This window comes from Gigantopelta aegis, chromosome 3 (genome assembly GCF_016097555.1).
Source record: "Gigantopelta aegis isolate Gae_Host chromosome 3, Gae_host_genome, whole genome shotgun sequence".
In the NCBI taxonomy this organism is placed as follows: domain Eukaryota; kingdom Metazoa; phylum Mollusca; class Gastropoda; order Neomphalida; family Peltospiridae; genus Gigantopelta; species Gigantopelta aegis.
This window is the reverse complement of record NC_054701.1, coordinates 58,938,514-59,010,602: the sequence shown is the minus strand read 5'-3', so window position 1 is coordinate 59,010,602 and position 72,089 is coordinate 58,938,514. Positions and strand designations below refer to the sequence as shown.

The following is a 72,089-nucleotide window of genomic DNA, read 5'->3' as shown; positions in this document are numbered from 1 at the left end:
CTATTATAAACCTTGGAGCACTCCAATGTCATTTAGTACAACACTGTCGACATCTGTCTTTTGAGCATAAATCATTATCAAGCATTTGCTGAGGAAACTTAAAAAACTTGTTAACTTGAAATGGTATTTTACTGAGATAATATAAGGTTATTGTAATGGTCAAATTGATTTGTGTTGCAAACACTCCAGTGTCATTTAGTTAGAAAAAGAAGCTTGTTTTGGGTGTGTCTTTTTATGTATAAATATTTTTGTTTGGATCTTTACGGCTGCAATCTTGTCTTGCCATCCTATAAGATTATTTGAAGTGTTCTGCCATAAGCAGTTCCTAATGGTCAACAATACAGTGTTAGATAATGTATGTTGATGATTGTAGCCAACACAAGCAAGGAATTTAACAGGATTTTGTGCTTCGGCGAATCCCCGGTTTTGGGACAGAAGCATAAGATTATGAGACCGAATCCCATAATATCTAGGTTACATTATTTTTATGATTCTGACAAAATCATTTAAAACAAATTCTCTTCCTGCACCATAAAGCAAAGAATATTGTGTGAATGGGAAAATACATGCATATGATGATCTGTTATAAAATACTTTAGTTTTAAAACACTGTTGTGGCACCATAATGTGTTTGAGCCAAGCATTTGGTCTCCTTTGGGAGTATCCGTGAACTCCTATAATTTGAAATTATTGCTCAGAGATTTAAAGTCAAAATCAGAGGCCTAGCTTCCATATACGCAGGTACTCAGCTGCGTACCACCTGAGATTACCATATTTTTTTTTTTAATTATTAAAATATATGATGTAAATACGTGTGCGCTCTATGTTTTATTCCATCGCCGAAAATGTCTGCGTACCACCTGTAAATCCCAAGCTAGGCCCCTGAAAGTATATTTAAAACTTATCAGTGTTACACTACAATATATACAAACAAAATAAATGGTAAAACTTGTTTTGATTTTACCTAATTACTATAAATCAGGAAATGTTAGCAAGCATAAAATGTTTGCAAATTTGACACGGTAAAGATGATATTGTTTCATGACGTTAAATTTAAAGAGACGTACATATACAATGGACTGTTCCAAAAATGTTTGTGTGATTGTTTTGTCTGTGATTAACTGAACTCACAACAATGGTTACATGTTATTGATTAAACCAAAAGGATAGCAAACAACAATAGTTAGTTAGCATGCACATTACTGCAATTGTCTACAAAATTCAAGATGTCGTCAAAAATATTTCATCTGATTCTACAACTTAAGCTTATTCTTTGTTTAGTATTTTGATAGTGCCGACCTTGCTAAAGTTCTATATCGCTAATATGTCCCTTATTTGGATTTAATACTTTAAATACTTTAGTTTTAAAATTATACTCTAGCTTATTACTTTAACCAGATTTCAGTTGCCATTTAAAAAACATGAAAACATACTTTGTTGGAATTCTTACAGGGCAAGGTGTACACGATTTGGAAGATGTCTGATTTGGAAGACTGTGACCATGTAGTGAGTTTTTTCCTGTTTGGACAGGTCTACAAAGACCACTGGAAGACCAACTTGGGCTCTGTTGTTGGTCTCTTGAATCCCAGTATTATGGATAGTGCTGACAAGGTATGCAGTGGAAATACATTACCTGTCCTCAACAAGTGCACCTTTCTCTCTCTCTCTCTCTCTCTCTCTCCCCCCCCCCCCCCCCCCCCCCCCCCCCCCCCCCCTACAAGTGGTCTGGTCCGAACATCCCAACAGCCAATGGGATGGCCTAAAATTCTTCTACTGTAGTTTCGATCATGTGACTATAACTTTCTTCTTTTTCTCTTCGCTGTAGGGTTCGGACATCTTTTCTTTGGTTCTGTTTTTTAGAGTCAAACTTCGTGTTTTTTTCGTGGGTTATACAAAGCTCGCACAGCCTTCTGACTGGGATTTAAAAACAATGTTTAGCCTTGTAATTTGGTTTCTAAAAAGCCTTGAATTTGTTATATTTATATAAGTACAAAAAACAAATTGAAAACATGCAACAAAAGTTAATTTTGATTGTGTTGACAAGTTATCCTGATAAATCATTTAGAAAATGTGCAACAGTCAGAAATTCACAAATGCAATAATAAGTCACTTCTAAATGCAAATGATATGCACCAAATTAGGTGCATGGGTGGGAATGTACCACTGGTAATTGTTAATTGGCAGTGTGATTGCATGGCTTTATTCAAACAAAATGATGAAACATAAACTCACAAGCAAGAATCCATTGTTCAAAAGAATGACAAAACAGTGACAAAAAAGTTCATATGAGAATATCTTTAAAAGAAAATTGCACTTGATATTAAAACCATAAATTCAGTGAGATAACTATAAATAAATGACGAAATGCAATAGCACAATATTAGCACCTACATGTACAAGTACAAACAGCAACAAGATATCTCTAAATTGAAAGTGCATTTAAGAAATAAAAAGTGAGGGTCTCATTTAAATGAATATAGACACTTCAGAAACATTTTAAAGAATATGACTGTGACGAATACAGTGTCCTGAAAATGTCTTGATCCTTTTATGGGCCTGTAGGTGTAAGGAAAATGGTATCGTTATCATATTGTCTTGTGACCCTATAACGCCTATCTGATCATTTGAAATATTATCACGTTACTAGTTAATAACATTTACATTGTGAGCATAATAATTTTGGTGGTGGTATTTATTATCAGATCACTAGGAAATGAATTCTGCACTTGATAGTGGAATTGTTTCTTGTTTTTCAAACTGCACTGGATTAGTGTCACCCAGCACAGCATCCTTTTGTGTGTGCTCGTAATTAAGTCCAGTTAGGAACAAATGAAGAGTGTATCAATCCTAGGTTTTTGATGAAAGTCAGTACAGATAGCACCCATCCTTATTTAAAAGTTCTCTTTTTCCTATTTACAGAAATGATAAAACAATGGTAGCTTTCATGAGTTTGCACAGATATAATTTGTAAGATTGACATATTTGTAAACTATTTACTATTAAAAGAAATAGAGGAAACCTATAACATGTCTGGTCTGGGATCGATCCCCATCAGTGGACTCATTGGACTATTTCTTGTTCCAACCAGTGCACCATGACTGGTATATCAAAGTTTGTGATATGTGCTATCCTGTCTGTGGGATAATGCGTATAAAAGATCCCTGGCTGCATTAGGAAAAATATAGTGGGTTTCCTCTAATGACTACATATCAGAATTACCAAATGTTTGATATCCAATAGCCAAGGGGCGAGAAGTAGCCCAGTGGTAAAGTGCTCGCTTGATGCACGGTCGGTTTGGGATCGATCCCCGTCAGTGGGCCCATTGGGCTATTTCTTGTTCCAGCCAGTGCACCACGACTGGTACGTGCTATGTATGGTAAATAAAATGTGTTGAGTGCATCGTTAAATAAACCATTTCCTTCCTTCCTTCCAATAGCCGATGATTAATTAATCAGTGTGCTCCAGTGGTATCTTTAGACAAAACAAACTTTAACTTTCCTAACATGTCATAAGCTTTGTTTGATGTTCTTGTGTACAGGCAGTATCAGATGTGGCCTTCACAATCAACAACCCTCACCAGCTGTTGCTGCTAGGACAGTCCAAAGATCTGGGTTGGTGTGGTGGGAAAACCAGGAAGGGGAATCCGTGTTCCAACTTTATCTCAAAGTAAGTGTCTGTAGCAAGTGTACAGTATTTTTAGTACTTTCAGGGACCAATTTCTCAAAACACTGTTTGCCTGGTTATTGAACGTAAACGTAAATCTACACACAAAAGCAATTCTTATAATTGCAAACTGTACAAATAATCTAGTTCAAAATATGCATCAATAATTTTCGTGTTTTTCTTAATCTCAACATACAACTGCTAAGTGTAAACATAGTTTTTTTTATTGAATTGTTTCCAGATTATTTTGCCTTTGTTACACTATATTTCTTGCTCCAGCCAGTGCATCACACCTGGTACATTAAAGGCCGTGGTATGTGCTATCCTCTCTATGGAATGGTGCATCTAAAAGATCCCTTGCTGCTAATCGAAAAGAGTAGCCCATAAAGAGGCGACAGCAGGTTTCCTCTCTCAATATCTGTGTGGTCCTTAACCATATGTCTGATGCCATATAACCATAAATAAAATGTGTTGAGTGCATCGTGAAATAAAACATTTCCTTCCTTCCTTCCCTTTCCATCTTCTGTAATAATTTTATCTGTGAAATGTATGCCAAACATGTAAACATACAACTGCTAAGTGTAAACATAAACTTATGATTTTTTATTAAATTGTTTCAAGATTTTATTTGCCTTTGTTACACTATATAATATTATTTTGAAAAACACATGATAATAAATTTTGAGGAGTAATAGCTAGTAATATTCTACAATCTTTGTTGCAGAAAGTTTGGAGACTTCTGTTCATATCACGTACAATCTGCTTATCGTAAGGCGTCAGCAAAGCGATCTGAACTTCAAGGCAGGTTAGTTTGTTTTCATCGTTTTCGTCTTGCTATTCACTGAAATGTCTAACACACACATCTTCACTATTTTACTATATGCTGTTTGTGTTTTATTTACAAGAAGGGCCTGATTTAGCTCGGTTGAGTGTGCGCTTGAGGTGCTAGTGTCACAGGATCGAACCACCTTGATGGATCCATTAAACTGATTGTTTTTTCTCATTCCAACCAGTGCACTACAACTGGTCAAAGAGTCGTATGTGCTTTACTGTCTGTGAGAAAGTGCATATAAAAGATTCCTTGCTACTAATGGAAATATGTAGTGGGTTTCCTCTCTAAGACTGTAAGAGTTACCAAATGTTTGACATCCAATAGCCGATGATTGATCAATCAGTATGCTCTAGTGGTGTTGTTAAACAAAACAAACTGTTTATTTACAAGATCCACCTACAAATACAGTTTAAATATAAAAAATATATTCTGAGATAACCGATGTTTACACTGAATGTCTAAATGTTTTGGGGGGTTTGTAGACATTTTATAGCCTTGTATCATAGTTTTGGGGACCGGCCTGGTGGCGTCGTGGCAGGCCTGGGATTTTTAATCCAGATACCGACTCCAAACCCTGAGTGAGTGCTCCGCAAGGCTCAATGGGTAGGTGTAAACCACTTGCACCGACCAGTGATCCATAACTGGTTCAACAAAGGCCATGGTTTGTGCTATCCTGCCTGTGGAAAGCACAAATAAAAGATCCCTTGCTGCTAATCGGAAGAGTAGCCCATGTAGTGGCGACAGCGGGTTTCCTCTCAAAATCTGTGTGGTCCTTAACCATATGCCTGATGCCATATAACCGTAAATAAAATGTGTTGAGTGCGTCGTTAAATAAAACATTTCTTTCTTTCATATTTTTGGAGCATAAAATAAATAAAGTAAGGTTAATAATTCTAAGACTTAAGATAGCAAACAATGTTTACAATAGTCCTTGTTGAGCTAGCCTAGGTATCTGCATGAAAACTTACAAACAATGAAAGCTCAATTTTGTACTGTAGTAACCATGTACTGGGGGGGGGGGGGGGGAGGCATTATTTTCTTTTCATACAACATCATTCGTTATTTTTGATAACACATACTTGTACATGTACATGTGTTAACAATTTTAAGACATACAACTGGCTGCTCCTAGGTAATGACCAGGTCACCAGTGTCATACATCCAATGAAAAAACAGCATGATCAATATTGAATACACTGTGGTGCCTAGTTGATCTGACAATCATTTGTCAGTGATAATTAGGAAGTACAGGGAGTATTACTCCTAGACTGAGACGTAGCTATTCAGTTGGCCCCGTTACACAGACCACGTGTCGAAATACCTCACAGAGAGGACATATGATAACTATGGTTTAAACAACTTCCAGATCTGGTTGCCGGGGTCTGCATTGAAAATTAACGTCGCGGAAAGACACTGGCTTAAGATGTGATAATAATCCAGCTCAGATTTAAAGATATCACTTGCCGGATTCGTTTCGAGTTGTGCTGTGTCATAGCCAGCTTTGTTTTGTAGATCCACATAGTCACGGTCATGGGACACACACACCTGGCTACCCAGATACGCCAGTGCATATATGTGCAATTTAAAGTATATCAATCAATAGATTTTGGTTTCAACACAGGTACTTTTAGTAGTATTACTTGCATATTTAAAATGTACTCAACAAAATGAATTAAGGGACAGTAAAATTTGTGGTAATTATTTGCTAATCTCATATTATTTTACAAAACGAGGTCATGGGGTAGGGTATGATCAAGAGTTATGCACTTAAAAAAAAAAAAAAAAAAAAAAAAAATATATATAAATTTCATTTCTAAAAAAAAAAAAGATTTTTCTATTATATATACAATAATACATCTATTTATTAAGATATATGCATATAGGCCGGTGGCTTTGGAGCACTCTGGAGGGGTAGCACAGTATTTGGTGTGACTGGTAACAGGTCGTTTCGCCCCTGTTACTAGATCGTCCGCGTCGTTTCGACCCGGATCCATTTGTACTGTTAACTGAGTCGGTTCGCCCCCATGTAGGGTCGTTTCGCACTTTTTTTAATTTTGTTAATAAAAACATTTATTCATTGCTTTATCATATATGCATCGGGATTTTTTATTTTTTAATTTTTTTGGGGTGTGGGGGTTTACACACTGCCGTCGATAACCACAGAGTTTGGTCTAATACGCGGATGGTTTATACTAAAATTCGAGCAGATCTAATTAATTTTTCTTTTCAGGTTGAAACATCTGCTAAAATATAATCCCCTAAAACAGTGTCATACAAGACGTAAACTGAATAATAAGTACATCTTAGCATGTACTATATTATCATAAAGAACAGGATTAAAAACAAAATATTTTAACTGAAATGCCAAAATGTAATTGGCGAATACATATTTAGATTGGCGAAAGAAATTGAAGATTGGCGAATTTTTTGGCGAACAAAAATAGCCACCCAGGGCTAGCACTGGTGATGCTTAAGTTAGCTACAAGTGCATGGGATGTAAATAATAGATGTTAAAATTTGCTTAAAACCTGTGTTTTGAGGATATGTAAGAAATAGAATAATACATTTTTGTTCATTAGATACCATTTATCATGTATTATTCTCTATTTATACATTGTGTATGATTGTACATTAGAAAGATTTGTTATTGTCATTTTGAAACAATTCAGCTTAACCCCCCCCTTCAAAAAAACAACAACAACCCCACAACAACAAATCAAAAACCCAGAGTTCCCGTGGTGGATTTAGAGGTAGACGTACTGGTTGTTTATCTTAATACAGCAGTCAAAGTTGAAACCCTCCCTTTTCAAAACGTTTTCTGCCTGTGATTCATAATGATTACAGAAGAAGAATTTAGGTTTATTTCTCAAATAAAAGGAAACCTCATAAATGATACCATCCAACTTAAAGCGTCACTTTATAATAAAGCAAACTTAAAACTTGACTGAAAATGTTTTGCCAAGCTGTAGTAAAATTTGAGGAGATGATATTACGTATGTTTTCCTTTTCAATAAAGGCTATTTCGGTGCATTAAAATTGCTTTTTGACTGAAAGGGATAAGGACACTCTTTAATAGTGATGTAATTTATTTGATTAAACAAGACATGAAAATGCACAGATTAAAGACCGGGAAAATAACATTGCTTACCAAAGGACGTTATTTAGCAAAATGATGTCATATTGTGACTACTTCATTTAGCTATTTATCAATGAAACTTGGCATTCCTCCGCCACACACTTATCAATAAAGTTTACACAAACAATATTATAAACATTCAAGGCTTATCTAAATTATTAAAATATATATTTTTTTTAAATTAAGCTGCTAATATTAATTATAAGAATTGGCAGCAAGTATTTTTCCAATTTAAAAATACGAATCGAAAGAACCATGTGCACACTTTTCGAAAAAACATCTATGCAGAGTTGTACTGTGTGACACTGTTGCTCATGTGATCGGAGGTCATGACCTCTCAGAAGATGTATTTTCACTTTGAAAAAGATGATAAATATCACATGGGTATCTTTTCCACCACAGTGTAATAAAATGATGTCATATTTAAGGCGTCATCATTTTCAGATAAAGTTTACCGGCCTCTGTGGCGTCGTGGTTAGGCCATCGGTCTACAGGCTGGTTGGTACTGGGTTCGGATCCCAGTCGAGACATGGGATTTTTAATCCAGATACCGACTCCAAACCCTGAGTGAGTGCTCCGCAAGGCTCAATGGGTAGGTGTAAACCACTTGCACCGACCAGTGATTCATAACTGGTTCAACAAAAGCCATGGTTTGTGCTATCCTGCCTGTGGGAAGTGCAAATAAAAGATCCCTTGCTGCTAATCGGAAAGAGTAGCCCATGTAGTGGTCGACAGCGAGCTTCCTCTCAAAATCTGTGTGGTCCTTAACCATATGTCTGACGCCATATAACCATAAATAGTAAATAAAATGTTTTGAGTGCGTCGTTAAATAAAACATTTCTTTCAAATAAAGTTTGGAATGTTTAGCATCGGCATTTTGTAAGATGCTTTGCAACACTTAGTCAAAGAGAGGATAGGAATAAAAGTTTTTTACTCATTATTGGAAATACAGATGCAGTAAAATAAATTTAAAGCATATAGCTCACAATCAATAATTTTATTATAAAGTTAACCTTTACTTTAGTGTGAAAATGGCTGAACTTACATACATGTATATTACATTGCTTGTGAAAATGCAATTCCAATGAAGGTATCAGAACCTGGTGGGTTTTATTTTCAGTTTTACCGGAGCCGCACCAAAGTCATTTGAGCAAAAACTCAAGAAGACTGGAAGCCATTTCATGTATGGTGGACAAACATTTTTATCAAGGTATGTAAATATTTAAAATTATGGTAATATTTATTTTGATCAACTTTTGAATTTCCAAAATGCATGCATTTATCATGTATGTGTTTAATATCAAATGCTGTATATGCAGAGATTTTTTTTTTAATGTAATTTATTTTTTCATTAAAAAAACCCTGAATTACGTAAATCTGATTTCAAATATTTTCTCCTCCTTTTAGTCTGACCAGTGGATTTGTATTATTTGGTGGTAATGCATGTTCATAAGATATTGTAGTTTAGGTGTTTTCATTCTCACCATCCCATGAATTGCTGTAATCTGTTTATAGCTCTGTAAATCCGAGAAAGAAACCCCAGGACCAGGTTACGATCAAGAAATTGCAGTTTAAGCAGCATTCTATTGAAGATGGGAAGAAGGTCACCACGATGTCTCTGCATGAACTGAAAGCCAGCGACTCCGTCACGTTGCCGAACAAGCCTGGCAGTGAGGAAGAGGATAAATTGTTAGTGCCAGCTTCTTCTTCTGAATGAATGTTTAATGACACCCCAGCACAAAAATACACATCGGCTATTGGGTGACCAGCTTCTACAATAGAAATGTATTGTAAATATGTTAGCTTTAAACTGGAACCAAACAAACTACAGTTTGACAACTTTTGCTTCAAAGTGCACTGGCGTAGCAAGCGGGGAATGTGTGTGTGTGTGTGGGGGGGGGGGGGTATCTAGTGGCTAGTGATATTCGATGTTGGGCTTGTCAGATGTTGCAGTTAAGTTTATTTTGTAAATATGAATATCCTGCCCTCCACACCCACCCCCAAATGTTAAGTGTTTTTAAGCTATATCTATATCTTTAGGTGACAAATCCGATTTTAACTATTATTTAGTAAAATTATATTAAGTAAAGTAGGGCTAGTGAATGTTTAATTGTGGCTTGTAAAAAATTTAAATCGCTGATTCCATGGCTAGTGGAGTTGGTCAAACTAATTGTTACTTAGCACAAGAAGATGTTATATATGATGATCATATGCTTGTTGAAGTATCTGTTTGGTCTGCAATTTTTAGTGTCCAACTTACACCGTGAATAAGTACTAGGTTGATTTGCATTGCAGCAATAAATAGGCCAGTAGTGAAGTTACTACCGAATACTTCAAACTATAACTTTTGTTTGAATCGGTATGCTTTTAACCTCATTATTTTCTCTCTTTTTTTTTTAAAACAAAAATTATCTATTACTGTGTTTTCTTTGCATTTGTATTTATTTAAGTAATTCAGTGATATCTCTCTAAACTGGACACCCACAGGATCAAGTACAAAGTCCAGTTTTAAAGAGTATCCAGTTTAGAAAGGCTCTGTTCTGTACTGATATTTAAAAATGGAGGAAATTCCAGTTTACTGAGGGTCATGTTTTGAGGGTTTCACTGTACATATTATGATGTGGTATTTCTTAATTTGTATATTTTGTTTCAGTATTGATTTAATCTCTACACCTTCTATAGGATCCATGAATTTAGTGAAGCATCTTATTAAACAAGAGAAGACTGCAAACGGTATATAAGATTGTTTTTGTTAAAGCTGCAATTGCAAGTATCCATTTTATGTGTTAAATGGATAATCTAGCCTTGTTTTATGATTTCATGGTCATCTTCTACTTCTAGCGCTTAGTAAAGCTGCGATTGTCTTTTGCATGAATAAAAGATGATATGGTCTCCAGGGGTGCAGAAAGTACTCGCCCGCTTGCTAAATGGGAGTAAAAATTCTGTTTTATTTAATTATTTTCTTTTGCATCGAATCTGCGACTCGGCATCAGCAATGCTAAGATTCCAACCATTCAAACAAACGGTTCAAAATACATAATACATGTACTGCATTGACAGTAGATGACTTCAGGGTCCGATTTGCTCAATTGTAACATTACGGAAACAGCCGGTCATTGGTCAATACTTCCCAGAAATGTCTTGTTTACGTTGAAAGTATGTTGCTGGTGTGTTTTGAATATATTGTTCTGTTAAATAATTGCGAGATGTCACTTCAGTTTTGTAAATCTATATGAAAGATATGTGAAAAAAACATTGTCTTAGAATATTATTATTTTTTATCGATTTTGTCAATCAATTTAGCATTTGAAGTGAAGACAGTATATATTATGATATTGTTACACAATAATATTATAATTTTGTTACACAATAATATATTGTTCTATAGACTTGGGGACTAGTACAAATCCTGGCAGGCTAGTAAATTTTAGTTGGTTCTGGTCCGGTGGGCTAGTGAACTATTTTCTATTTATGCACCCCTGGTGTCTGTAAAGAATTTCAGTTTGTAATTCTTATCCAGCTATTTCAGAGACCATTACTTGCAGATAAATATGCATTACAGCTTTAATGTACACATAATGTCCTGTTTGAAAATCAATTTATGACATTTGACAGTGTGCGAGTTTGGTTTAAAACGTTTAAGTGTCATAAGGACTCCGTTGACTAAATGAAAGGAACACTATCTGATAGCCTTCTGTTAATGGGTGCAACTATGCCAACTAGGGACTGGAAAACAGTTTTGAAAAATTGTACGCCAAGAATTGTCAAGAGTTTGATTTTACTACATTTGTTCCATATAGTAGGGTTGAGTACAGTGCGATTTTGGTTTTAAAAATTTAAGTGTCGTAAGGTTTGCAAATCTTTAGAGCCCGCCACCAACCCAGCGACCCTGCCATGCGTCTCCAGTAGAACAGAAGATACACTAAATGTTTTGCATGAAACCATGGAAAAGATTGCTATTCAAGACTATGGTTTCCTATGATTTTGAGATATATGTTGACTGTAATTTCGAAGAATCAATGTAATTTGTACAAATAATTTTTACGAGCCATGTGGGCTCTTATGCTAGCCAAGCTAGAGTCCTATATGATTTTTGCGAACCTCAGGCTCCCAGACTCTCCTCAAAATCACACACTGTTTGATAAATGAAGTCAAACATTGTCCTTACATTTGGTCTATGCACCGAACACTTTGTTTATCCAATATCTATGTGAAAGATACGAAAACCTATTCATATTTAATTTTCCACTAAATACAATGATTTCATGAATGTCAAAAAGAATTCAAACATGTATTTCATTAAAACTTTTGACATATTTTTGCAATTGCATACATATTTCTTTCATTTCTTTTCTTGGAATTAAAATATTTCGCTTTTTGTTGGTTTCCCAGTCCAAAATGAAAAGGTGGTACTAAAATCTGTAACTCCAAAAGAATTGCTGCATCAGTATCAGACAGAGTTAAAAGAAAAGAGGAAAAATCAACAGCTACAGAATGAATGTGCCACCAAGAGCAGTCAAGCGTCGTCAGCACCGGTGTTGGGAAAAGGTTTTTATCCTGGCTCTGATATATTTTTAGACAGTTGTCCCAAAACCATTGTGAAAGCAGCAAACAAAAGTGCAGAACTCTCAAGGGTAAGTCTGCTCATTGATGGATACCTGTCACTAACACGCCAACACATTACTAACTCGACTCTACAGGGGTGGATTATGTTTTAGGTAAGGGGATTTTTCCGAAACAATATGTAAATGTTTATAATTTGAAATTATAAATTTTATGTAGATATCAATTTAGATCTACGTGGTGGGTTTTTTTTTTTTTATCAGAGGGGGGTTTCCGTGCAACTGGGAAACCCCCATAATCCGCCCCTGCTTAACATGGTGGAAATATGAAGTTAATATTTTATGAAGTAGTGAGATTAACATTCGTCTATTAAATTCAGAAGTGGAAGACTTTACAATATACAACAAATATATAGTGATATTTTTTCCAGGTGACAGACCCTAGTTTTTTTAACACTAAGGCATATTTTTTACTATTAGAGCCGTTTTTGATAATTGAAATCATACATTATTTATATTTCATTGTTTAGATTACCCATTTTCATACATTCAAAGTCTTTCTTGTCATCCTGGTGTTTTTAATATCACAAAATGCATTTTTTTGTATTTTTGAAAACGCATGTACGTCTGAGATGTAAGTGTTATGGGGTCGAGTTCTAGTCTATTTTTAAGGGTATTTCACCATGTCAGAGAAAGAAAAAGAAAGAAATGTTTTATTTTACAACGTACTAAATACATTGTATTTACGGTTATATGGCGTCAGACATATGGTTAAGGACCACACAAATATTGAGAGAGGAAACCTGCTGTTGCCACTTCATGGGCTACTCTTTTTCGATTAGCAGCAAGGGATCTTATATATGTACCATCCCACAGACAGTGGGTACTACTGGGCTACGTCTCGCCCTTCACCATATCATGTCACAGACTTTTGTTTCAATCTGTTGTAACTTTATCCAAATGTGTTACAGATTTGTAGATTAACTAAACTTAGCGTTCATTTTCACGGGTTGAAACTCGGGTCTGTGACTTAATGTTAATCTGATTGAAATTGAGTCTGAAATAACTAATTGTGTCAAGGTGACATTTTCTTTAATAGTAGGTATTAAACTACTGACCAATCACAATTTGCTATTTGGATGCATAACAGTGAAAATAGTTGAGAGGCTCACTGAACAAAGTTTACAGTGGACAAAATAATTTTATAGGTAATAAACCACAATAAATGAAAACTTAAACGTTGCTCGGACAGTGGTAAAAATATTTTGGTAGTAAATATCACTAGCTAATAAGTTATGTTCCAAGTACTGATTATAATTAAAACAAATTTCAATTAGGCTCTACTTGTGCGATGATCGATTATAAATACCCATAATCTATCATCCTGAAAAACATTAATTTTAATTATTCTTATAGTTTAGTTGAAAGTTGATCGGTTGGTGCAAACCGATTATAACTGATGACCATTCACGAAATGTCCACCGATTCCGACCCAACACTACTAACTAAAGAGGTTTTTTTGTCATTCAGAATAAATTATATCTGATTATGAGTCGGGTGGACAGAATATACAATGATTCACCAGAGAGCACTATAGGTTTCATCTCTGTCCTGTCTGTCTGTCTGTCCGTCTGTTTGTCTGTCCCACATATAGTTTTTCAGAGGTGTATAGCTTTATCACATACTCTTACAGATCAGGTTTGACTTTCATGGCATTTTTTCAATTTTTCTCAGTTATTGCCCTTTTACTCCAGAGATATGAAAATGTGTTGGGCCTGGTAGGGGACATGTATTGCTTTAGCAGTACTCAGAATGCTTGTTCAGAGTTGATGTGAACTCCAGGCAGTATGAAATGATTTCAACTGGATGGTAAATAATGTGTAAAAAGTATCATGGATGATGGTTTAAAGCCAGTCATATATTTTTATAATATACAGTAGAATCTCGTTTGGTCGAACCCATAAGTCTAGAATATACCACAACACTCGAACCAAAAACTAAGTCCCTAGTTATACTTACACGATGTTGACTGAATGGTTAGGTCGAACTACCTGATTGGTCAGTCACTTTCTCAAACACCGACGGGGTTCAAGCCAACAGGATTCCACTGTGCTTTGATGTTGTGCACTATAATATTAACATGTTTGTTTAAGACACTGGGTTGAAAAAGTATGACCTTTTTGTTGTCATTTCTTTGTTGTTGTTTCACGGATCTGTCTCTTACTTTATCTCTTGATTGTTGTCACCCTTTACACCAGGGATGGGACGTAGCCCAGTGGTACATTGTTCGCTCGATGCACGGTCGGTGTGGGATCGATCCCCGTCGGTGGGCCCATTGGGCTATTTCTCGTTCCAGCCAGTGCACCACAACTGGTATATCAAAGGCCGTGGTATGTACTACCCTGTCTGTGGGATGCTGCATATAAAAGATCCCTTGCTGCTAATCGGAAAGAGTAGCCCATGAAGTGGCGACTGGGTTTCCTCTCTCAATATCTGTGTGGTCCTTAACCATATGTCTGATGCCATATAACCGTAAATAAAATGTGTTGAGTGCGTCATTAAATAAAACATGTCTTTCCTTTACACCATGTTTCAGCGAAAAGCGGTAGCAAAGGTTATAGCTAATGGTGGTATTGCGAAAGAGGACCCAAATGCTGTGAAGAAAAAGGTTTCTGCTGAGCATATCAAGAAAAGAGTGCGGAAAAACATCGGTTTGTATTTAGCAGACATTACTCCATTCAATCTACTATAGTAACAATAATATTTAAATTTAAAAAAAATATATTAAATTTAAAACTTTTTAAATTGTTTTAAATTTTTGTTTTGCTTTTATGAAAAGGGGGTTCGTAACGGTCTTTAAATTCCTTTAAAGTCTTTGAATTTGAAAAAAATATTTTTAGGTCTTTGAAAGTCTTTGAATTGTAATAAAAGTCTTTAAATTCTCGTATTATGTTCATTCTTTTATTTTATTGTTAATTTTTCTCAATCAACATCAATACTCTGACCTTCTTTCTGCTAGCATAGCTACATCATAACACAATACTTTTACAGCTGCATGCTCTTGTTATTTTCAAGTTTTAAGGTTTAACCTGTCATTATGCATGTAAAAAAGCCCAATTACTTGCTATAGACAGCAATGTAAACAAACTGATTTGGTATTTTTATTGCATTCTATTGTCTTTAACCACTGTGTAAAAGTCTTTGAAGTCTGAAAATGGCAGGTAAAAGTCTTTGAATTTGTTTGGTCTTTAAGGCTATGAACCCTGTGAAATAAAAAGCCAATATATAGGTACTACTTTTCCAGTGACGGCAGTGGTGTTGCATCTAGCTCCATTTCTCACAAACTATAAATCCTAGATCAATGAAACTTGGTTTGTACTTGAACCCATGAATGTTCATCACAATGCGTGTGAAAAAAATTTAAAAAATTAATTGCATCTTTTTAAACATGCTTTGAGATGAACATCTTATTAATGCAATCATCAGTTGGTTGTTTTTTTGTTTTTTTACATGACAAATTATTTTTTTATTCGAAGAATCAGGTTATGATAGGTGAGACATTTAATTATGCAGAATTCTTGTTATTAACAAAAACATTTGTTTACCTAAAAGAAACATTTCTTCATAATACCGGTAAGACAGCTGTAGTGATTTTTACGGGCGGGGTGTAGCCCAGTGGTACAGCGTTCGCTCGATGCACGGTTGGTGTGCGATCGATCCCCGTCAGTGGACCCATTGGGCTGTTTCTCGTTCCAGCCAGTGCACCACGACTGGTATATCAAAGGCCGTAGTATGTACTACCCTGTCTGTGGGATGGTGCATATAAAAGATCCCTTGCTGCTAATCGAAAAAGAGTAGCCCATGAAGTGGCGACAGTGGGTTTCCTTTCTCAATATCTGTGTGATCCTTAACCATATGTCTGACACCATATAACCGTAAAATAAAATGTGTTGAGTGCGTTGTTAAATAAAACATGTCTTTCTTTCTTTTTTTGTTATAGTGGTTTAATGTTAAACAAACTTAAATCTGATAAATATGTTAATTTACTGTAGTATTTCATTCTGCTACTCCAACAGTTGTGATGTCCCATATAACATATATCAATTTCACTCTGAAGCTTCTGAATTTTATTTACTGGAATATATATATTTTTTTACGTTCTATCCAGATGATAAACCAACAGATGTACAATCAGAGGAGCCACCTGCGAAAAGGTCGAGACTGCTTGGAAATGTCGATTTAAACTCGGAAGAAGTGAAGAAGTTAATGAAAGCCAGATCGTCTCATAGAGGAGCACTGGCTGAGGTACCAGCTTGACGTCTTGCAGTTCTGAGTCTGTGCTTAGAAATCGTCAGAGTCCAGACTCAGATCTTTAATGTCTGCTGTTTGTTTAGCACCTATAGTCTGTCCCATCATTCTATAAAACTGGTTTTTTTGGTCAATAATTTCAGTTTGGTTTAACTTAAGAAGAAAAGTAAAGTTGTTTTGTATATAAAATAAAAAAAAACTATTTTTGTGTGCAATTTACAAATCATTCATCTCAGAAATAAATAACTTGTAGTAAATTTCATAGCATGAAAAAAGATGTTCCCTGTATATCTCCATAATTTGTGTACCTATTATGTGTGTATCTTCATAATTTATATACCTATTATGTGTATATCTTCATAATTTATATACCTATTATGTGTATATCTTCATAATTTATATACCTATTATGTGTATATCTTCATAATTTATATACCTGGTTTATGTATGTCTTTATTTTTTAGGAGGGGCGGGATATAACCCAGTGGTAAAACGCCCGCTTGACGCACTGTCGGTCTAGGATCGATCCCCGTCTGTGGGCCCATTGAGCTATATCTCATTCCAGCCAGTGCACCACAACTGGTATATCAAAGGCCGTGTTATGTACTATCTTGTCTGGGATGGTGCATATAAAAGATCCCTTTTAACTAATGGAAAAATGTAGCGGGTTTCCTCTCTAAGACTATATGTAAAAATCACCAAATGTTTGACATCCAATAGCTGATGATTAATAAATCAATGTGCTCTTGTGGTGTCGTTAAACAAACCTAACTTTATTTATCTTGTAGGTTGAAGCTGAAAAGGAAGAAAAATATTTTAACGAACTTGAAAAGAAGGAAAAGATGGAAGAAAAAATGCAGTCAATTACTGAATTGAAAACAACTGTGTTTACATGCAAACAGGTGAAGTATAAATATGTATAATGTAGAGTGCCAAAATTATGTCTGCCATCTTTTGTATTGTCCAGGTATTTACCAGGGTCGCACAAACCTTACAAAGTCCTGAATTTCAGGGTGATGCTTGAAAAGTGTTTAAAACTGGTAATTACAGTTTTTATGGTTAAAAGTGTTTAAAGTTTTATATTTCAATGCTTACATTTTAAAGAACACTTTCTTGAAAATAAATTAACACATTCGTTTTAAAAATGATATACTTTTTGTTGATTCTTACAAATATTCAGGAACTACAACAAGGGCTAGCCCTGGGTCGGCAGAACATTTCACCATATCATCTATTAAACTTTACAAATGGCAGAAACACTTTTATTTTGTAACAAAATATTAACTATTACATGAAATTATTTATCCAAATTAAAATAAAATTTGCCAATTGCTTTTAAAATTTGCAATTTGAGAATTTTATGAGTGCCAGAGGCAGTTCTGACAATATTCTACCAAGTGTCTATTTATGCAAAAACCTGAAAGTGTATTCGAAAAATTAATATGGGACATACAGGTGAATTACTGTGTGTAAACGTGAGTGTTTATTATTATTATTTACTCCCATCATAATAAATACTCAAGAAAACCTATAGCTGACAGAAAGTAGTGTGTTGGGGTGATGTTCAGTCAGGCCAGTAAATAATTTATTTACAAACCAGACAGACTGTTTTAGAAAGATCACTGGTTCTTTATAACTCTTGCTTACTGTGTAACCAGACAGACTGTAGTAGATTGTTTTACAAAGATCACTGGTTCTGTACAGCTCTTCCTTACCGTGTAACCAGACAGACTGTAGTAGATTGTTTTACAAAGATCACTGGTTCTGTACAGCTCTTCCTTACCGTGTAACCAGACAGACTGTAGTAGACTGTTTTAGAAAGATCACTGGTTCTGTACAGCTCTTCCTTACCATGTAACCAGACAGACTGTAGTAGACTGTTTTAGAAAGATCACTGGTTCTGTACAGCTCTTCCTTACCATGTAACCAGACAGACTGTAGTAGACTGTTTTACAAAGATACTGGTTCTGTACAGCTCTTTCTTATTGTGTAACCAGACAGACTGTAGTAGATTGTTTTACAAAGATCACTGGTTCTGTACAGCTCTTCCTTACCGTGTAACCAGACAGACTGTAGTAGACTGTTTTAGAAAGATCACTGGTTCTGTACAGCTCTTCCTTACCATGTAACCAGACAGACTGTAGTAGACTGTTTTAGAAAGATCACTGGTTCTGTACAGCTCTTCCTTACCATGTAACCAGACAGACTGTAGTAGACTGTTTTACAAAGATACTGGTTCTGTACAGCTCTTTCTTATTGTGTAACCAGACAGACTGTAGTAGATTGTTTTACAAAGATCACTGGTTCTGTACAGCTCTTTCTTATTGTGTAACCAGACAGACTGTAGTAGATTGTTTTACAAAGATCACTGGTTCTGTACAGCTCTTTCTTATTGTGTAACCAGACAGACTGTAGTAGATTGTTTTACACAGATCACTGGTTCTGTACAGCTCTTCCTTACCATGTAACCAGACAGACTGTAGTAGACTGTTTTACAAAGATACTGGTTCTGTACAGCTCTTTCTTATTGTGTAACCAGACAGACTGTAGTAGACTTGTTTTACAAAGATCACTGGTTCTGTACAGCTCTTTCTTATTGTGTAACCAGACAGACTGTAGTAGACTTGTTTTACAAAGATCACTGGTTCTGTACAGCTCTTTCTTATTGTGTAACCAGACAGACTGTAGTAGACTTGTTTTACAAAGATCACTGGTTCTGTACAGCTCTTTCTTATTGTGTAACCAGACATACTGTAGTAGACTGTTTTAAAAAGATCACTGGTTCTATACAGCACTTTCTTATTATGCAACCAGACAGACTGTAGTAGACTGTTTTAGAAAGATCACTGGTTCTCTAGAATCTCTACATCTCTTTCTTACTGTGTAACCAGACAGATTGTAGTAGACTGTTTTACAAAGATCACTGGTTCTCTAGAATCTCTACAGCTCTTTCTTACTGTGTTTTCATGTTTCAGTGCCGATATACAGCTTTCTCAGCAGGCGACACGTGCAAGAAAGAACATCATAATGTTGTCAGGCACAGTGCGATGAAACGCTTTTTCAAGTGTACCCATTGTAAAACACGCTGTATAGCTATAACAAGATACCCCATACATCCTTGCAAGTAAGTGAGCATATGGTTACCATAAATGCTTAAAACACCAAATGATTTTTATATTTATAATGTCAGTGTCAAAACATATTCTGCGTTGAAGTGCTAGTATGTTAAATATTGCTTCATCTGAAGGGGGGGGGGGGACGTAGCCCAGTGGTAAAGTGCTCGCTCGATGTGTGGTTGGTCTGGGATCGAACCCTGTTGCTGGGCCCATTGGGCTATTTCTCGTTCCAGCCAGTGCACCACAACTGGTTTACCAAAGGCCATAGTATGTACTGCCCTGTCTGTGGGATGGTGCATATAAAAGATCCCTTGCTGCTAATCGAAAAGAGTACTGTAGCCCATGAAGTGGCGACAGCAGGTTTCCTCTCTCAATATCTGTGTGGTCCTTAATCATATGTCTGACGCCATATAACCGTAAATAAAATTTATTGAATGCATTGTTAAATAAAACATTTCTTTCTTTCTTTCATCTGAAGGGACAAGCAAGTCCAATAAATAAAATTGCTCTAGAGCAATTATTTTTAGTTAACATCAAGCAGGTTTCTCTCGTGTTTTCATGCAGTTGGAATATGAATGAAAAGTATTATCAGACTCAAGTATACTGGTGTTCATTTGGTTTTATATTACTTTTTGCTGAAAGATGTTTTACCAGCACACTTCACAATAAGAAACTATTCTAACTTGTGGACACATTGTTGTTTTCCCAGGTTCCAGCCAAAGGCCCCTACTTGAAAGTATTTCAGATTTATCTGGAATTCCAGATTTTTAATTGTCCATACAGTGCATTCTCAGTGGGGACCACCATTTTAGACTATTGTGCAACCCTAACCTTGGGGTCAATCTCAGTATGTGACAACCAATATTAAAATATCCGCATTTCTTTTTGTAACCCACTATCAAATCTGTTTATTAACAGGACTTCTAGATTATGGTAGCCCCACTCCCATGGCTAGTGATAATCAATGTTGGTCTAGTCAATAACTACTGTTGCCATGCCCGACGGCTAGTGCATTTTTGGGGTCAAATGTTGCAGTTAAGTCTATTTTGTAAATATGAATATCCTGCCCACACCCCGACCAACAATTTTAGTGCTTTTAAACTCTATCTCCCTCTTTAGGTAATATATTTGATTATTACTTGTATTTAGTAAAAACAAAAATAACTTTAAGTAAAGTAGGGCTAGTGAATTTTTAATTGTGGCTAGTAAATTTTTTAAATCACTGATCCCATGGCTAGTGGATTTTATGAAAATTCTAGAAAACCTGATTAAAGGCAGTTGTATGTGCTGTCTTGTTTGTGGAAAAGTGCATATAAAAGTTCACTTGTTGTTATCTTGTAGGAGTAGCTTATGTGTTGGCAGCAGATGTCTTTTCTATCGTATAAAATATATGGATAGTGACAGTTTTTTCACAGTAGGATACAATAAAGCCCCATGTCTGACTGACTGGTAACTTTCACCCATAACTTATTCTGTAGTGAAATCCAACTTTTACTAGTTACTTTATACTAGAGCTGGGCGATAATATACCTTTATACCGTTTGGTATCACTATCATGTCAATACCTATTTACTATACCGAGCACATTTTCAATACTGAAATTTTGGTATTTGAAAATGTTAACTGCCATTTAGTAAAGTACTAAAAATATATCTGACGAATGCAAAATAGCTGAAAAGAAGAGAGAGATGAGTGCCTCGTGTATGGAATTGAATTTTGTTTCGATAAAGTTAGCTGGTGAGACTTAACTCGGGTATGCATTTAAAGCCGAGTATACCAAAAATACTGGTCAGTATCGGTATTGTATCAATACCGAATACCATACTGATACCGAGGTAAAATCACCCCAAACATACTGATACCAAACCTGAAATTTCAATACCGCTCAGCTCTGCTTTAAACATGACTTTATAAATCTGTATGTTAAAGTGACCAGTGTTTACATAGATTAGCAGTCTGGTTCATCTGTAGTATATTACAAATGTTTCTTACTTCAGTTTAAAAGACAACTAATCATTCGGTTTACTTTTCCACAGGAAATGTCATGGTAACAAGTTTGAAAGAACATCTATGGTTAAGGTAATGTTGTAACTGTCAATCAAAAACACATTCATTCATTCATTTCAACTTATTTTCGTGCTTATATCCAATTAAGAATTGCGCACGCTGTCCTAGGCACACACCTCAGCTATCTGGGCTGTCTGTCCAGGACAGTGGGTTTGTTGTTAGTGGTTAATGAAAGAGAAGAAGGTGTAGTGGTCTTACGCCTACCCATTGAGTCGTTAAAACTCGCTCTGGGTCGGAGCCGGTATCGGGTTGCGAACCCTGTACCTAGCAGCCTTATGTCCGATGGCTTATCATAAACACAAGTCATAGTTTACATTTATAGGTGTTCATCATCACTTCCATTGCCTATTTATGTTTTAAACAGGTTTTTTTCTTTAATTACAAGGCATCTGTTAATCATTCTGCTGTATACAAATTGCAAGTCTTGCTGCAGCTTTTGTTTGATAGAAACTTGTTTTGGTAACTTCTTTTGATGTCTTTTACAAATTGCCTCTTACTTGGTACAAATTTCTCATTCTAGCCAGTGCAAAGGCCATGGTATGTGTTATCCTGTCTGTGGGATGGTGCATATAAAAGATCCCTTGCTACTAGTTGAAAACTGTAGCAGGTTTCCTCTCTATGACTGTCAAAATGACCATATGTTTGACATCCAATAACCGATGATTAATTTTTAAAAATCAATGTGCTCTAGTGGTGTTGTTAAATAAAACTTTAACTAACTTTAACTGTTGTAAATTGCTACATCTAGCTGTTTTACTTCATTTCACATGCACTGGCAAAGATGCTGCTGGGAAGTGGTACTGGTGGTTAAAAAACACTTAATTAGAAGTCGATTATCTCTTTTCATGCACGGATGGTGACATACGAAGTAAGTTATAAAGTTTTAAAAATATGATTGCAGGAGAAGACGGGACCTAAACTGGAGTGTGAAACCTTGTGTCTACGAGGTGATGAGATCAAGTTTCTCAACAGTCTTCAGGAGAACGTCTTCCTGTAGCAGACCGCTTCACTCTCAGGTTAGCAGCAAGCATTTGTACAAGCCACTAGTTTTCACTGAAACAGTCAGTTTGGAGAAGGTTTATGTGTTGGTTAGGTCACTGTTAACTATACTCTTCAAAAAAACTAGAGGAACTCTAATAAGAATTTACAATTGCCAAAAATGTAAGGTATATTAGCTGTGGGGAATGGTTATATGATAAGAGTGAATTATTTAGGCAAACATTACAACTGATAGTTCAGTATTACAGTAGGTTTTATGACCACCAAAGATCTTAAAGGACGATTGGGGTCAGAAGTGAAATTTGAAAGTTGACGGTTTTTTATCGGTAAATAGCAAATTAATAAAAATGACTAAAAACAAAACAATAACAACTGTATGATCAACAGAATGAAAAAGATTTACAGAAATAACATTCCACAGTGATTAATGGACCTTCCTGGAAATTGTCAAAATCGAGAATGACACCCCACACATGTGTACAGGGCAACTGCATGATGCATGTGCAAACTATGGAATGTGTTTCGGTGTGTTGATAAACAGACCTGAACGTTCTTTACTAGAATTTCTGTGGTCAAAACGTATGTTTGGTCTAATAGTTGATATTAACATTAATATTTCAGGTTCCCCTACTTTTTTTGAAGAGTATATATCAATATGGAATATAATAAAGATTATCCTCACCATTGTTTCATGACTATAAATCAACGAAGACTCTTTAATGTGCTGACTCCTGTGTCTGAAGATTGATTCTATGAATCAAACCTCAGACACACCATAGGTCATTACCAGTTGTAGTCGTGGTCTAAGCATACTATTGTCTACCCAAGAGTCTAAGTTACAGAGACTACCTTTAAATAAGACAATGTGGCTGCTGTATGTACGGTAAAGAATAATCACCATTACCCAATTGTTTGTGGATGTGCATCTCTTAACAGTAATTCAGACATAAATACATAGAAAGAAGTAACATCATACATCTGAAATTAGATGCTGAAAAATTATATGTAATCATATTAGCTGTTCCAAACAGGTCAAAATTGTTTGGGTTTTTTTTGTCACTATATACTACGACTTTCAGTAGTACAACTACAGTAAGCTTAGTAGTGTACAGTAATTATTCATTTGTTGTTAAATAAAATATAGTAAAAATATTAACAGCCTGATATGGATTGATGTCGAGTCCATCACACAAAGTGAAACAAATTACACACAATTTTGTAAAATGGTATTAAAAGAAAACCTAGTCCTTTGTGACCCATAACAAGTGAAAGTGCAAGTCATGTCTAATCAAACATGAGTGGATACATGTAAGGTACACACCATCACAAACCATGATGTTTATTATCCAAAATAATTGAAATACTTGCTTGCTCTTTTGTTGGACCATTTAAAAAAAAAAATCCTGATTGTCTTCATGACTGCAGTGAAAGACTTAATTATTTAATAAATTAAGCTGGAGGTCTGTTTATCAGGTTCTGTAATTTATTATTATTTAGATTCTTATTAAATTCTTCTTCTTTTTTCAGATAATGGATCTCAGCAGGCAAAGCTGAGATTTATGCTGCCTTCATTAGAAGTTGTGAATTTCGTATTTTCCAATTCACAAGTGCATTCGCAAAATAACACATGAACACAACCTCAAGCCATAGAATTTTAAAATTTAATGGGAAACACGTTTTTTGTTCCATGCCTTGTGATTATGGGAACCCATCGGAAACAGTTTTAAAAAATAAATATATATATGTTATTTTCGTTGAATAGGCGTACTCAGTATAATAATCACGAGAAACAAAATTTCAATTAAGTTATTTTTATCGACACGTTACTGGAAATGATTTTTGTCCGTGAAATTTGAGAGCCTGAACCTCTGAACTGGGATAGGATTTTCTTCTCCATCTTCACAACTTGTGGGGGAAAATGTGGACCAAACACTAATCATTTGTGCAATTATGAATTGGGATTGGAGTCACAGTGTAGATTGTGTATAAATCGCCTGAACGGTCTAATTTTAGGTGAAGTCATGTTCACAATTTGGTACATGTGAATTGACGATATTCACGAGGATCGAATGAACGCAGCATTACTGAATATTCAGACAGTAGTTTTGAATGGCCATACAGAACAGTCCTGAATATTCATATACTAATGGAAGCTGCGGGATGTTTTTAAGGAAAAGCTGCAATGTCGAAAAAGGGAATCTTCAGTGAACATTCTAAAATACTATAACATACTTATTTAAAGGCAGTCATCCTCCACAATTACCCAGCTGAACAAGATATCACATCTCCCCCCACTAAAGAGAACAAAATTAATTGATGTATTAGACACAGTATTTTGGGGTACTTGTATTTTCACCCCTAACATCTTACCCCTGGATCCATGCCCGTATGACAGAGTACAGTCTTCAATATTTATCAGGGGTGGGAATTGGTGAACTGTAAAAAAAGAGGAAATCTAGAGGGGTCCGGGGTGGTGAACTGTAAAAAAAGAGAGGAAATCTAGAGGAGTCCGGGGGCAAGGACGATTAAAATGTGAGGAAACACAATGTTCCATCAGAGGAAAACCATGGATCCGAGGAGAATTCCCACCCCTGATTTATACAGTAGTCTTGGCTGCTAATAATGACTGGATGTACTTGGTTCACTTGTTACAAACTTCAACTGTGAAAAGAAATGTCTTGAAGTTTATTGTTAAAGCTGTCTAACCATGATGTCATCAAAAAGTAATACGAAAATGTGTATGATACCTGCAATATTGATTTTCTTGCGATACTTTGCCCAACAAATAAAAACGACCTATTCAAGTGTTTACAGAGCCTGAACAGCACAAACTATATCTTCCCAAACTAAGTGTCCACCTCTGTATGGATTCCATATGGACTTCATGGGTACCTTTGGAATACATAGCCAGCTTTCCTGTAGGAAGTATCACCTGTTGACTGTCGATTGTTGATTTGAAAAACTGATGTACCTTGCATATTGACACTGCTGACCAATTACAGCATAGTTAACATTTAACAAGAAAGCATTATGCTTAATTATATAATATTTTGTTTCATGCATTTGTAATTGCAAAATAAACATTTCTCATAATGTTATTTTGTTTAGCAGTGTTATTAGTAGAGATATGCAAAAAGACATTCAATCAGTGACATCATTCAAATTTAAAAACTTATGGTTTTGAAAACGTGACAAATACATGGAAGCGTCTATTGCTTGCCGTGGCACGAGGAATGATTCTTCCAACTGAGTCTTGCAGCCATCCAGTAAAATTAAAGAACTTCTGACATTTGAAAATCAACCTGTGTGTGCCAAGGTTACTTGAGGAAGAACATCACAGAATTTCACTCTTTGGCTGGCAAAGATGCAGAAACTATTGCCTTTGATAAACCAGTTATGAAACAGTGGACACCGGTTGTGATGAGCAAATTTATTTTTATATAATTGTATATATACACATTTGTAATAAAAATGTACATAGTTCTCTTAGTAGTGTCATTTGTATTTCTAGGTCACCCGAGTTGAAGGCCCAAGTGTGACCTCTTGCAATCTGCTTCAGATGGGAGTGATTCGAATACCTATGAATATAACTTTCTGTATTTTGATGCATCCTATATAATTTCTGGGTTTAGCTAAATATTCTTGGAGAGGCTACTGCCAGCACATTAAAATTGTCATATTATTGAGCATGATCGTAACCACAATGTTGTAATGTACTCAACCGAGTACACGTCTTCTGATTCTATGCAATGTACCTATTTGAGTACACTGTTTGGGGTGGAACGTTGCCCAGTAGTAATGTGCAGACTTTATGCGCGGTCTGTCTGAGATCGATCACCATAAATGGGCCCACTGGGTTATTTGTCGCTCCAGCCAGTGCATGACGACTGATATGTGGTATCCTGTTTATGGGATGGTACATATAAAAGATCCCTTGCTACTAATGGAAACGTGTAGCAGGCTTCCTCTCTAACAACTAAATCAAAATGACCAAATGTTTGATTACCAATGATTAATAAATCAGTGTGTTCTAGTAGTGTTGTTAAACAAAACACGTTTTAATTTTAGGTAAATTTTTTCTTACACCGAGTCTCCATCTTATAGCATCGTTTCCCAATGCAAGACGGGGGGGGGGGGGGGGGTGTGACGGCCTAGCTTAGTGGCGGTACAGTGCTCGCCTGATGTGCAATCGATCTAAGATCGATTCCCGTCGGTGGGTCCATTTGGACTTTCTCGCTCCACAGCTGGTGTAACAAAGACCGTGGTATGTACTATCCTGTCAGTGTGATGGTGTATATAAAAGATCCCTTGCTGCTAATCGAAGTGGCGACAGCAGGTTTCCTCTCAGTATAGGCTGTGTGGTTCTCAACCATATATCTGACGCCATATTATAACCGTAAATAAAATGTGTGGAGTGTGTCGTTAAATAAAACATTTAGAACATTCTTTCCGTATATGTATAATTTTTCACGAATTTGAGGTTTTGCTCCAGCTTTAGGGGACAGTTGAACCCCCACTCCCCCGTCTCGTATGCTTATGTATGTAGTTAGAGACGGAAAACTACAAAAAAAATTGATACTATAACGATTTATAAACATGATCTCTGGCCGAGTACATTATTACTGCGTTTAATAGTGAAATTTCCTTCAACAAACTCCTAGTAAACAAGGTGTCACTGTGGTGTTTTATGTAAGACTGACATGTCTTACACCACCAACTGAGATAATACGTTTTATATATATATATATATATATATATATATATATATACATCTTTAAGGAAAGGAATGTATGTTTAATGACACTAGCATATTTTAAAACTTCGGCTGTTTGCAATCGGATCCCGTTTGCAATTGGTGTCTAACATGGTTATTTCGACAATTATGATCTAGGGAGGGGGAGGGAGAGAAAGAGAAAGGGGTGGGGGGGGGGGGAGTACTACATGAGTGACCGTTGGATACTATTTATATCTTACACGAGTTGTTTTAAAACGTCTCTAACGAGAGAAAGCGAGATGGATACGTTTTTTAAACGAGTTGTAGGATAAATGGTATCTAACGGGACACAAATGTAGCATTTTATTTCTTATATATATCTTTTTAAAAAACAACAGTAGTAGGCCTACATATTTTGTACGCACCTATTTGGTGTTGTGCAATAATGTATTTAATAAAAGGAACAATATATACAGACAAGTTATTGAAGAAAAAGCTGCAAAGTTTATTGTGAGACTATTTTAGAATAATTATGCAATAATAAACAGCCTCAAGTTAGCCAGGAAACGTTTCGCTAACGTTAGCGATATATTTAATTGATTCCCACCGTGGTCATTTGGTTTAGCATGAAGCGCATAAACCAGTCTAGTGGATGCTTTTCCGCTCGGTCTGGCTGAACTCGGCCCAGGTGTCGTAGTGAACATAGGCCTACAATCGATTTGATAACAAAAGGGTGGTTCGAGGCAAATTCTAACGTAACGCCCCGTCAACATCTACATTGGTACACAGGGTATACCACGCTACACTCGTTAACGGACAGAGAATTCTGGAACTGAGCATAAAAACGTTTATGAAATTCTGCAAATATAGTGTATGTCCCATATTGAAATATGATGAACCTAGGGTAGCTCAAGTAATTGTGAAAATTCGAGTTGAACTAACTTATTATTCTGATCTTGCTGCCCCATATAAGGTTAGCTCCAACAATAGGACCATTACTATCATATTTTATCTCGACTATCCCATTTCTATTCTATCTACTATCTACCTTTTATTATTATATATTAAAAAATATTAATTATGTTAAATATTTTATGCCATTAGACATTGTTATTATGCCTTAGATATATATGATTATGAATATTGTCTGATGTCTATCTTGTCATGTCATGTCATAGGGTTTTACGTGCACATTCAGAACAAGATGTTGTAGCGCACGCCTGTCGTGGGCACAAGAGCCGGCCTTGGCCGGCTCCTCCGTCCATGACAGGAAAGGTGGGGGGAGGGGAGAGGAGGGACCGCCTGCACTGGCAGGTGCAAGGGAGTACCAGCAGCCCGATCAAATCGGTAGCAGGCGGGTGGGGGTGGTGGTGGTGCTATGGAATTTGAATGGAGCAGTTAAATGCCAAAGAGAAAAGGGTGCGCAATTTTGATTGAGGGAATTTGGCGCAATTTTGAACGGTCGGTCGAAAGGTAAATGGCCGAGCTAATATAAGTTTTGATATTAGTGAATCGAGAGTAGCTCGTTAATTTAGACCTTTACGATGCTGTGGTGTCTCCCTAGGTTGCCCATAGGGCCCTTATAAAGGGCCTGACCGCTTCTGGTCGAGACATCACCAAGTACCAAGTTATTACCAGCAGCAAGTATTGGGGGTTTGGGTGGGGGAGGCCGATATTCTTTTGTTCAGCTTCCCCCAGGTGCATGTCCATCTTGTTTAGGAGAGCACTTATATAGGCTCTGCCTGTTGTGCAATCCTTTTGATTCTTTTTTGATCAATAAACCAAACCATTTTAAAAATTTTTTTACATTTTTGTTGCTTCGCATACCATGTTAAAAGTAAGGCGTGTTTCAAAATGAAAAAGCCATCATCAAAAATCAATATAATAAACTGATTTTGTGAAAAGTATCAATGTTCTGCTTTGCATACTTTTTTTCTGCTATTCAACTTTAAAAAGTGAGACGTTACTCTGTTTTAATACCTATAGGCGTCGGAATCGGGGCGGGTGCACAGGAAGGGGTGGGGGGGGGGGGTCGTAGCAGTTCTCAGTGTAGCCTACATAATATACGTAGAGCGTACATGGTCCCCACCCATCCCCACCTTAATACACCACTGGCCCCACCAGTTGCAGACATCAGCAGACGCCTAAGATTTAGTGGCCAATAGAACTTTGTTTATTTTGTTTAACGACACCACTAGAGCACATTGATTATTAATCATCGGCTATTGGATGTCAAACCTTTGGTAATTTTGACATATATAGTTTTAGAGGAAACCTGCCATATTTTTTTCATTAGTAGCAATAATCGCTTATATGCACTATCCCACAGACATGATAACATGCCACAGGTTTTGTCATACCAGTTGTGGTGCACTGGCTGGAACGAAAAATAGCCTAATGAGCTCACCGACTGGGATTGATTCCAGACCGACAGCGCATCAAGCGAGCGCCATGTACGACTGTTTGATTTTAATAAGACAGTGTTTTTTATTAATTAATTTAAAGCTACAGTTGTATTATGAAAGCAAATGCCAAGAAATTGTTGTTTTGATCAACCCTTTTGAAAAACGTTGAAAATTAAAATGCCGAACATTGCACCAGTAGTTCCAAAGTACCTAGAATGAAAACGGCGCATTATCACAATACACCAATAGAACTCGCTCGATGAGAATGTGGTCTCGTATTGTGATTTCTTTGGTAATTAATCATATGAATTATAGTGTAAACGTTTTAACGTAGGTACAGACTCTGAATTAAATGCAGTTCTTGGTGTAGGTGTTGAATCCACGCATTTCTTAATTATTCCGAATTTCGTTTATGTATAATATGCCTTTTTTGGTTTATATAAGTAAAGTAAGCTTGTCTAATGTGTTTTCGTCAGTGAAAAATGAAGGACGCAATTTTTGTTTTCAACACATGGACTAAGTTACAATACGTTAAAGGGACAGACCCTAGTTTCAGCCCGTGAAAATTAACACCAAGTTTAGTTAATCTACAAACCTATAACACATTTTTGGGTTAAGTTACAGTTGAGTAAAACACGAGTGTGACTTTGAAATGGTGAGATACACTCTAGAGATAGACTAAAACTACTCCATAACTGTTACTGCTCAGACGCACGTGCGTTTTTAAAAATATGATAAATACATTTCGTGATATTAAAAACACCAAGAAGACCAAAAACACTTTGGAAATTGATAATCTAAATCATAAAATATAAGTAAAGTATGATTTCAGTTACCAAAAACGGCTGTAATAGTAAAACATATGCCTTAGTGTTTAAAAACTAAAACCTAAAAATGTACTTGAAATTAGAAAATAAAGTTACTTTTCAAGTATTCAAAACATCACAGTTTATTTATGAAACATTTGGAAAGACTGTATTATTTTCTTGATCAGTTCGATTTTGTTTCTTTGGGAGCAGGTCAACTGGCTCCAAAACAAACCCGCCCCAACCAGGGGTCAACTTGCTCAAATCAGCGTAGTTAATTGCCACTATAAAAATTAACAACTTGCCCCAATTATTAGTCAGGTTGTAACAATTATACGTAGATTTTTAGGGCTACCTCTGGCACTTTACAAATTCGTCAGTAGCGAATTTTAAAATTCAGTTAGCAAATTATATTATAATTTAGGCGTAATGAAATAATATCAAGTAATACCATTGACATCACAAACTGCATTTGGCTAATGATAAAAATACGAATATGATACTTATGGAAAAAATATTCTGTATATTTCAGTTTCGATACACGAAATAAAATATATTTCAATCGGTTAACGAAAAAAAATCAACAACCTTTTAGCGCATGTATGGTTTGTCATTTTAAGTTTTTAAAGCCACTACACGATGAAATAGTTTCTGAAATATGCACAGTGTACGAACACTTTGATTAATATTTTTTTAAAGGAAAAATTAAGTTTGTCAAGAGCAGTCAGTTCACCTCTTTCTCTCAAATGATTGGTACAAATAGGCAATTATGTTCATACCAGTGAAAGTTTGTAAAATATTTTTTTTTTAATGAACTGATTCTTAATTAAAATAATTGATACACTCAAAGTTATTTATAGTTCTGAATGGTCATAATTTACTATTCACCACAGTAGGGGCACAGAAATGCAGCATACCTTTTGCAAATGGAATATAATACTTGAAATAAAATTATAACCCTTTGGGACATGAAAATCATAAAAGTTAAATGATTTGGCCAGGTCATTTGACACGCACCGGATGTTAATTCATCTTTCTCCATTTCAAGTCGATTTCTGTGAGTCATGTGGTCCTGATATTGGTAATTTTAAGGAATAAACAAAAATTACTTAGTAAAATTAATGGTCCCCATACTGTGAAGAAAAACCTCATAAATATTAACATAAACGACAATTAGATGACAACAAATCTGATGTTGATTGTGCAAACTGTGCAACCCTAATTGTGTAAAGGCTTCAAATTACGTTGGCTTGTTTTCTCATTCACAGTTTGCGCAATCTACATCCAATTTGTTCACAGTCCAGTACATTTTTATTAACAAAGTTGAAATAAGTAACAAGGGTCGAAATTGGCTGACATTCCAACCAGGGGTCGAAATATACACTATTCTGCTATTCTGAAAATACTCCGTTTTAAAATGGGATAGTAAATCAAATCTTTCAGTATCTCTTCATAAAAGTTGCAATAAAACACTAAATATAGTGAAATTCACATGTAGCTATTCCATCTTCATTTGCTGGGCTCCTACGCTTTTCTCGAAATAAATTACACCAAAATTACGAATAAAACAACTTCGAAGAGTCGATTCATGTTCTATTTACTGCATACATTGACACACACACTTGATCGTTGTGCTGTTTTGCACAGCGTAACATAACAAGGTAACTAAAGTACTAATCAAAATTATACCCAGGTGATTTTCCAGTCTTACATATTACTTATGAAAATCCCTGGAATAAAAACTATAAAAATGTGTCTGTATTATCATGACCTGTTGTGGTATTCAAACAACCGGTAGAAAAAATGACAATAAATGACCTGTTATAGATAGAAATATGAGATGTATCTACAATTGTACTGCAAAACATATGTAATTTGAAACAGACTATAACACCCAGGTAGATATTATTACATATGCTTTGCAGTACAATTGTAGATACATCTCATATTTCTATGTTGTGGAACAGGCTGGTAATTGTAGAAACAAATTAAGGTTGCGATGGTAGATATTTACGGCGATAGTAGTGCTAAGATCGCTTCGTGGAACAGTGCCCTGAAATATATTGTATTTTCTAAACATTAAGTAAAGTGAAGGAGTTTTATTACACTAATATTGTGACAAATGTTCATTATATTTTCTTATTGTATAACTGTTTTATTGTCAGGTGTGATGGTTAACGAGCAGACATGAGGAAGATTCGTTTGTCGGATGCAGATTATGGCTTGTTTGATGAGGAACTTTCCCCATCGGAGTTCATTTTCTTCAACAAACACAAGGAGACATTTTGTTGCATGGTCAAGGATCAGGTACTAATAATGTATTTTTGTTTATATTGTGTCGGGACTTGAACCGTGACAACCGCCCACGGAAGTATGCGAAATCTGTTATGTTCAGTTTAGCACCTAGTTCTTTTGCTTTCTCAATCAACATTTGATCGTTGATTGCTGCATTTCTACTGGACATATTGCTCAGCCATAGGTACATTGCCTCTTCTAGTTTCTGGTTCCTGGCGTGGCGGGCTCGTGTCAATGCGAATTCATCTTCGACAATGCTTAACCATTTTTCTATATTTTTCACAATGTCACCAATAGTCGACTTCCCGATGTCATGACCAAAAGTGTTACCGAAATACTTTGCCATCATATCAAGACAATAGCTTTGGGATTTTTAATTTTGTATTGACATATTTCTCTCTTTTCGCAGGCTGTAATCTTGTGACGTTTTCTTTTCTTTAGTTGGTTTTCCATAACGACAGTTAGAAAATGGTGTCAAAACCTTAAAAGTTTGATCTTTATGTCCCAACCAGATGGCAACAGTAACTCAACATTGATTATCCTCAAGTGAGTGGACATTGTTAAGATAAGAAGCATTAAATTAAATGGAACATCGATCAAAGGAAATTTCTTACAAAATGTGCATTTCTCGATAAGTATCCCTTAACTCTGACCATTTTTCTTTTGTCGACCAATTGTAACAGTAACTCAAAGTTAATTACTCTTAATCGACTGTTCTAAAGATTATAAAACACAACAGGATCGTAGAGCGGTATATCTAACGCAGTGCACCGAATCGATAAGTGTGTAAAACAGGGGTGTAAAACCCCTTGCAGCCATTAGAGCTTGTGTGGATTGCCTGACTGGTCTTAACTGGTCGTGTTTATTGAAGGCAGGGGATTTGTTGTTTTAGCAGTAACTGGTTAAATGAAGCGAATTTCCTTTATTCTTAACACTTTGTTTTGGATTATGACCATCCGTATGCAGAAGCTGAATATCCGGACTTATGAATAAATTTGCAAAGTAGCTGTTTCGTTTTGTCGCTCATCTGTCCGGAAAGTGGGGTTTCCGGATAATCAGAGTCCGGATTAATGAGGTTCGACTGTACAGGCATCGAAATAAGCATTGTGTCTGGTAACCCATTTACAGGTTACCACAAAATATATGTAAGTTAGAATTGAATTTCTGTTACTACTACTAATTTTAATGCTAAAAGGTGGATGTTCTGGAATTGTATCGGTGCGTGCGAACATAATTACGAGAAACGAAATCCGGAAGTAAATTTATCTAGTGGGCACTGCTTAAACGCGGATATACACACATATACATACATACACATACACACACACACACACACACACAGACACACACAGAGTGGACTCTGTCCAAACCGGCATCTATCTAAACTGGCATTATGTGTAAACCAGCACAGTTTTAAAGTCCTGTTCAGCTACTGTTACTTTATTAGAAAAAAACCCCACTCTGTCGACACTGGATGCCTTCTATTCCAGACTTTGGATGCAAATTCAAGAACAAAAGAAACGGTTTATCTTGTAATTGTGTAGTGAATTGAAAATTGATTAACAAGTACTACATGTATAATTGCTCAGTTTAGAATTGTGTATCAATGTCTGAAACTTGCATCTATTGAGACACAATTTTGAAATGCCAGTACACATACTAATTTTTTTGTTGGCTATTAATTTGGTAATTGTTTGTGATTCAGATATGTTTCCATATGCCATATTTAATTTTAACTTATTTTTAACAGTATGTATTAGAAAATACACAGAAGGTACATGTATGTTGTCAACCTATAATATGTAAGCATATATTAATATTAACATGTGCGCATAACTATTTTTAAAATGTTTTAACTGAATTATCCAATATACCTCAATAATCCAGTAAACCAGTTGCCTGTTTAGGCAGTATTTAGATACTTAATTTGAGTAAAGAGTTGTATTATTCTTCTGGCATCAGTGTCATAGTGGTTAAAGATTGTTGTAATTAATGAAACTCGAGCATGTTGATTTATTAATCATTGGCTATTGAATATCAAACATTTGTAGGATTTCTTAAAAGAAAACTTGTTAGTAGCAAGTGATCTATTGCATGTACATGTGTACCAATATATGTGCAGGGCTTCTACATTATGGTAGCCCCATTCCCATGGCTAGTGATATTCAGTGTTGGGCTAGTAAATAATTACTATAACTAGCCCGACGGCTAGTGGGAAAAAAACCCATGTCAAATGCTGCAGTTACATAGTTTGAAAATATGAACATATCCTGTCCCCTCTTTCCACCCCGATCCAATCTAATTAAAATTAGCTCCACTATTACATGTGGATCTAACAGCACCCAGTTGGAGCTCCTGTCCAGTTGACCTTTCATTCGACCAATCAAAACTTTACTTGCAAAATCATGCCAGTGATTTGAAAAGAATTTGAAAACATTCAGGATTATGCCGAGGATATACAAAATGATTCGAGTGAATTACGAAGTATGCCGGAAACTAATTTCATTGTAAAATTTTATATAAAATTTGTTCAAGGCAAAAACCGTGATGGTGTAGCGATAAAATCTGTTTATACTAGTATACAATCCAGAGTTTATTACTGCACTTTCAACCTGGTTTTTTTCAATGTTGAAATAGACCAACAAGTTGGCCTATTGCATAAATATTCTCGCCCGGTATTTTTAGAATTTGTATACTCCCGAATAACGCTATAAAAGGCGAAGTGTAATTGGTCGATATTTAAATTGTTATTTATAGATGAAATGTCACCTGGACATGGGAGTTCATGTGATGCTGTTAGATCTACTGGCAGACCCAGTAGAGCTAATTTTAATCAGATTGACCCCAATCTAAGGATTTTAAAGCTGAATCTTCCTCTTTAAGTGACATATCTGATTATTACCATTAGTAAAATTGTTTTTATTTAAAGTAGGGCTAGTGAAGTTTTAATCATGGCTAGTTGATTTTTTATAAAAATTCTACAAGCCCTGATATATGCTTTCTTACAGACAGGACAGCACATGTACTACTGTCTTTGATATACCAGTTGAGGGGCAAAACCCAGTCAGAGAATAGGTCCACCATATCTATCTATCTATCTATCTATCTATCTATCTATCTATATATATATATCCACACATATATATATACACACATATATATATACACACACATATATATACATTGCCAGCTATACTACATGTGTTTAAGTCATCAGTCTTAAAACTGATAGCTACTTGGTTCGCATCCTGCTTCTGGCACCCACCAAGAGCAAGTTTAATGACTTATTAGGGAGGTGTAAGACCACCACTATACCGACTTCTCTCTCATAACCTCTAACAACTAACCATTAACGTCCTGGACAGACAGCGCCCAGACAGCTGAGGTGTGCCCAGGACAGCGTGCTTGAACCGTAATTGGATGTAAGCACAAAAATAAAGGTTAAAAAAGGTATTTTCTTCCATGGTTGATTAATGTTGATTGTTATGTGGATTTTCAGGGGAAGGCATTCTGGACTCGGTTCACAATTGTGTTTCGCAGCTACACAGTTCGCCATGGAATTATCCGAGATATGCCTTTTCATGTACGATTATGCTAGTAAACATATGAGAATTCATCTTTTGATCCATTATGATAGTCAAAAATAATTAAATGTGATTGTTTTTTTGTATGATGCCAAATTACATGTCTCTGAGTGACACCAAACAGTGTCGATCCATCTGGACTCTGCATAATCACCATTAAAATACAGCATAAAGGTTAAAATCTGGTGCCAGTTGTTCAAATGTTAAATTAGCTTAACCAGTGTTAATGGAAACTTTTGAAAAACAAGTACTGGATGATTAGTAATTATAATAATTGAAAACCTACTGTTAACATTTGACTTGGAACAACCAAAATATCCACATATAATCAAATCTAAAGTGGATTTTGTATTTTTGCAAAAATAATTAACAAGAATTTTTTTACACTAACCGAGGGTTAATTTAACAATGCTTTGAACAACTGGGCCCTGAAATATAAATTCATCTGATAAAACCACTCAAATAACGCAGGTCATTTTTGAAAAGACAGATATACATCTAACTATAAGAATCTCATCTGTTATTTAGCTCATGATTCTGTGGTAATATACCGGCCTCGGTGGCGCCGTGTTTAGGCCATCGGTCTACAGGCTGGTAGGTACTGGGTTCGGATCCCAGTCGAGGCATGGGATTTTTAATCCAGATACCGACTCCAAACCCTGAGTGAGTGCTCCGCAAGGCTCAATGGGTAGGTGTAAACCACTTGCACCAATCAGTGATCCATAACTGGTTCAACAAAGGCCATGGTTTGTGCTATCCTGCCTGTGGGAAGCGCAAATGAAAGATCCCTTGCTGCTAATCGGAAAGAGTAGCCCATGTAGTGGCGACAGCGGGTTTCCTCTCCAAATCTGTGTGGTCCTAACGCCATATAACCGTAAATAAAATGTGTTGAGTGCGTTGTTAAATAAAACATTCTTTCTGTGGTAATATTTTCATTCCATAATGCTCTAAAATACATCTTAAACACAATATTCCAAACCCTCACCCTTGGCTGTCTATTTGCAGCAGGTACTGTCACTGTTATGACTTCCTTGGTTTCCTTGCATTTCATTTCTCGTTCCAGCCAGTGCTCCACAACTGGTGTAACAAAGGCCATGTACTATCCTGTCTGTGGGATGGTGTATATAAAAGATCCCTTGCTGCTAATCGAAAAGAGTAGCCCATGAAGTGGTGACAGTGGATTTTCTCTCTCAATATCTATGTGGTCCTTAACCACATGTCTGACGCCCTATAACCATAAATAAAATGTGTTGAGTGTGTTATTTAAATAAAACATTTCCTTCCTTCCTTCCTTCTTTCCTTGCATTTCAGTTGTAAATATTGTGGCATTAACATTTCTACTGTAGGACACGATGGGTGGTTCTTTTGGCACAAAATATACTTGAAAAACATCCTATTTCTCATTATTATTTTAACAGCACTTTGAGATCATATGTAAATATTTATTACTCCCTATGGCTCTCTCGGTCAGTAGCCATTTTGGCCATTGGCTGATTAAAAAAAAAATTTGACTTATAAAATTGCAAGTGGCTAAAATTTTGGCTATACTATAAGTCGATTTCTATTTCAGATCTATGTGAACGAATGTGAACATAATTTTATGCACACCTCAAACATACAGTGAAAATTCTCAGGACTGGACCCCTCTCTAAACTAGAATCCTTTCAAAACCAATAGTGACAAGAAAACAATGTCATCTTGAATGTAGCATAATGATACTGATTTTAATCAACATGGTTATTTATTAATGACATTTTCTCAACATGCTTGAAAACAAAGATCTGAAGTTTATTATTAATAATAGACAGAACATAAACTGTTTTTCATATGACACATCAATTTTAATTCACATCCTTGTTCAGGGCTAGAAATAAGATTAATATAACTGTATACCCACAACCCCAGTTGCTTTCTTCTTTTGATGCCTATGCAGAGTTCTGACTGCAATTGATTTATGTATATTTTAAATTAATCAATAACTGTTTTTATTCCTGTTTCTATGTACAACCGATAAAGACACATTTTCATATTGACATATCAGTTTGGGATCGATCCCCGTCGGTGGGTCCATTGGGCTATTTTTTTCTCCAGCTAGTGCACCACAACTGGTACATCAAAGGCTGTGGTATGTGCTATCCTGTCTGTGGAATGGTGCATATAAAGGATCCCGTGCTGCTAATCGAAAAGAGTAGCTCATGAAGTGGCGACAGCAAGTTTCCTCCCTCAGTATCTGTGTGGTCCTTAACCATATGTCCTACGTCGTATAACCGTAAATAAAATGTGTTGAGTGCGTCGTTAAATAAACCATTTCCTTCCTTCCTTCCTTCCTATATTTTCATTATGTTTCATAAAAACTCCAGTCAGCTGAGCAGGGTGAGCTTTGAAACAATATTTATGTTTATGAAAACAAAACATATAGTTATGTTTGTGAGTGCACATTTTGGTATTTTGTGCAATTTGTCTTTTTAGATGCTACATTTCGTGTAACGATATTTTTATGCTTTTCAGCAAAAATAAATGCTGCACGTGCATTTATTTTTAATATTGCCCTGTTGGCTCAAAACAAAGACAAGTTCCCCTACTTGGATTCCAAATCGTTCAGTGAGTAACTTGATGTACATAATGAATAAATGTTTTAAATACTTAGTATGCTTAAAGCCTCAGACCCTAGTTTCAGCCAGAAAAAATGGGCACTAAGGTTGGTTAAAAAGTGTTATGAAAAAATAAGCATTCATTGTTGTTAAGATGCCTATCCAAAGTTCATATATCAATGTACACATTTATTCATAGAAAAAGTGCATGACCAGAATTCATTAAAAAAAACCCCACCCCTGATTATTTCTACGATGGCCATTTTCATAAAAGAAGTTGTCTCCCTTGTAAGCAAATGTGACATGACTGGCAGAATACTTGATCTGCAAGTTGACATAGCATGACAATAAAGCCACTAACAAAAAAAAAAGAGAAGAGATTCCGAGACTGATTTCTTAATCAACAGTAATCATGGTGAATTTGTTATAAAAAAACCCCCACTGTTTATGTGTGATACACTGCGATGGTTTCATTTTGAGCTTGTATTTACAACTACTGAGGTAAAAGCTAGTAACAAACAAACTTGCGAGTAGTGATGGTCCGATTAATTGGAATAATCGAAGATTGGTTGTTAAAATCCGAATTCCAACTAATCAATTACAAATTCTGGTAATCGATTATAAACGAACATACACATACCTTATGCTACGGAAATTGCCAGTGATCTGAATGGTATCTGTAAAAACAGAAACTACAGATTTCAACTCTGTGTATTATTTATGGATCAATCTGTGAAATGTACTGTTTGTACGGCGAAATCATTTGCATAAATACATAATATACATTATACCCTACAAAAAAATATAGTTAAATCAATTTCGTGTTAATTTATCTGAGATTTATTTGACGAAGGATAAAGTCGAGTCTGGTATTAGAATGTTCTGTTTTCAACTTGTGAGATCCATGAGTTTCACCAATAATCTGTATTTTATAACAACCGGTTGCACTTTTAGCATGGCTGGAAACCTATTCAGCAAGAAAAGGTCACAACTTTCGCCGGAGCATGTGAACATGGTGATTTGAAAAAAAATAATGACAAGTTCTTCTTTAACTTGAACAGATAAAAAATAAGTGACAATTTTACATGTATGATACTTTTATTCTTATCTTTTATACATCCATTAGATACCTTGAGTAACAATATGCGTCAGTGGTAACAAACGTACATATATTTAACCTTGTTTGAAAAAAGTTTAAAATGTCCACAACTGATTATAATCGATGATTGGTTGATTCCACTAACCAATCGGGGGGCTGAACATAGCGTTCGCTCGATGTGCAGTAGGTCTGGGATCGATCCCTGTTGGTGGGCCCATTGGGCTATTTCTCGTTCCAGCCAGTGCACCACGACTGACATATCAAAGGCCGTGGTATGTACTACCCTGTGTGGGATGGTGCATATAAAAGATCCCTTGCTGCTAATCGGAAAGAGTAGCCTATGAAGTGGCGACAGCGGGTTTCCTCTCTCAATATCTGTGTGGTCCTTAACCATATGTCCGACACCATATAACCGTAAATAAAATGTGAGTGCGTCGTTAAATAAAACATTTCCTTCCTTCCTTCCACTAACTAATCATCAGACATGAAAATCCCACCAATTCCCACCACTACTAGTGAGTAAAAATTAGATGATAAATCCCAGTTCGTGTGAAGAAAAGTCAACGCATATGTGTGTGTTACAGATAATGATAGTGTAGTGAGACAACCAGACAGTATAAGGTGGTGTGTATGTGGCCACTGTGCATTTATGTGGTCTTGTCGGTGGGCCCATTGGGCTATTTCTCGTTCCAGCCAGTACACCACGATTGGTATATCTAAGGCTGTGGTATGTACTACCCTGTCTGTGGGATGGTGCATATAAAAGATCCCTTGCTGCTAATCGAAAAGAGTAGCCCATGATGTGGCGACAGCAGGTTTCCTCTCTCAATATCTGTGTGGTCCTTAACCATATATCTGACGCCATATAACCGTAAATAAAATGTGTTGAGCGCATCGTTAAATAAAACATTTCTTTCTTTCTTTTATGCGGTCTAAACTCGAAGTGTTGTCAGAAAAACATGTGGTACCAAACTATACTGACCATAATCTTTGAACGGGTTTAACATCACAGAACTAATGCGCTTCCCGCTCACTAGGTGGTGTTCGTTGTTAAAGACTAAAACAATGTCTGCGTCTACTAAATAGTAAAAGTGTCAGTATTCTGATCATTATTTAATTAAATATGCAACTTTCTTTTATTATAGAAAAATTGTAGTAAATATATATAGATTAATCTTTTTAATCTACAAGCCTGTAACACATCTGTATAAAGTTATAATAAAGTGAAACAAGTTAAAAGTTTGTTTTGTTTAACGACACTACTAGAGCACAATGATTTTATTAATCATCGGTAATTTTTGACGTAAAAGAGAAACAAAAGAGTCTGTGATGTTGGAGTGGGGAAATATCCTCTAAGATTAAACTAGAGCTCGTCGATATAACCGTTTTAATATTTTCATATACTTACCATTTGTGACACCCAAATAGCCGGTGTGTATTTTTGTGCTGGGGTGTCATTAAACATTCATTCATTAATTCCTTCCAGACTAGAGCTTATCTCCATAACTGTTACTTCTCAGAGATAGATGTGTTTCTGGAATTTATGGAAGATGCTGGATTACACACACCACTGGATGACGAGAAACACTTGGATATATGGAAATGGATAATCTAAACAATAAACTATAACTAGTGTTTGATTTCAAGTATCAAATACCGACCACGGTCGGGCTGCTGGTGCTCCCTTGCACCTACCAGTGCAGGTGGTCCCTCCTTCCCACCCCCACCTTTCCTGTCCTGGACGGAGGAGCCGGTCGAGGTTGGCTCTTGTGCCCAGGACAGGTGTGCGCTACAACAGCAAGTATCAAATACCGACCACGGTCGGGCTGCTGGTGCTCCCTTGCACCTACCAGTGCAGGCGGTCCCTCCTCCTTCCCACCCCCCACCTTTCCTGTCCTGGACGGAGGAGCTGGTCGAGGCCGGCTCTTGTGCCCAGGACAGGTGTGCGCTACAACAGCTTGCTCTGAATGTGCACGTAAAGCCCTATGACCAGACCTAAGTATCAAAAACAGATCCAGTAGTGAAACATTTGAGGTCGTGTTTGAAAACCAGGGTCTGTCACTTTAAGCATTGTGAAATCAATTTCTGTTCAAGGTTATTGACTTTGCTATCATCTAAGATGATACTTTCAGGGCTCAAAACTTGCCAAAAAATATGGTGGCCCAAAAAATAATAATGGATGTTGGCAAATTATGGTAAGATATCCACGAGCATGATTTTAATGTGGAATACAAATATTAATAATGGCTCATATGTTATAGCGCTAAAGAAGATTGTCCACATAATATTATTTGGCCGACTAACGCTATAATTTTAAAAATATTTAAGTCGCCCAAACGGGACATCGGTCGCATTGGCGACCTGGCTGCTGGCCGTTTGAGCCCTGTACATTATGAGTATACACTGGGCTGCAAGTTACTGTTCTACACAATCTGATTAAAATTAGCTCCACTGGTTAATAACTAGAGCTGATTTCAATCCGATTGTGTTCTACAGGGCTTTTACAGTTTTATGGAAGATCTGTATTGGAAAGTTATGAAAAATAACTTTGTGTTGATTGACCTGTTACATATTTTACAGTCTTTTAATATTAAGTATCAGCAGTTAGAAGGTTTTTAAATATCTGCTTTGTGCCAAATGGTGTTTCTTCATTTTGTTGCTTACATTTCAGCAAGGGATCCTTTTTACAGTAAAGATACAAGGTTAGTGACAAAACTACTTCTCTAAGTTTGTTTTGCGTGTGATACCAGTCAAATAAAAAAAATTTTGTTTGAAAGAACAAAATACTTCATTTTTATGTACAATTTGTAAAAAAAAACATTGGTCAATAAAATAGCAAATAACAATAGCAAAGAATGTCATCCGTTCCATTAAAAGGGGCAGGATGTAGCCCAGTGGTAAAGCGCTCGCTCGATGTGTGGTGGGTCTTGGATCAATACCTGTTGGTGGGCCCATTGGGCTATTTCTTGTTCCGGCCAGTGCACCACGATTGGTATATCAAAGGCTGTGGTATGTACTACTCTGCCTGTGGGATGGTGCATATAAAAGATCCCTTGCTGCTAATCGAAAAGAGTAGTCCATGAAGTGGCGACAGCGGGTTTCCTCTCTCAATATCTGTGTGGTCCTTAACGATATGTCTGATGCCATATAACCATAAATAAATTGTATTGAGTACATTGTTAAATAAAACATTTCCTTCCTTCTTCTGTTCCATTAAGAATGAAATTATATTTTCTCGATTGGGTTATCCAGCCCTCGAAATATGCTGTACTTAATGTAATCGATTTTTTGTTTTGTTTTTTGTTTGTTTGTTGTTTTTTATTTAATACACATTTATTGTCCCAGATCATATAGCAGTGTCGGGTTTGGGAGCCCCGAATCACTGCTTTACATTTGTATCCATGGTCTAAGCAGCAACAAACTGTGTTAAAAATAACAAAAACTAATAGAAACTGATTCAGGGTGAAGTTCAACTCATGCATACAGATGAACATGGACAGTGATCTATACTACTCAAAAGACATTATTTTCTGAAAGTCAATTATATTAGCTAGACCATAATGTCACGCATGGTATTGTTCCATTTTGACGAAAGTGGGTCTAAGCAACCCATAAATGAATTAAAATCCACTGTCATTGACACTGTCGACTAGTTCTAATGGCGAAAACATGCTTACATTTGCACGTAAATTAGGGCGAAAGCGAAAGGTCTGCTAAGTGCCCATAACTTGCTTTTTCACAAAGCGCTTCATTTGCACGCTTTGCATGTGTATTCCATGTTCCCAATGCTGAATTTCCGTATAATTGGAGCTTGCGTTCGTGTATGGTGCACACTCCAAATTCGACAATGGTACGACTTCAACTGACTATCGAAGATCGAGGAAGGGCTATTGCTTGGCTTCAGGATGGCAATACGCAAAGAAATGTTGCTCTGAGACTTGGTGTCAGTCAGAGTGTCGTTGGCCGACTGTGGCAACGGTACCAAGCAATGAATTCTGTTCGAAATCGTCCACGTTCGGGAAGACCCCTAAGCACTACAAATAGAGAGGACCGCTACATCACCAATATGGCTCTACGTCAACGCACAACCACTGCACGCCGATTACGTGACAATCTGCGGACTGCGACTGGAACTCGAGTGTCTGATCAAACCATACGCAATCGTCTGAGAGCCAATAATCTACGCTGCCGTCGCCAGGCTGTTCGACCACCACTCTTCATCTGCGGTGGCAACGTGTTCAGTGGGGTCGAGTGATGTTCACTGATGAGTCCAGGTTTAGTCTCCAGTTCAACGACGGTCGGGTTCGTGTCTACAGACGTCCTGGGGAGCGCTTCGCTGACGTTAACGTTAGACAACGTCACCGGTTCGGTGGTGGCAGCGTCATGGTGTGGGGCGGCATCTCTATCCACCACAGGACCCCCCTCTATGTGGTGGATGGCAATCTGAATGGAATCCGATATCTGAATGAGATTATCCGGCCGTTGGTTCTCCCAGGCCTTCAGCAGATTGGCGGCGGGGCAGTTCTGCAGGATGACAATGCCATACCCCACCGCGCCAGGGTGGTAACGGACTTTCTCAGACAACAAGGATGGCCAGGATGGATTGGCCAGCATATTTGCCTGACTTGGCCCCAATAGAGCACGCCTGGGACGAATTAGGCAGGAGAGTTCGGGATAACCATGCCCCTCCCGCCAAACTTCATGATCTGGGTCAACTTCTTATGGCAGAGTGGCAGGCCATTCCCCAAGAGTTCTTCAGACGTCTGATCAACAGCATGAGGCAACGATGTGTCGAGTGTATTCGCGCCAGGGGTGGATTCACACACTATTAAACGAATGTTCTAATGTGTAAAATCCATGTTTGACAACCTTCAACTTTGACAGCATGTCATGTGACTTTCTTGTATACAGTGACGTTTATTTTATTTTTTTTGTAAATATGGAACAATAAATAAAAAATTTGGTGTAGTTTACATCATCAATCTAATACACTCTGAAACTTACTTGGTTATAAATTTTTGACCCTTAAATTCTTTTGAGTAGTATATATAATATAACTATTGTTATGATCCGAGATATAAACAGGAACAGAGAAAATATCGAATAAGAAGGATGAGAATCAGAAAAGGATTTAGAAGAAGAAGAAGAAAAAGAAGAAGAAGAAGAAAAAGAAGAAAAATACAAGACAGATATAGATGGCATAAGAAGAAGGAAAGAAGTTGTTTTGAATTAAATAAGACATGAAACCCTGCGATCTCCAAACAAGCCATGCACTAAATCAGTCATAATATATATTTCTACATGTATATATGTATACATTATATTTTCTTAATAATTAATTATATCTATATTACTATCACTCACTCATTAAAGAGGTTGAGCCATGGGTACCATTCTTTAATAAATTTTTCATAATGGCATTTTTAAAATAGAATATATCTTTCTATTTCAAATTGTTTGTGCTATATGTTTTTAATGGCAGTGATTTCTAAGCATTTTTTCTGTATTTTTGTACAGTAAATGTAGTATTTTATATTAATAATTAGCCAATTAAGAAAGTTATCTTTTTCATTATTTATGAAACCAAACATGATATTATTTTTATTAAAAGTAATTATATTCCCAGTCTTAGTTAATATCCAGGCTTGTACCGAATCCCATAAGTTTTTGGTCTCATTACACTCTACAAATAAATGTGATATGGTTTCAGGATAATTACTACATAAATTGCACATATTCGAATCGACGTAGCGAATCATATGTAAAAATATATTAGTAGCTAAAATTCTTTGAAATAATCTGTATTGGAACCATAATAAAGTTGAATCGTTCACACATTGGAAAGGTAGCAAATAGTACTGTTCCCAATCACTTGGTGTAAAAATAAATCCTTGATTCGTGTATTTAATTTGTGATTTTGGTGTTACTGATTTGAAGTTTATTATATCGTACATATCTTTACATCCTCGTTGGCTTTTTAACAATAGTTTTAGTTTAAATGGAAGAATGGGTTTATTTATTGTTGTGAAACTGTCATCTTTCAAAGTATCTAAATTTTTAAGGTATGATTTTACTGCTTTTACCAGTGAAACATAGTACAAGAAATTTGTTGTTGTATGATATATATTTATAAATTTACCATAAGACAATATATCACCTTGTTCATCGAATAGGTCACTTATGAAAATAATGCCGTGTAACCGATTTGTTGGTTATGTGGTATTTTTCAGTCGTATCTGATTCGGTTACTGCTCTGGTTTCGAAATATTAATTTACTGGAAGGTAAAATTGGTTGCTGATCAGAATGGATCATACTAAATGCCAGATGAATGGATCATACTCAAGGATGTTAAGTTATAATTCTAAAATATTTGGTCAGTAAATTTCAGTGCATTCAAATCTTATCAAACTGGGCTCACACTTTCATTCATCTTTCTCATATATCACCCTTTGCCTATCATTCTCATTATTTTAATTTCTCCCACTATTTCAGTCTGTTTCAGCCTTCTGTCAGTTTTCTCCTATTCTACCTGTCTCAACTTCATTCAGTCTGTGTACTTCCCTGCACCCACCTGGCATCCTCTGCCGCTAATAAAGCTGGTCTGACCCACTGCATTAAAGGTAGGGTCAACTCAAACAAGAGCCTTATGTGTTGGAAAGATGCATACCCGGACCACCAACACATTTAACAAATGAAAAACGCGTAATTTTAGAGTTAATAAAAAAACATGATTATTCCTGCTAACTGGGGGCAGCCATTTTGTTTCGTTTTTGTGACGTCCGGTGGTATAGCTTGGGGCGAAGTGACATCAGCTCCGTCCATCTTCTCTATGCACAGTGTAAACAAACGCTCTTATTTATGACAAGGCGCTTCTCTTTCATCAGCCTGACTTGTAAAACAACATAAATGACTTGATAGTATAATAAACTATTTAACTAAATATGTTTCAGGTTACATGTACATCAATAGAACGAAATGGAGTTATAGTATTTTTCTTTTAAAAAAAAAATCCAAAGAAAAAATGCATACTATTAGGCCTATTGGTAGGGCACGTTCGAGCAAAAACTACCACTCACGATACCAAAGTGATACTTTTCTTTTCTTTGGGACGACGTAATTGGTCAGTTTTGTGATTTTAGATGGGAAAGTCTACTTAATCATGGGTTTTACAGAATTACTTACAGTAATAAAGCAGGGTGGTTGGTAATGTCCATTACGATTTGAGGTCTATCCGTGCTGTTATCACACAATACCCTGTGATCTTCATAAAAGAGGCACATCTTTTTAGTGTGTCTAGACACAGTGTCTGGGAACTGTCTGAATATACACCTGCCAATCAGGAACCACAGAAAGGCCACGGAAAGAAAAAAACAATTAACCAAGAAAACACTCCGATTATTGTTTCAGTACGTGGGTTAATTTATGTAGGAAACATAAATTAATAGTTATTTCAACACTGACAATGGTGGTTTATTTTGTATTGAAAAATAATATATAATTGGTGCTGGCTTACTAGCATGGATATAATTACAGAATATTGCGATGCATCTGCAAAAATCAGGTATGTTTTGTTTCTTTAGTTCGAAGACTAATTCCTGACGTGACACATTAGGTATTACGTAACCACCAGCTTGCCAGTGGGCATATTCACTGGCATGGTACAAAATGGCTGTGCCCGTTATATATATAATAGCCGTCACATTTAACCGTTTTATTAATTAACTATACGATTATACTTGTTGATATTAAAGCAATAATGTGCGTTATATATCGTTGAATATGCATGCCAGGCCAAATGCCTTAATTGTCCCCTCCTTTAACTAATGACCGCTGGTAGTAGGGGGAGTATTTTAAGTGGTTACAAGTACCTCTTAAACAATGCCAGAAAACCACAGTCTAAGCTCACAGCTAAAGCTAATGGGAAATGGCAGGTGTGTGGCACGGATGGCCACAAGAGACTGGCACCTGTCACAGTTGGAGAGACAAGGTCTGGGATGTGGAGGTGGACAGTGAAACAAGTTGAAAGATAGGAGCTGCCAGGGGGCTCATTCACAAAAGTCTCTTAGGCTCTGCTAGACAACAAAGCATCCTCTTTGCAAGTCTTTTAGCATTGCACTGCGAAATCACAAAGTTGCGAGAGTTTAGTGAATTAGGCCCCTGATCCGTGTTGTTTTGTTTACATCTGATTTCTTACGGTAAGCTCTTTTGCCTCAGAATGTCATAGACAACTATGCATTGTGAACAGAAACTTGATCTCGAACGAAGTACGGGTTATGGGAAAACACCAAGATGAAACCAATATGAGACCTGAGTTTGCGACTTATTTCGAGGACTGTTTAATCCTGCAAACATATACAGGGTGTATACTACCAAATCAAATCCCATAGACGACAATAGTAACATATGTGGCTAAAACTCCTACCTGCAACGTATCAACCGACATAAACGCCACAGATATAAATACTACCACCCCTTACACTTAAAGTGAATCAGAAAAAAATGGGGGTCAAGCTGCTTGTTTCTGAGATAACGGGTAGCGTCTATGACTACCCTAGTTTTGCCTAAAATTCGAGTACTTTTTTTTTTACAGGTACCCCATACATGTTTCAAGCACAAGGCTACTTGACACATTGGTACTAGATGAAATAAAATTGCAATTTTTTTTTACCCAGATGAAACTATTATTTTTTACAACCAACACACTCACATTTATAACCAATCACAGGACTTGTGGTGTTCACTTCTCTATCAAAAGTTGGGTGCACCTCGAACTTTGACCCAGCCGGAAGTTATTTGGTTTAGTACTACCTACACACCCTACAAAAGAGATATAACCAACTATTAGTAGTGACATATCACCAAAACCATAATCAAATATAAGAGTTTAGTATGGTAAATTAATTGAGAAAATAGTTTTTTTTTGTGTGGAGTAGATGCATGGGTGTGGATGAAATGATTGAATAAAAACATGTTTAGTGGGCAGGATATAAATGTATAAATGTATGATTTCAAATATTGTCATATATTAGTTTGTAGCCCTATTTAATGCAAAGTAAATGCACAAAGCCACCAAACTGAAATAAAAATGAAATTTTGTTTTGCAGAGATGTATTCAGGCTGTTCTTTGGTTCACCTGATCAAAAAACATCCTATATTCAGGTTTGTTATTATTTCTCTTATGTTCGTTATCTAATCGGGCTGCTCAGTTATTTTAATTACATGAAAAAGATTGGGTTTCTTTTAATGCAACCTACCATTTTAATAGACAATCTGTTATTAAAAAAAAAAAAAAAAAAAAAAAAAAAAAAAAAAAAATGTTACATTCCAGGAAACAATATATTTTGTAGTCGCCTTATTGTTTTTAGCAGAATACAGAAGAACCGGGCAGCAACCTACCATATTTGATAATCAGTAATGTTCCCCTTGCAGGTGTTGAAAAATTATCTGTAAATACCCACTTACACATGTGGATTGACTTGGCCACCAGAGTATGAGTATAATCCAACAACTGTTCTAACCAATGTTCCACTACTTGTATATCTTTCTGTGGTTTAGTGCCAGGGCTAGCTCTGGCACTCGCCAAATTCGCCAGTTGCGAATTTTGAAAGTAGCTGGCGAATTTTATTTTAATTTGGCGAAATAATTGTATGTCAAAATTGACATTTTTTAGAAAGTAACTGACGATTTCTGCAATTTAAATAGACAATTTGGTGAAACATTTTGCTCACCCAGAGCTAGCCCTGAGTGCATATGAAAGATATTTCTGTCCCACACTCGACCTCTGGCCATGCCAGAGATTGGGTGGGGGAGAGACGTGCCTGAACCTTAATTGGATAGATCGAGGCATGGTAACAGATTTTACGATTACGATATGAAAGATCCTTCCTGGTAATGGTAAAAGAATAGCTAGTAACTTTTCTTTATGTGTGTCACAATTACTATATGTTACACACTTATATAGTTCCGTCCCATCATTCTATAAAAAAAAAAATTGTAAATAATTTCATTTTGGTTTGACGTAAGAAGAAAAGTAAGTGTTTTGGAAATAACAAAAAACTACTATTTTTGTGTGCAATGTACAAATCAGTCGGCTCAGAAATAAATAATTTGTAGTAGATTTCATAGTTTGAAAAAAAACGTTCCATGTGGGACAGATTATAGTAGCCATTATAGTTTTTTAAAATATGCTGAGTGTCATTAAAGCTTGGATCCTTTCCTTTTGAAAACTCCCAGTATTGTGCTTACCTAGAACACCGTCACCATTTGATCATACGTAGCACACCTATTATCTTATTGCTTGAAAGTTTTGTTGAATTGTTGATTTCAAAGTAAGTGAAACTTTGGCTCTATATCAAAGATCGTGGTATGTGCTATCCTGTCTGTGGGATGGTGCATAAAAAGATCCCTTGTTGCATTAGTGAAAATTTAGTGGGTTTCCTCTGATGACTACATGTCAGAATTACCAAATGTTGACATCCAGTAGCCGATGATTGATAAATCAATGTACTCTAGTGGTGTCGTTAAACAAAACAAACTTTTAAACTTTAACTTTAACTTTCAGGTTTACATTCTTAGTCCTGTGTACCTTCGGTTTGGTGGGTCTCTGTGCCGCTGTTTGATGAAGTGGATCAAAGCGGACTACATGGACCCTAGTGATGACAGCTATTGGACACCGCCAGGTCCGGCTGTAGAACAGACTGAGGACAAACACTCAGACGAACCTCCAAAACATTTGCTCTGTGAACAATGCATAGACTTGTGTGCAACATTGTATTTGCGTGAAAAATTTTATGGAGATGAGAGCGGTCCTAAGTTTCTTGAATTTTGGTCGCGTGGCGATCCCCGTTTCAACGACAGATGTAATCCCTTGTATAACCCTGTTGCTTTTTCTGACACAGATTGGAGAGATGACTGCGAGATAGAAGATTACCAGGAGTTTTTTTGTTATGTCAGAGCCAAATATGAAAGAGAGAAGGATATGTGTGTTAGATGTCTTGAATTGCAGAAGGAGGAAAAATCCACAAAGAAGCCTAAGAAGAAGAAGAAGAAGAAGAAGAAAAAATTAATGGATGTGAAAAATGAGCCTCAAGCTGGCGATGATGAAGTTGACGCCAGTCTTGTGAACTCGAAGGTTGCAGAGTCGGCGTGTGTTGTTGCAGAGTCGGCGTGTGTTGTTGCAGAGTCGGCGTGTGTTGTTGCAGGGAAAGGTGAAGGAAATAAAGAGAGGTGGCCATTTTCAAGTAATACAAAAAGAATGGAGAGTGTAGTGCACAGTATTATACCGGGCAAGAAAAATGCTAACAGCTTCAGTGTGGTACAGCTTGATGATATCTCAACTAAATGTTTCGAAACCACAATAACCATTGCCGGATCTAAGGTAACTGTCTCAGATAGCAACTATGCTACCAAAAATATACACCATTTAATGATCTGTCCCAGGCTGGGCCCCTGGCTATCCAGAGACGGGACCTGGGACAGACATGCTCGACACCTTCGTGGTATATGAGCATGATAAAATCATCCACCCCGCTCCATTTAATGCCTCTGAATAACATTAAAGAATAACATGTGTTTGATGACTTACAGGTCATTTACTTACAATTTTGAATATGTCGTTATTTTAATATTTGACCTATGGGCGTACAATTTTCACCGAATGTGGCAAATATCTATATAGTAATGTGTGTGAAATATTAAAATTACAGTCCCCATACTTTTTAAACAATTCCTTATTCAGTAGGGTTATAATTTTCTTTTGTGGGGCGAGGGTGGAGCCTCCCGATATACTGTTTATCGTTTCACAGAATTGAGTGTTTGTAATCAAATAGAAATTTTCTATTTACAAACTAACCATAACTCTGATTTAGTTTCTTATAGTGTTTAATATATATATATATATATATAGGTGCAGACCCTAGTTTCAAAATGGACACTAAGTTTAGTTAATCCACAAACATGTAAGTTAACACATTTGGATAACATTACAATAGAGTGAAAGAAGAGTCTGTGACGTTAAAACCAGAAAATATCCTTAAAAAAATAGACTAGAACTTAATCAATAACCGCTACTTCTCAGATGCATGTGCATTTTTAAAGATATGAATATATTTTGTGGTATTAGAAACCAGATGACCAGAAACACTTCAGTTCTACGGAAATGGATAATCTAAACAATAAAACTGGCCTCGGTGGTGTCGTGGTTAGGCCATCGGTCTACAGGCTGGTAGGTACTGGGTTCGGATCCCAGTCGAGGCATAGGATTTTTAATCCAGATACCGACTCCAAACCCCGAGTGAGTGCTCCGCAAGGCTCAATCGGTAGGTGTAAACCACTTGCACCGACCAGTGATCCATAACTGGTTCAGCAAAGGCCATGGTTTGTGCTATCCTGCCTGTGGGAAGCGCAAATAAAAGATCCCTTGCTGCTAATCGAAAGAGTAGCCCATGTAGTGGCGACAGTGGGTTTCCTCTCAAAATCTGTGTGGTCTTTAACCATATGTCTGACGCCATATAACTGTAAATAAAATGTGTTGAGTGCATCCTTAAATAAAACATTTCTTTCTTTCTAAACAATGAAATATAAGTAATGTTTTATTTCAGTGATCATAAATGTCTGTAATAGTGAAAAATATGCTGTAGTGTTTAAAAACTAGGGTCTGTCCCTTTAAGATAAGTGTTGTTTAATTTTTTCATATAAATATAAAAATGTGTGTGTGTTTGATGTGTAGGGACGGGCCATAGCCCAGTGGTAAAGTGCTGGCTTGATACATGATCGGTTTGGGATTGATCCCCGTTGGTGGGCCCATTGGGCTAGCTATTTCTCGTTCCAGCCAGTGCGCCACGACTGGATTAACTAATTTAAAAAAATGTTTGATGTGTTTGCAGCATGATTCATTTAGCAGTGACATGGATATGGATGACTTCGCTCCCCTGGCAATGTCGTCGGCCATTCTGAAGGCTAAGATCCCCAACCTACCTAGCAAGATGGAGCTGTGGCAAGGATCTCACTGCTGTATAGTTGTCCTTAACTACATGAGCGAGGAACCGGAAAACCCGACAAACTTCAACCTCAAAGTTTTGGGATCTAACAATAACACCGTCATGTCTATAATGTTTCAGTGTAAGATAATTTGAATGTGTTAGTCTTAGCTGGAGTTAAACCTACAAGTAGTCACTGTGCTGTTTCAGTGATAATAACAGACATGTGAGAGTTGCGTATGCGGAAACGAGTAAATGCGCTTTTCCATTTCGTCGAAAAAAAACCAAAAGATGATGTTCAATACTGTTGACCACACAAGATTCATTTGCATGTTTTCACGGTTTCAAGTTTATGATGTGTGCCTTATATTATAAGTTTTAACCAGTTTAGATTTGTTAGCATTGAATGCAATTTTTGGCAGTTCCATGGGTTACAAACAACAATTTTCCTTCCCCTTGAGCGGCCCTTGGACCCTGGCTGCAGTAAGCTTTTTTGTTCCAGCCACTCTCACATCCCTGTAATAACAAAAGTTTATAGGTTGTGATGATTGATTATGAATTCTTTAATTGGTATATTTGTTGTCAAAAAAATTAACTGCCCTGTTTACTATATCCGTATCTGAAGTTTGTTAACCAAATCCAGCATTTGTGTTACGTACATGAATATGAGTATGAGTGATTCAGCAAACATGTGACAACTAGATATTGTACTGGTAAATATTTTTGGCATCGGTGACAGTTTGTAAAAACATAGGCAGACATCGCCAGGATTTGAAAAAGGCAACCAACTCGACATCTATAGGTTATGGGAAAGGGGGGGTGGGGGGAGGGGGAGAGAATATAACTTTGTGAAAAAGCACTCAGCTGATACCTCAAAGACTGGTATGTGTATGGGAAAATATTTATAAGAGATCCCTTGCTGTTTCATCAGTGAGAATAGCCTTTGTGGAAGCAGGGTATTTCATGTCTTATAGTCGAAATAACGATATATTACACACCAAAGAGCCCTAATATTTAGTGCCTGTTAAAACGTGCTCCAACACGGTGTTCTTCAAACTCGTTTCAACTTTACATTATGAGTAGGTGAAGTGTTAAAAATCGTATCTTGCTTAGGGGTGACTATTGTGGTCAGTTTTACTATTGCAGTAGTATTGTGATAGTTAAAATACCATTGTGATAGTATTGCAATATTAATATTACTATTGCAATACTATTGTGAATTCTTAAATCGCTTGATAACAGTAATATGAATAGATATTTCGCAAAACAGGTGTGTGTGTGTGTAAGTGTAAGTACGTGTGTTAATGTTTGTATGTATGCCTGTGTTTATTTGTAATAATGTCAATAGGTAGTGAAATCGTATTTAATAAATTTAAAATATAAAGACCACACATTGTTGATGTTATGCTTTCACTGTGCATACTATCGAAACTATCGATAGTTGAGCACACAATTGAGATAGTTATCGATAGTTGAATTAACTATCGATGCATTGCTATCGAGACACTGGTTATTGCAACATATCAATAGTTCAGTGTATGTTACACCACTGATCTTGCTGTATTTTCAGTACTTCGTTATGTTGGCAAGCGCAAGCAGCGTCCCTGTCCCGGCTGGACGATGGTGGTTGATGACATACTGACGTGCATCATGCTGGAAGAAACTCACAAACACGAGCAGCTGGTCATCAGCATCCAGAGGGGATTTCACCCCGCCAGTTGCTTGTCCGATGAAGGCAGAACAACTTTGATTGAAGTGAGAACAATTGGGTCATTGCACACTCGCAGCATAATGTGAAATGTGTGCTTAATTTACAGTAAATTGTAGACATTATTAATCATATTACCAGTGTCGTGGTTAAGCCATTGAATTCACACACAAAATGTAGACACAACATCCAGATAAAGCAGATGTTAATACAAGGATGCAAAACAATCGATGGAATTGACATTTTGCTGGTTTACACAGAAATCTCATTACACGATTTGGACGGAGTCTATTATACTTTGCTCACTCTATTAACTTCACTGACCTTGGTGGTGTTGAGGTTACGCCATTGGACATGAGGCTGGTAGGTACAGGTTTCGCAGCCCGATACCGGCTCCCACCCAGAACGAGTTTGAACGACTCAATGGGTAGGTGTAAGACCACTAAACCCTCGTCTCTCTCACTAACCACTAACAACTAAAAACTAACGTACTGTCCTCGCCCAGATAGCTGAGGTGTGTGCAGAGTACAGCGTGCTTGAACCTTTATTGGATACAAGCACACAAATAAATTGAAATGAAATGATATGTTTTAAAATTGTTGTGGGTGTCCAATCTGTTCTGGGTACATATTTTATGAAGTGAAATCGGGTATGCTGAATTACATTTTACATTATGAGCTTTCAGAACTATCATTCCTATCCATGTTTTGGTACAAAAAACACATTAAATTTGGTATTTAATCAGTTAATAGGCAGATCAGTCTCATTTTTAAAAGGTATTTTGTTAAATGGGTATATTGTAATACGTTTGTTTATGTTTGTCTTTTCTGTGCCTTTTAGTTTGAGTTCAATACATTGGTCTTGGAATTTAACAAATGAGATTCAGAGGATAGCTGTTTGAATCAGTTGTAGATTAAAATCACTGGTTCTAATAACTTAACATTGGTGTCCATACATGTACGTTCAATTGATTTAACTCAAAAATGCATCATAAGATCTTTATGTAAAATGGATATGTGGTTTTGCTTTTTATATAATTAAATGAAATTCCTAATGCCTTGGTTTGTTGTTTCAGAATGTAGATGTTAAATGGATGAATGAGTCAACCGAAGATGGTGATGCTATGGTTGATGTAAGTGGTAGAAGGATTCAATTTTTTGTCAAATTGTCAGTGTTGATTGATCACAGTGTTTGCATCAAGTAGCAGCTTGATTATGTATTCAGTTCGCATCAAGAACAGTATGAATTTAATGTATTTGAGACAGTGCAAAACCTATACAGAAAACATCCAGCAGAAAAATATGTTAACCCCTCCTCCCCCCAATAATATACTCTTCAAAAAAAGAAACGCAAAAGGGTACAAATGGGTTATAACTCCGATTTTATGTTTCCTACCGGTTCATGCTTTGTGAATATAAGGTCATTGCATGTCCCAAACACATTCCCACGGTTACATTCAATAAAACGCAGCTACTGTACAATAAAGTTCCAAAATGTGAATATATAATGTGCAAACCATGTCACCACTGCACGTGCGTTGTCTGCACGTGCAACATGAACACCGACAGTATAAAAGTGCAGGGTGTTCGCTTGCCTGGCCTCTGTATCTGGCCGACAGTTGACAATCCAGGACATGCCACGTCTCAGTGAATCGCAGAGAAACAATGCCATCGGCCGACTAGACGCAGGCGAATCCAGAACGGCCGTTGCCAGGGCATTCCATGTGTCCCCAAGCACCATCTCCAGACTGTGGGACCGTTACCAGCAACATGGATCAACACGTGACCTCCCTAGATCCGGTCGACCACGGGTCACTACCCCCGGGCAGGACCGCTACATCCGGGTACGCCACCTTCGGGAACGATTGACTACTGCCACCTCCACAGCCGCAGCAATACCAGGTTTGCGCAGGATATCCGACCAGACCGTACGGAACCGCCTACGTGAGGTAGGAATTCGTGCCAGACGTCCAGTTCGAGGTGTCATCTTAACACCACAACACCGTCGACTCCGACTGCAGTGGTGTCAGATTCATCGACAATGGCCTCAACTGCGATGGAGACAGGTGTGGTTCAGTGACGAGTCCCGATTTCTGCTCCGACGTCATGATGGAAGATGTCGCGTGTATAGGCGTCGTGGTGAACGTTATGCGGCAAACTGCGTGCAGGAAGTGGACAGATTCGGCGAGGGTAGTGTCGAGTATTGGCTGATTGGAATTATAGTAATAGTTCAATATAATTTTTACAAAAGTGATGTATTATGCTGGAGATTAAAAATTACCCTTGTGTGTTTCAGTATTGTCTATATATATATATATATATATATATATATATATATATATATATATATATATATATATATATATACTGATGGCAAGAAATAAGGGATCACAAAAATAGTGGCAGTAAGTAGTGATTTCAAACAAAAGCCTCAATCCATTGTGTTAGCAGTTGACTGTCTTACTAAATTTGGTTTTTCTAATCCATGTGTTCCCTTGTTCTATTAGTATATGTTGGGAATAAATGTAATTTATTATGCATTACAAGAGGCTCTTCTAATAGAAATGTTATTCTTATGTGATATCGACAATACTGAAACACTCTCAGCATATAACCTCTGTATATCCAGAATTCTATTTTGTCCTCACAAGGACTGGAATATCATAAAAGCTGTGTTATGTGCTGTCCTGTTTGTAGAAAAGTGCATGTATTAAGATTGCTTACTGTTAATGGGAAAAAATGCAGGGATTGAAATAATTGGTCACCTGCAGGGCTCGTGCTGTCGGTAGCCAAATTAGCCATTGGCTAATTTTTACAAAAAAAGGCTAATTAGATTTTCAAGTGTCTAAAATTTTGGCTAAGCCATATTCTGTCTTCTGATGTGAACAAACGGTTACATAATCTATCAGACACCTCAAACATAATAATAATACCAAATATTCAATTAGCGTAATAGCGATCTCGCGACCGGTAACGAGAAATGGTGTCATCCAGAATACAGCGTAATGATGTTTGCTTATAGCGGTTATTAATTTTAACGTTATACATTCAACATGTATGAAAGCAAAGTCTGAAAGATCTGTAGCTTGTTATTTTAACTTTGTAATGTCTTTGAACCAAAGTAATGAAAACAGACCGACAATGCGTGTCAATTTGAATACGCATACTAGTTCAGGGCCGAAAGACATGTAGGCTATCCTATGTAAGGGCCTCTACGTATGTTCAATTTTAGACTTGCGAAACAGTGGTCCAGACACCAGTCTAATAATTGTCATGATGGTCTTAATAGTATATATTGTAAGCCTACGTGTCTGCGTTTGATATAAAATAATTGCTGTTGAATTTCAATTCAAACAGCGTGACTGGCGTATGCTTAAACATACGACTTGCAGTTACATTATAATATTCGCGTGTATTCGGTTCAAGTAGCCGCGAATACGAATACAAATATGATACAGGTCGCTGTTCGGTGCACCGAATATTTGAGTGTATCGTTACACCACTAATATAAATCACTTTCGAGTTGTTTGTATTGTAAAAAAATGTCAGTTTATGAAGATCACATTAATAATGTTAATGTTTATGATAATTATCTCAGTAAGAAGATTTCTTATATTTGTTTTTCTAGAGAATGACAAAGCAGGAATTAATCACAGTTCTAGAAGACATCTGTGAAGGAATTGCAGTAAGTAGAACTTTTATTTGTGTCCTTGACAATCTGTTCTCTATTCTTTGTTACATTTATCATTAAAAGTATGACCATGTCAACTTTCTTGAAATAGATATTCCTTATACAGAGCAAATGTATGCATTGTATGTTGATTGAAATATAAATAGACTACATTTGTGTATTTTTAATTAAAAATACATCTTTAGAGTTGTGCTGTGTGATAAAACAGTATATTTTAGAAACAAGATAATGTAATATGAATATGGCTCCTACATTCATATAGCAGTAAGTAACCATTCTGACATATTGGCTGAAACATTTATAAGAATGGCTACCAATGTGATGCTAAGAAAAGATGATTAAATATTTGATTCAGTCTGATAAATACATATTAACGAACTAACCACACAGATTAGGCAATTTTAAAATCATACCTAGGTACAGATGCGTTTTAATATATTATAAATAACGTTTAAAGAGAGGTGTTTTAATATATAATGTATGATGTTTTAACTGTCCCAACTCAAGAGGTCTATAGGTTTTGTCTCTTGTCTGTCTGTCTGCCTGTCTGTCTGCCTGTCTATCTGCCTCTCTATCTGGCTGTGTGTGTCTGTCTGTCTGTCTGTCTGTCTGTCTGTCTGCTTGCTGTCTGTCTGTGTCTGTCTGCCTGTCTGTCTGTCTGCCTATCTATCTGGCTGTATGTCTATCTGTCTGCCTGTCTGCCTGTCTGCCTGGCTGGCCTGTCTGCCTGTCTGTCTGCCTGCCTGTCTGCATGCCTGTCTGCATGCCTGTCTATCTGCCAGTCTGTCTGCCTGTCTGTCTGCCTGCCTGCCTGCCTGTCTGGCTGTCTGTCTGTCTATCTTTCTGTCTGTCTGCCTGCCTGCCTGTCTGTCTGTCTGTCTGCCTGTCTGCCTGTCTGCCTGTCTATCTGCTAGTCTGTCTATCTACCTGTCTGTCTGGCAGTCTGTCTGTCTGCCTGTCTGTCTGTCTGTCTGTCTGTCTGCCTGTCTATCTGCCAGTCTGTCTGTCTGCCTGTCTGTCTGCCTGTCTGTCTGTCTGCATGTCTGTCTGCCAGTCTGTCCTACATTATATAGCTTTTTCAGACTTTATTGCAATACCTCGCGATATGGAGCTGACATTCTGGAGATCACGTAGAGTTAAAGACCAGGCTCCGTATTCATAAACATACTTAAGTCAATGTATGATACCTAAATACATACTTAAAAGTACATAGATAAGTATCATACATTGAATTAAGTACATTTATGAATATGGAGCCTTGGCCCCGTTCCATGAAGCGATCTTAGCATTAAGATCACCTAAGTGCATAAGGTAGCTATGCACTTACGGTGATCTTAGGGCTAAGATCGCTTTGTGAATTAGGCCCCTGGGACTCTTCAACTTTGCGATATTGCAGTGCAGTGGTAAAAGGTTTGCAAAGATGACGTGAAGTTGCTTGAAAGAACTTTGTGTATTAGGTCTCAGGATTGAATTTCATGGGGATTTATTCAAGAGTCATAACTGTCATAAATGGAATCGATAAATTTCTTTGGATGGAGTTATGACCTTTGAACTTGGTAGGGGACATGTATTGCTTTAGCAGTACACTTGGACTTCTTTTTTGAATATATAACATGATATTTTTATGATGTTTGAACAGATGGATCTGGACGAGTTTGTGGTTATGAAGGATGGTACCATTATTCACATGAAGGCTGGAGGACCCCCAGTTATTGACATCAGGTACAGAACATCATCATGAAATAGAGTGTGTGTAAACCAGTGGTCTTGTTAATGAAGTTTGTTTCTATCTAAATACCACAAGATAGCAGTATAGAAGTTAAATTGTTTGTTCGTTTGTTCATTCGTTCGTTCGTTCATTCGTTCGTTCGTTCGTTCATTCATTTCAACTTATTTTCATGCTTATGTCCAATTGAGATCCAAACAAGCTATCCTGGGCACACACCTCGGCTATCTGGGCTGTCTTTCCAGGACAGTGGGTTAGTACTTAGTTGTTTTTGGTTAGTGAGAGAGAAGATGGTATAGTGGTCTTACACCTATCCATTGAGTTGTTAAAACTGACTATATCAAAAAGACCATTATGTCTGACATACAATAGCCGATGATTAATAAATCATTGTGCTCTAGTGGTGTCGTTAAACAAAAACAAAAAACAAATTCAAAAACAAGGGCAACATGTATCTAAGAATTAGCAGGGCTTGCACACGGGTCAGTGTTGTAAATAGCAGGCTGTATTTGTTGACTTGCTGGTGCATAATGTAGCTCAGTTTTTAAAGCATGTGACTCAGAGGGCTGGGTCTGGAATTGAACATCTTGGTGTACTCACTGGCATATTTTGTTAGATGCGCCTAAACCCTGTGTAGACGGAATCCATTGTAATTTGTACATTATCCAGATTAAAGCATTTTAGTATATATATATATAAAAAAAAATATCTGATGTCCTTGCTAAACTAGTTAATCAAAAAAGGTCTGGATAAAGATTTTGCAATATGTTTAAAAACTGTTAATTTAGCGTGTTTTAGCTCAGTTGGTCGAATGCTCACTTGAGGTGCTTGCGTCACAGGATCGAACCACCTCAGTGGATCCATTCAGCAGATTGGGGTTTTTCTTGTTCCAATCCGTGCACAACAACTGGACAAAGGCCGTTGTATGTACTTTCCTGTCTGAGGGAGAGTGCAAATAAAAGATCCCTTGCTTCATTAGGAAAAATGTAGCGGGTTTTCTCTGATGACTACGAGTCAGAATGACCAAATGTTTGACATTCAGTAGTCGATGATTAATGAATCAATGTGCTCCAGTGGTGTCGCTAAACAAAAATAAACTTTAAACAGTCGGGCATATTTTGAGGGAAATGATGGGTCTATAAAACAGTAACTTGGTTACAAACATCTATGTTATGATGCATTTGATATCCGTATGTTCAATATATGTTAAATAGTATTGAAAGAATTTGGAAAACATGCAGTACTTATTTTATACTAAAACTGAATCTATATTATTTTATTTCAGAGGTTGCTCGGAGCGAGAGAAACACCTTTCAGATGGTTTGCCCATTGATTTCCGCACGGTATGTCTATGGCATTGGGTACAGTTGTAGTTAAATGTAACACTTGTTCTTGTTGTGTTGTATCAGTTATACTCTTGAGACACCATATTCGGTTTCCCTAATGCAAATCGGTGTGTTTTCCAGAAATGGATTCCAAGAGGTGTAACCATTGACACACTGACCACTGAAAGTGTTTTGAAAGCAGGCAGTTATGACACAACTGGATCTGTGTTGTTGCTTTTGTATGATGTCATATTATTATTATTATTATTATTATTTTATTTTATTTTTTATTATTCACCTTTCCCTGTTACAACAAAGTCATATTATTTATTAGTACCCAGGGGCGAGACATAGCTGTGTGGTAAAGCGCTTGCTTGATAGGCGGTTGGTCTAGGATCGATCCCCATCGGTTAGACCCGTTGGGCTATTTCTCGTTCCAGCCAGTGCACCAAAGGCCGTGGTATGTGCTATCCTGTGTGGGATGGTGCATATAAAAGATCCCTTGCTACTAATGGAAAAATGGAGTGGGTTTCCTCTCTAAGACTATATGTCAAATTACCAAATGTTTGACATCCAATAGCTTGATGCGTGGTCGGTTTGGGATCGATCCCCGTCAGTGGGACCATTGAGCTATTTCTCGCTCCAGCCAGTGCACCACGACTGGTACATCAAAGGCTGTGGTATGTGCTATCCTGTCTATGGGATGGTGCATATAAAAGATCCCTTGCTGCCAATCGAAAAGAGTAGCCCATGAAGTGGCGACGGCTGGTTTCCTCCTTCAATATCTGTGTGGTCCTTAACCATATGTCTTGCGCCATATAACTGTAAATAAAATGTGTTCAGTGCGTCGTTAAATAAAATATTTCCTTCCTTCCTTAGGTGATCTGAAAATAACCATACTGAATATGCTGGTTCTCTTCGAAGCTCTTTGGCTGTTTTGTATGTCGGTCATACCTGAATTAGTATCACGTCGAATTCTGAATATAAATACATTCCAGGAATGTTTGTATAACTACTAGTTTATAAAAGTCACTATTAGTATATAAAAACATCGACTATTGGTGTATAAAATCTCCCTCGTGTCAAACTGCTGGCCATGCCAGGGATGGGACCCAATGGAGATGTGCCTCAACCCTAGTGGATATAGGCATGGAGAACAAGTTTCAAGTTCAAGTATATAGAATGGAATGGAAATGTTTTATTTAACAACGCACTCAACACACTTTATTTACGGTTATATGGCATCAGACATATAGTTACGGACCACACAGATATTAAGAGAGGAAACCTGCTGTCGCCACTTCATGGGCTACTTCTTTTAATTAGCAGCAAGGGATCTTTTATATGCAACATCCCACAGACAGGATAACACATACCACGGCCTTTGATATACCAGTCGTTGCGCACTGGCTGGAGCGAGAAATAGCTCAATGGGGTCACCGACGAGGATCGATCCCAGACCGACCGCACATCACGCGAACGCTATACCACTAGGCTATACCACCGCCCTTTCAATTATATAAAAATTATTATTAGTGTATTTGAATAAAATCACTTTAAGTATATTAAAAAATCACTATTAGTATATTTAAATAAAAATCGGTTAATATAATTTAAAAATCAATATTCATATATAAAACATAATTGTTACTTATCTTCTTTTACAGCTTCTTACCAGCAGACAGGTTGAAGGGCCTATTTGGGACTTGATCTCATCCAATAGAGAAAATTATGACATCCTTCTCATGCATAAGAACAGTAAGACATAGTATTAAATCTCACCACCATAACAGATCAAAAATATTTTGTTACATTTAATGCATTTTTTTCAATAAATTTTTATTAAATATAATTGTTCCAGTCAATAATTATCAAAGCCAAATGAATGTTTGTTTTTAGTTTAGTTAAATTTGGAGAGTATCAAGTAACTGTAGTGAAATTTGGACATGATCTTTGTTTAAATTGACCGGCCTCGGTGGCGGCGTAGTAGGCCATCGGTCTACAGGCTGGTAGGTACTGGGTTCGTATCCCAGTCGAGGCATGGGATTTTTAACTCCAAACCCTGAGTGAGTGCTCTGCAAGGCTCAATGGGTAGGTGTAAACCACTTGCACCGACCAGTGATCCATAACTGGTTCAACAAAGGCCATGGTTTGTGCTATCCTGCCTGTGGGAAGCGCAAATAATAGATCCCTTGCTGCTAATCGGAAGAGTAGCCCATGTAGTGGCGACAGCGGGTTTCCTCTCAAAATCTGTGTGGTCCTTAACCATATGTCTGACGCCATATAACCGTAAATAAAATGTGTTGAGTGCGTCGTTAAATAAAACATTCTTTCTGTGGTAATATTTTCATTCCATAATGCTCTAAAATACATCTTAAACACAATATTCCAAACCCTCACCCTTGGCTGTCTATGTGCAGCAGGTACGGTCACTGTTATGACTTCCTTGGTTTCCTTGCATTTCATTTCTCGTTCCAGCCAGTGCTCCACAACTGGTGTAACAAAGGCCATGTACTATCCTGTCTGTGGGATGGTGTATATAAAAGATCCCTTGCTGCTAATCGAAAAGAGTAGTCCATGAAGTGGTGACAGTGGGTTTTCTCTCTCAATATCTATGTGGTCCTTAACCATATGTCTGATGCCATATAATCATAAAAATAATGTGTTGAGTGCGTCATTAAATAAAACATTTCTTTCTTTCTTTCTGTTTAAATTGTTGTAGTGGTCTCCCAGCTATCATTTTGATGCCATATAACCGTAACTAAAATGTGTTGTGTGCGTTGTTAAATAAAACAGTTCCTTCCTTCCCAGTTGTCGTTTTAATGATCTGTTTGACAGCGGCTAGATGCTATTGGTTTTGTGTGCTAAAACGTCGTTAACCATTCAGTCTGTTTTTAAACAATATGTTGTCTTCTCTTGTGGCTAATCATGGCAAATTGTGTGCATTTTGTATGTAACCACTAATTCGTTGTGATGTGCCGAGTTTTGATGTGCTTACACAGACAGTTCTGGTACTGGAATGAGACAGAAACCATATAGTAGTTGTTACTTGTCAGGCTTGGATTTAGCTCAGTCGGTGGAGTGCTTGCGTCACAGGATCGAATCACCTCGGTGGATCCATTCAGCTGATTGTTTTTTTTTTTTGTTTTCCTTCCAACCAGTGCACCACAACTGGTCAAAGGCCATGGTATGTGTTTTCCTGTCTGTGGGAAAGTGCATATAAAAGATCCCTTGCTGCATTAGGAAAAATGTAGCGGGTTTCCTCTGATGACTATGTGTCACAACTACCAAAAGCTGATGATTAATAAATCAATGTGCTCTAGTGGTGTTGTTAAACAAAGCAAACTTTATGTTACTTGTCAGTGCATGTACACACTATATGTATCAAACAATCCCACTGATACAGATTCATGAAACATTTACACATTTTGATTACTTGAAGACCAGAACTTGTTTTATGAATGAAAGAAAAAAAGAAAGACATGTTTTATTTAACGACGCACTCAACGTATTTTATTTACGGTTATATGGCATCAGACATTTGGTTAAGGACCACACAGATATTGAAAGAGGAAACCTTCTGTCGCCACTATATGGGCTACTCTTTCTGATTAGCAGCAAGGGATCTTTTATATGCACCATCCCACAGACGGGGTCGTACATATCTACGGCCTTTGATATACCAATCGTGATGCACTGGCTGGAACGAGAAATAGCTCAGTGGGCCCACCAACTCCCCCATCGATCCCATGTTTTATGAATGATGTAAATTTATAATAAAGAATTTTTTAGTTTTTTTGTGGAACAGTGTCATAAACTGTGCAACAATAATTTGCATAAGAACAGGCAATCAACCATTCAAAAGACCAGTAGTGACATTTACCAGAATGACAGGAAGGATACACCTGTATGGCTTGTCTCATAGAACGTACACACCAACCGTTTTCCCTATATAATACATAATTAAGTCTTTAGACTTTCTGGGGATGGTGCATATAAAAGATCCCTTGCTACTAATGGAAAAATGTAGTGGGTTTCGTCTGTAACCAAAATTACCCAATGGTTGACATCCAATAGCCACTGATTAATAAATCAATGTGCTCTAGTTGTGTCTTTAAACAAAAAAAAAAACTTTGTTTGATTGTATTTTAGATAAAGCTGCATTTGCCGACGTTTCCGCTACTAGTTCGAATATATGCGAGTACTTCAAAAAAGATAGCTATGCAGTTGTAGGGTACTCCAGCAAGGGACTTTGTACACTAGACAAAACTGGTCAGGAAGCAGAGTCCAGCGATCTGCTGAAGAAACAGATTGATAAGCATCAGGTTGTTGAAGAAAGTCTGCTGAAGAAACAGATTGATAAGCATCAGGTTGTTGAAGAAAGTCTGCTGAAGAAACAGATTGAGAAGCATCAGGTTGTTGAAGAAAGTAAAAGCAATACTGATGATGAATTTTGCATATCCTTGGCCAGTAGGAGAAAAGAAGCCACGCCTCGAAAGAAATCACCTGTTAAAATGGTTGGGCCTTTCATTGCCACTCCACGTGCCGGGCAGGAAAAGCGACTAGAAAAGCTGCAACAAATGAAGAAGAAAATTGTCACGATCCAACACATTCTTATCAGTGCATGCGAGAAGCCCGACGAACACGAGAAAGGCTGCACTTGCTGCGAGGTCAAGTTCACAATGCAGATTGAGAACGATGGCGACAGCTACACGGTAAAGCTCTTCCTGTCCGACTTGAGCCCGGGCATTGAGAGAACGTGTCGGAAGGACGAACTGAGTTCAACAATCAGGTCAACTCTCTGTGATCAGATCAACGAGCAGATGCCGTTCCTTGGGGTCGACAGAGTTGATGTCCAAGTGAAGGAGGACAAAAACGGAGGGCTCAAAATCAACCTCAACATGTTTGGCTATTCCAGAGAGCCCCCTGTGTTCAGTTTCTCTGGACCAGGAGCATGTGTACAGCAGAAGGCCAAACCGCACAGTAAAGGCAAAAAACAAACCTGCGTGATTACTTTCAAAACCAAGGTTTCAGATGTTCCATTTCCTGGCCAGCGTCTGCGTACCGAAGCATCCATTTTACCGGACCACAATACCACCCAGACTGTGTCTCAGGACAAAACCTCGGCTAATAGTCTGGTCGATGGTCACGACGTGACCACCACATTGAAAGAAAACGTGTGGAAGGTGAAGAAGGTGAAAGCAGCTGGTTGTGGCGTCCAGTTGGAGACGACTCCGTGTGCCAGCCCAGACGCTAACTGTGAGCGGAACCACTCGAGTGAGGGATCGGGGAAGAGAAAACTGCGAGTGTGTTCGAACTGTCGGTTAGAGGAGGACAAACCAAAACTCTTCAAAAAGTGTCAAAAGTTTGTATAATTATCAAACAGTGGTTTGACTTACTATTTTAGATGGAATCAAGTCTTTAAACATTCAGTTTTGATTGTATAACATTTTAAAATATAAATAGTCAAAGAATAATATAGATTGTACAAATTGTTTAGAAGCCAAAATAAGCCACTCCGATTCGCATCAAGGTTCGATCAGTTGAATATTAAAAGGGCTATACCAAAGTTGCATTTTGACCTAAATTACTTATTTTGATTTACAATCTTCCTTGGCCATAGAAATTACAACCAAATATTTTCAATTATAGGTAATTTTATTATTTATTTATTTGAAAATCTTTAGATAACCAACACCCTTATCGTGTACGTTTTCCATCCTTAATTCTTTGAGGGTGAAGTGGCTGCCATTTTGATAAATATGTTGCTTAGATTTGTTTGTTATTACTGCAAAATTCTTTAAGAAGCATGGTTTACGACCAGTGACAGCACAATTTTTACATTCTGTCATTAATAACACATTATATGCTTGATAGACTAATTATATATATATTTTTTTTTTTTTATTATAAATAAATGTGAAAATGACAAAAATAGCATTTGCAACCGTACACCTTTAAAGAAATGTGAAAACGACAAAAATAGCACTTGCAACCTTACACCTTTAAAGCACAGACTCTTAGTTTCAACCTGTGAAAATGGACACTATGTTTAGTTAGTCTACAAACCTGTAACACAGGAAAATGCCCTTAAAAATAGACTAGAGTTCGGTTCCATAACCGCATTTCAAGATAATAGAAACCCCAGAATAATAAAAAATACCTTAGCTGTACGGTAATGTTTGATTTCAGTTATCAAAAATTGGCTCTAATAGTGAAAAATATGCCATATTTTTTAAAAACTAGGGTTGGTCGCTTTAAGTGATGTGTTGTATGGTTGTTATGTATGCATGAGATTGTTGGGCTTGTGCAAGATAGTTCCTGCTTAATAGTTTTGTGTGTTGTTTATTGTCAAGAATCTGGGAAGATATACATGTAGTTTGAAGCTATTAAGGTCTCCACAAGTACTCGAGTACTCGGGCATGGGCGAGTCTAGCAGGACTCGAGTCCGTTAGCAGGACTCGAGTCCTGCTAGAAGTGAGACAGTTACATTCAGCTGTAACTAATGAAGAATACAAGTTACACGATAATTATATGATTGTGTGCTAGTTTCTCTTTTTAACCTGGCTATTGTCTGTCCCTTACAATACTGAACGTATCAATCAGTTTCTAAATGCAGTACAGTGGCATGATTTTACATTCGTATTCAGCGCTGGGATTAAGATGTATAATGCTATTTTATGTTATTCCTTGGTGTCATTATCATTTAGTGTAAATGTCGGGTACTCGTTTCCGGGTCGAGTTTGACCCTCGAGTACTCAAGTCCAATATTTTGGACTTGAGGAGGCTCTAGAAGGTATGTTGGATTTAAAAAAAAAAATTAATAGTCCAGTCAGATCTCTTTACAATAACTATCTTTGTCTCAAGGGCATTATGTTTACAATTTTAATCAATGGTTTTGTTCTGAATTTTTTTAACATTAGAGCTGGGCGGTATTGAAATTTGATTGGTATTTTTTGGGTGATTTACTTCGATATCGGTACAGTATTCGGTATTGACACGATACCGATATCGAGCGCTATTTTCGGTATACTTGGCTTTAAATGCATGCCTGTGTTATGGCTCACCTGCAAATTTCATCTAAATACAATTAAATTCCATACACAAGGCTCTCGTCTGATTTATACTAACCCATTTTGCGTTCGTCAGATATATTATTAGTGCTTTCCGGGAAATATTGTTCAGTACCGAAATTTCTGTATTTTCAAATTTGCTCGGTACGGTGGTATTGACATAATGCCGATACTGAACGGAATATACGGTATACTGCCCAGTTCTACTTAACATACAGTGTACAAAACAAACACAATATCTTCCATTCTTCTGGCATACATGGAAGATCGTGTTCATGGTTTGAAGTGTATTCACATCTTTATTTGTTTTTGTAGATGTAAACAAGAATCCATCAGAAATGCCAGATATTACTGTGGAAAAGAGTGTCAAGGTTGGTCCAGTTTTCTTATTCAGTGTCATTATCAGGTAGACAGATCAGCAGTTAATTAACTGTTACAAGCTGATCATTACAAAACTGTTGATAGCGCCTAACTGACTTCATGTAATAATAGAATCCATAGGTCATATTGATAGCTGCTTAACTGATTTCATGTAATATTAGAATCCATAGGTCATATTGATAGCCGCTTAACTGATTTCTTGTAATAATAGAATCTGTAGGTCATATTGATAGCTGCTTAACTGATTTCTTGTAATGATAGAATATATAGGTCATATGATAGCCGCTTAACTGATTTCATGTAATGATAGAATCAATAGGTCATATGATAGCCGCTTAACTGATTTCATGTAATGATAGAATCCATAGGTCATATTGATAGCCGCTTAACTGATTTCATGTAATGATAGAATCCATAGGTCATATGATAGCCGCTTTACTGATTTCATGTAATGATAGAATCCATAGGTCATTTGATAGCCGCTTAACTGATTTCATGTAATGATAGAATCCATAGGTCATATTGATAGCCGCTTAACTGATTTCATGTAATAATTGAATCCATAGGTCATGTTAAAGGGACACGCCCTAGTTTTTTTCACAAGTAAAATTGCACTTTACTTACCGTTTATTATTTAGAATATAAATTTCCATTCACCTGAAGTGTGTTTTGGTAATCCTGGTAATCCTGGTGTTTGTAATACCACAAAATGCATTTTTCGTATTTCATAAAATGCCACAGGCCTCTGAGAAAAAAACGTTGAGCAGACAAGGTCTAATCTACTTTTAGAGGGGATATTCCCATTTCAATGTCTCAGACGTTGGTATGCCACATGACCGTTATCATTTTGGTTCGGTTTGTTTTCTCGTGTACGGTTCGCGCAATCAACATCCGATTTGTTGTCGTTTGCTTGTTGTTCATTTGTGAGATTTTTCTTCACAGTTCGTGAACATTTTCAGTAACAATAAAGTTCAAACGAGTATCTCAATACAAAACGTTACAAACCCTTAAAACCAATAATTTTGCTAAGTCTTACGATATCTGGAGAGGGGATACAACCAGGACAGAACAGTTGGAACATGTCCAGGAGAGGTGAAAGGAATGCACCCCAAGTCTGTGCGCACTCTGAAATTTGTCGTGACGTAGGCATTGTTGTGCTTCGAGTGACATCTACCAGTGACATCAGAATACTAACTTTCAAAATTATTTCAAGCAATTGGGACATGAGGATTCCCATGGTATTTATCGATATAAAACCTGCTTTTTCACTCCATTTGATAAAAAACGTGATCTAAGTGTGTTACAGGTTTGTAGATTAACCAAATTATAATTTATTTTCGCTGGATGGAACTAGGGCGTGCGGCTTTAATAAAACATATTAAGTATTTAGCATTGACAAAAACAGGAGTACATATTGCCAAAAGCCCCACAAGATCTTCACATTAATGTATGCATCTAATGGATGTAATATGAGTGTTACAAGGTCAGGTCATAGATTTTAACATGCACTTTCAGATTAATGCATGCCTATCATGGGCGTAGGTGTCGAGTTTCTCCAGCTCCTCCATCCAGGACAGGGAAAGAATATGTTATGTATTTTGTGTGTGCGATATATGTTATGGATGGATGTAGCTATTGCTAATTTGTGTGAGATTTTTAGCCTTGAGAGAGCAGTTAATAATACCAATCTATATTCTGATTTACCGGCCTCGGTGGCGTCGTGGCAGGCCATCGGTCTACAGGCTGGTAGGTACTGGGTTCGGATCCCAGTCGAGGCATGGAATTTTTAATCCAGATACCGACTCCAAACCCTGAGTGGGTGCACCGCAAGGCTCAATGGGTAGGTGTAAACCACTTGCACCGACCAGTGATCCATAACTGGTTCAACAAAGGCCATGGTTTGTGCTATCCTGCCTGTGGGAAGCGCAAATAAAAGATCCCTTGCTGCCAATCGGAAGAGTAGCCCATTTAGTGGCGACAGCGGGTTTCCTCTCAAAATCTGTGTGGTCCTGAACCATATGTCTGACGCCATATAACCGTAAATAAAATGTGTTGAGTGCGTCGTTAAATAAAACACTTCTTTCTTTCTATTGCTAATTTGTGTGAGATTTTTAGCCTTGAGAGAGCAGTTAATAATACCAGTCTATATTCTGATTTGTTCCAGTCACCGACTGGATATCGAGACACAAACAGGAACATGTGGATGGAAGTTTGCTGTGAAGTTACCAGCAAAATGTACAAGAAGAGATAATTGTGAAGTTACCAGCAGCCCGTACAAGTAGAGTGAAGTGAAGTTACGGTCTCGGCAGATAACAAGAGTAGCGAAGAAATTTTGACTTTACAAGACAGTGCAACAACAACAACAACAACAAAAAAACCCATCAATCAACATTATGGACTGTTTCCGAAAATTTACTATAAACATTAAGTATAATTAGTTTAATGTATCAGAAACCGTTGTTTCATATCATTCCGTTACCTGTAAAACATTTAGTTTACAGTGGGAAGCAACAATAAAGCATCAAACAGTTTGGATGCTGGCTGTTAATCATGTTCAATAAAGACATTTAAATCTTTTTGGTTGTACGTCTTTAAAATTATTTTTTTAAAACCTGCATAATTACAAAAGTAAAAATGAGTAAAATGTTTCAGTAATGCAAGAAACAAACACGATGACCTATAGACACGGTAACTCATTCATGAAACAAATCAAAAACAAACCACAGGGAGGCATCAGTTACTGGATTTGAAAACCCATGTCAACATGGACATTGGCCAAATGTAATGCATTAATTGTCATACATGTGAATAACGGCAACACAGGCAAAAGTTAGTTTGTTTTGTTTAACGACACCACTAGAGCACATTGATTTATTAATCATCGGCTATTGGATAACAAACAAATGGTAATTTAACATAGTCTTAGAGGAAATCCATTACATTTTTCCATTAGTAGCAAGGGATCTTTTATTTGCACCATCAAATAACACATACTATGGCCGTTGATATATACCAGGCGTGGTGCACTGGC

The 72,089-nt window shown here is 36.9% G+C and overlaps 2 protein-coding genes and 1 long non-coding RNA gene across 4 annotated transcripts in view; all 3 read left to right on the top strand.

Annotated features, from left to right (window-relative positions):
* LOC121368328 (protein MCM10 homolog) overlaps window positions 1-26,165 on the top strand; it is a 40,905-nt gene extending 14,740 nt beyond the window's left edge. For both annotated transcript variants that reach the window (XM_041493011.1, XM_041493012.1), the window contains 14 exons: window positions 1,453-1,611; window positions 3,539-3,666; window positions 4,388-4,468; window positions 8,752-8,841; window positions 9,147-9,320; window positions 10,285-10,364; window positions 12,024-12,265; window positions 14,790-14,904; window positions 16,362-16,498; window positions 17,290-17,403; window positions 19,477-19,625; window positions 21,654-21,696; window positions 22,586-22,700; window positions 24,211-26,165. In XM_041493011.1, coding sequence (XP_041348945.1) covers window positions 1,453-1,611; window positions 3,539-3,666; window positions 4,388-4,468; window positions 8,752-8,841; window positions 9,147-9,320; window positions 10,285-10,364; window positions 12,024-12,265; window positions 14,790-14,904; window positions 16,362-16,498; window positions 17,290-17,403; window positions 19,477-19,625; window positions 21,654-21,696; window positions 22,586-22,681 — 1,608 coding nt within the window. In that variant the 3' untranslated portion in view covers window positions 22,682-22,700; window positions 24,211-26,165. The remainder of the gene's footprint in view (window positions 1-1,452; window positions 1,612-3,538; window positions 3,667-4,387; window positions 4,469-8,751; window positions 8,842-9,146; window positions 9,321-10,284; window positions 10,365-12,023; window positions 12,266-14,789; window positions 14,905-16,361; window positions 16,499-17,289; window positions 17,404-19,476; window positions 19,626-21,653; window positions 21,697-22,585; window positions 22,701-24,210) is intronic.
* Window positions 26,166-30,066: 3,901 nt separating this feature from the next.
* LOC121367324 lies at window positions 30,067-36,486 on the top strand. Its single transcript, XR_005957362.1, has 3 exons — window positions 30,067-30,168; window positions 32,774-32,915; window positions 36,403-36,486. It is a non-coding gene; the product is annotated as an uncharacterized LOC121367324 (long non-coding RNA).
* A 2,514-nt stretch (window positions 36,487-39,000) lies between these two features.
* On the top strand, window positions 39,001-71,634 carry LOC121368327. Its single transcript, XM_041493010.1, has 14 exons — window positions 39,001-39,088; window positions 42,849-42,879; window positions 49,283-49,337; window positions 50,740-51,555; window positions 53,063-53,297; window positions 54,726-54,910; window positions 55,939-55,995; window positions 58,491-58,547; window positions 60,193-60,275; window positions 61,565-61,622; window positions 63,272-63,362; window positions 65,757-66,969; window positions 68,993-69,048; window positions 71,223-71,634. The coding sequence occupies exons 4-14, from the start codon at window positions 50,797-50,799 to the stop codon at window positions 71,276-71,278; spliced, it is 2,850 nt and encodes a 949-aa protein (XP_041348944.1). The 5' UTR covers window positions 39,001-39,088; window positions 42,849-42,879; window positions 49,283-49,337; window positions 50,740-50,796; the 3' UTR covers window positions 71,279-71,634.
* Window positions 71,635-72,089: the final 455 nt, after the last annotated feature.

Excerpts from the sequence above, each read along its gene's own strand:
- LOC121368327 (XM_041493010.1), top strand. The coding sequence starts at position 50,797 with ATGAAGTGGATCAAAGCGGACTACATGGACCCTAGTGATGACAGCTAT. Across the intron at positions 51,556-53,062 it reads TAACCATTGCCGGATCTAAG|CATGATTCATTTAGCAGTGA; the intron begins GTAACTGTCTCA and ends ATGTGTTTGCAG. Across the intron at positions 53,298-54,725 it reads CATGTCTATAATGTTTCAGT|TACTTCGTTATGTTGGCAAG; the intron begins GTAAGATAATTT and ends CTGTATTTTCAG.